Genomic DNA, 71,420 nt, shown 5'->3' on the forward strand with positions numbered 1-71,420 from the left:
TATGTATATAACTGCCATGACTTGAGCACTATAAATAAATAAAATTATGCTTTATTAAATAGAGACTTTTGTTAAATTGCACAGTACTTTCTTAAATATTGACGTTTTTAAAGATATAAGCTCATCCCGATGTTACACTCATCAAGAGCTTTCATTTGAGTACGCACATGCATTTTTGATATATTTTTCATATATAAATATATATAATATATAAAAATATATGAAATATATGAAAAATTGATGTGGGTACTTAAATGAAAGGTCTCGATGAGTGTAACATCGGGATGAGCTTATATCTTTAAAAATGGCAATAGTTGACAAGATACTATGTCATTTCTTAATTATTGATATTTTTAAAGATATAAGCTCATCCCGATGTCACACTCATCAAGAGCTTTCATTTGAGTACCCACATGCATTTTTGATATATTTTTCATATATAAATATATATAATATATAAAAATATATGAAATATATGAAAAATTGATGTGGGTACTTAAATGAAAGATCTCGATGAGTGTAACATCGGGATGAGCTTATATCTTTAAAAATGGCAATAGTTGACAAGATACAACGTCATTTCATAATTATTGACATTTTTTAAGATATGAATGCATTTCGATGTTACTCTCATCGGGACCTTTCATTTGAGTACCTACAGGGCATTTTTTATATATTTTGTATACATAATATTTGTGACATATATAAAATATATGAAAAATTGATGTGGGTACTCAAATGAAAGATCTCGATGAATTTAACATCGGAATGAGCTTATATCTTTAAAAATGGCAATAGTTGACAAGATACTATGTCATTTTTTAATTATTGATATTTCTAAAGATATAAGCTCATCCCGATGTCACACTCATCTAGAGCTTTTATTTGAGTACCAACATGCATTTTTTATATATATTTCTCATGTATACATTGTGACATGAGAAAATTTTCTAAAATTTGAAATTCCGAGTTTTAAAATTATTAGGTTGGCTAAGCTGAGGAAAAGCAGAGATTCGACGCGCCTGTGTCGCCCCAAGCAGCCTCCCGATCAGAATGACAAGCTCGAGGTAAAATTAGTAAAAGAAAACGCGCCGAATTTAAATTAAAAATTCAAATAAAAAGAATACCGGAATGAGTGTGAACTATTGTTGAATGCATGAGTGAGTGAGACTAGACTATAGCGATCAGACGACCCGCGAATTTCTACGAGCCATCGACGATCAACGTGACATCTGGCCGCGAGGATAGAACGACGAGAAAATTTGAACGGACCAATGACGACGGAGAGCGACCAACAACAAGTATGCGAGGCACCATCTGAACACGAGGCTGATCACTAATCGAAGTATCGACCAATCATCGATCGCAACGGAATACTGGACGCATCCCGGAATACAACGGCCGGCTAGAAGAAGCTGTGAGCTGATTGGATGCGAGTTTTTGGAACGAACCGAAAAGAAAAAAGAGCATGGGTTGCCGAGGAGGCAGCCATATTAGCAATGAATTCTGATCTGGACGCCGTACTGTACACTTCGTACAAATTGCGTACTTGAAAATTTCGCTTAGTTATTGTTAACGCTGATTGATTTTTTTTTATTGTTGCTAAGTTTTGATCCTTTGATTGTCGTTACATTTTGAGTAGCGCTAATTGTTGCCGAATTCAGCTTTACTACGTGGTGGAATTACTGTGTGAAGCCGAGTAACTCAACGTGGGGTTACGCCATCGCCGAGATCCCGCCGGAATTGCTGCCGCTGACCGCCAAAGTTTTCCAACCGTCACCGAGAGAGACCAGGATCGACCGAGACGATACTACAGCCACAGGGTGAGTCTGATCGCTTATTTTTGCGTATGAGTGTCATCACCACGGTATCAAGGAAAATTCGCTGATTAATTTATCTATTTTGTTGAGACATAGTGCCGTGACATTTGACTTTTTTTTTATTCGGATTAAGTTGTTCCGTGATTTTCTTCTGTGAGTAATTATTTTTTTTTGCCTATTAATTTTTGTTTATTTGACCGCCGTAATTGTTGGTTAATAAAAATTATACCCGTACATTACGTAGAGGAACTCGAGCTGAGAATTTGATTTTTGAACGTGGATTACGACGTGTTGACTCAAGGGATTAAGTGCATTCCTTGAGTACACGTGCGATACGTGTGTGTGACACTCATAAGCCGGTACCAACGTGTATAGTGTGGTTTATGTGTGTGTTAGTAACTATCGGTCCTCCTCTTACCTCGAGCTTCCGTATATTGATTTTTTTTTGTCGACAAGTAATTTATTTTTGTCAAATCTTGACGACTCAGACCGTTGAAAATTTCGATTGTTTTTTTTGTAATTTACTTTGCTGAATTTAAATAGTATTGTCGGATAAATTGACGGCATTTGCTGATTTATCGGAAATTCGAAATTTTTGAATTATTAAAAAAAAAACAGAGGCGAAAAATTCGACATCAGAATTAATTGCGCTGATTATTAATTTTGTTAATTTCGAAGTTGCTTTAATATTAAAATTGTCCAGCGGATAAATTCCGATTCTTTTACCTTATTTAATTTAATTGGCTACATTTAAATAATCCTTGTCGGATGACTTGGCGATTTTGTTTTTTTTATTATTGAAAATTCGAAGCTTTGAAACTATCAAAGCGTACGACATCTTAAAGAATTGAGTGATTAATTTTTTTTGGGTTGTTATTATTTTTATTTTTTTTATTTTTGTAATTTTTGTTTCTATTATCATTGAATTACTGCGGCAACCCGAACTGCCAGTCCGAATTTATGGACTAATTGTTTTGATAATTCATTTCTTGTGCGAAATTTAATTGCTACTTGTTAATAAAAATTATAAAACATTTACAATTTCGGTTTGTGGTTACTTGCGAGCTTTGACGAGCCAACCCGAGCGCTTTTGAATTACGTATCCTGTATTCGGTTGATTTTTTTTTATATTTGTTAAGAGCCTTACGGATTATTTACGATTGTTATTGAATAAATTGCCGACTGAATAATTAGTACGACTTCATTTTTTTTTGTTGTTGTTTTTGTCGTTACCGACCCGAATTATTTCGAAATCGCCGACTCTTGTTGTTTCTTTATTTGAATTGTCGTTATCCGAAATTCTACAACTCTCTTCGTCCTCGACCTGCCGCCTGACGACGATCACTTCTGATTCCGAACCGTGGAACGCGAGTTCCTGGCGCCCAACTGATACTACGAACCAGGTAAGCCAATTTTGGTGGACTTTTCCGGCTCTGTCGACGCCAGTGGCGGTGAAAAATCCATTATAAATTTTGGCGCCCAACGTGGGGCACACGAAGAGATCTCGACGCGTCGCGACTAAATTGCGTAGTCAAATTTTATTTTTTTTTTTTGTTCTGTCTCGTTTGTCACGGTTAAATTAATAAGTCGAAATGAGTTCAGACGACGAAGTCGGGGAAGAACCGACCCAAATACACGGACGGGACCGCGCAAACGACGATGTTGGTCCCACTGATCCACCACCCCGACAGAGTCCTATCCCGCCGGCTCGATCATTAACGCCACCTCCGGGTAGCTCGAGGCAATGCCCTCCCCGAACTGAAACCGACACTATTGTGACCGAGCGACGACGACTTACGGCTGAACGACTTCGACTTCAGGCCGAAGTCACCGAATTAGAGCGCCAGACGCGAGAATTAAGCGCTCTGGAGCAGACGATGCGCACAGTTGACCAAACTGGGTCAATTTCAACAAATCGAACCATAAATGAGTCGGACGAATGGGTTTACGCACTTAATGCGCTACAGGTTAGCGAAATGCTTGTGACCCTCAATGCGAACCCCCTCGGGTCATCTGACGTACTGCGCGACCGACTCTTACGTGCGTTAAAACGCAATATCGACCCAGACACGATCTGGACCCTCGAAGACCAGCCGATTACGCGATTTTCGAGTGAAATCGCCGACAAAGGGGCACATCACCGTATTGATTTGCCGCCTTACTGCTCGGGAGCAGCGACAACGACAATGACGACCACCACGACGATTACAACGATGGCAAGCCGTATATTATCGATCGACACGACACCTACGAGTACTGAGAAGTACTTATTGACTGAATCGCGACCCCGCATGTCGACGGGCCTGCCACATGGGCGCACGCGACCCATTCCGAGCCCACGAACCATGCGAAGTCCGACGCATGTACGATTCCCGCCCACTGCGAACTCCACGATGAGTCAGGTGAATCATCAGGCTCATCAACCTGGATGTTCCCCTATCCCGGGAGACAATCATGAAACAGACAGTCGTAATGGTCTTTCGCGTACTGGGAGTGCTCATTATCAGCCTGCCATGTACGAACGAGTGTCCAAATGGAACTTGAAGTTCTCGGGACAAGACTCGTCAAGACTTGAACCGTTTTTGCGACGCCTGGAGGAATGCCAGGTGACCTGTGGTCTTAATGACGCCGATGTATTGGCTGTTATGCCATTAGTCCTCACAGGAGCAGCCAAGACGTGGTGGACCCATATGAAAGGGGCCATTGACTCGTACGATGTCTTGTGTAACGCTCTTCGTGAACGTTTTGGCGAACCCGACCTCGAATGCCGTCTTCTAGGCGAGGTCGTGAATCGTACCCAGGGTCCTCTGGAGTCAGGTTTGGATTACCTGGACTCCATCCTGGCGATGTGGGCACTGGTAAATGAGCCTTTGCCGTTACGCCTCCAACTGAACTTCGCGTTCAACAATCTTCGTTCGGAGTATCACGCCGTGATACATCGTGAAGATTTTACGACGTTTGGCGAGCTTTATCGACTTGTTCGCGACTTTGATCGACCCCGACGTCGTATGCAGCCTCGTATCCCGGTTTCGCCAAACGAGAGCGTAATGCCGGAGCTGGCGTATCAACCAGATCGGTATACGTCACGCGTTCCAATTAAGACGACTAAACCGCAAGTGGCGGCCATTGATGACGCTTCGTCACCGTCGAAACCACCGAAATCGCCACGTTCGTCCCGTAAGGCGAGGAAACAGTCTCCAACGCCGGTTGTTCAGCAACAACCTGTAGCACAGGCCCCGCCATCGCAGCCTGTGGCTGCTTTGAATGCGTCGGCGACCACTTTCGTGCCACGTGACAGAACTGGGCAACCTCGACCATTCTCGATCAACCCTGCTCTACGAGGGTGCTGTTTCAATTGTGGCCAACCAGGTCACTTACGAACAGCCTGTCCGAGCCCGCCCCGAACCGGTTACTGCTGGACTTGTGGTTCAGCAGATTGTACGACAGTGGGGTGCCCTGGTTGCACCCGCTGGCAACAACGTCGGGCTGCGTCGCCGGGAAACGCTCCCCGGGGACAGCAGTAAACGATCCACCGCTGGTCTCCGTCGAAATTGGGATCGAAATTCCGGTTAAAGAGGTTGCCGCTGCGGCTGCTTTGCCTCTACCGGACATCTTCGACATCGATATCGAGCCTTTCGGCCCGACGAACCAGATTTCCGACTCGAAAAACCCCGAACCCTACGTACATCGACCCGTAATCGACCCGAACGATCATTTACGACCATTACATCAATGCAATGTATGCGCATCGACCGAACAGCTATGGCGCTGTCGGCAGTGTAAGAACGCATATTATTGCTCGAAAGAACACCAAGCCGAGGATTGGCCTGTTCACCATTTCATTTGTGCACCGCCCGACGAAACGAACCCGAACTGAATCGAACTCGAATCCGAACCGAATCGAACCGAACCGACCCGAATTTCGAACCTTTCGACCCAAAACGAACCCGAACTGAATCGAACTCGAATCCGAACCGAATCGAACCCGAACCGACCCGAATTTCGAACCTTTCGACCCGAACTGAATCCGAACCGAAGCGAACCGACCCGAAATCGAACCTTTCGACCCAACTTTACGACCTGGTAACCGATAATTTGGAACAAAGTTTCGAACGCCAAGCCCGCTATTATAATCGTCATCATCGAGATGAGCGCTTCGCCGTCGGAGATGTAGGCCGAGTAAAACAAAACGTGTGTCCCGAGGTGCCGATCGTTTCTCGTCAAAACTCGCGCGTAAATATTCCGAAGAGACGTGTACTGTGGCTAATGTAATCACCTGTCGTTTACGAATTAATTGACCAAAATGGTCGACCAACTGGTCGCCAACATGTTAAAGCGTTGCGACTCGTACGTGCACCTGTAAACGCCGCCGAATCAGACGATTGAAATTGAAGCTCGAGGACTCCCTGTATTTGTATTATCGGGCATGTTCTATGTGTGTGATTGTACCCATTGCAGGAGGTCCAACTACGAAGCCAGGCTGGACGCCCAGCTCGCCTCTGTGCTCACTGCAGCCAACGAGAGTTCTACTTCGAGGAATGCTCTCGATGTAAGCCCACCATAATTGGTTTGCCGCCTCGAGTCGGCGATTTCCGTCACGGACGCCACTAGCCACTACGCCACTAGCCATTGCCGAATAGGCGTTGGTAGCTGATACGTCGGCCGAAGATGTTTATTTTCGTTTGTTTTTGTGTCATTTTTTTTTAATTAGTTTTTTGATATACGCCGTTGCGTTTTACCGTCGCCGAGCGACGCCTGATCTCAGCCGCCCAAGAAGGGGGCAAGTACTGAGTTTTTTTTTATTATTATTACGCCGTTGCGTTCTTTTGTGCTCGATAGTCGCTGCCGCGACTTGCTATTAGTAATTTAAGTGAACGTGCCGCAGAGCGGAGTAACTATATTGTATTTTGATAATAAATTTGTTCGTTATTGTATAATTTCGATCCTTATTTGTTGCAACCTAACCTTTACCTCAGGTGGTGGGACCAATGGTACCGATTAAGCGACCCTTGTGGCTCCCAGTCGACGTCTGGGGGAGGGTGTTGTGACATGAGAAAATTTTCTAAAATTTGAAATTCCGAGTTTTAAAATTATTAGGTTGGCTAAGCTGAGGAAAAGCAGAGATTCGACGCGCCTGTGTCGCCCCAAGCAGCCTCCCGATCAGAATGACAAGCTCGAGGTAAAATTAGTAAAAGAAAACGCGCCGAATTTAAATTAAAAATTCAAATAAAAAGAATACCGGAATGAGTGTGAACTATTGTTGAATGCATGAGTGAGTGAGACTAGACTATAGCGATCAGACGACCCGCGAATTTCTACGAGCCATCGACGATCAACGTGACATCTGGCCGCGAGGATAGAACGACGAGAAAATTTGAACGGACCAATGACGACGGAGAGCGACCAACAACAAGTATGCGAGGCACCATCTGAACACGAGGCTGATCACTAATCGAAGTATCGACCAATCATCGATCGCAACGGAATACTGGACGCATTCCGGAATACAACGGCCGGCTAGAAGAAGCTGTGAGCTGATTGGATGCGAGTTTTTGGAACGAACCGAAAAAAAAAGAGCATGGGTTGCCGAGGAGGCAGCGATATTAGCAATGAATTCTGATCTGGACGCCGTACTGTACACTTCGTACAAATTGCGTACTTGAAAATTTCGCTTAGTTATTGTTAACGCTGATTGATTTTTTTTTATTGTTGCTAAGTTTTGATCCTTTGATTGTCGTTACATTTTGAGTAGCGCTAATTGTTGCCGAATTCAGCTTTACTACGTGGTGGAATTACTGTGTGAAGCCGAGTAACTCAACGTGGGGTTACGCCATCGCCGAGATCCCGCCGGAATTGCTGCCGCTGACCGCCAAAGTTTTCCAACCGTCACCGAGAGAGACCAGGATCGACCGAGACGATACTACAGCCACAGGGTGAGTCTGATCGCTTATTTTTGCGTATGAGTGTCATCACCACGGTATCAAGGAAAATTCGCTGATTAATTTATCTATTTTGTTGAGACATAGTGCCGTGACATTTGACTTTTTTTTTATTCGGATTAAGTTGTTCCGTGATTTTCTTCTGTGAGTAATTATTTTTTTTGCCTATTAATTTTTGTTTATTTGACCGCCGTAATTGTTGGTTAATAAAAATTATACCCGTACATTACGTAGAGGAACTCGAGCTGAGAATTTGATTTTTGAACGTGGATTACGACGTGTTGACTCAAGGGATTAAGTGCATTCCTTGAGTACACGTGCGATACGTGTGTGTGACACTCATAAGCCGGTACCAACGTGTATAGTGTGGTTTATGTGTGTGTTAGTAACTATCGGTCCTCCTCTTACCTCGAGCTTCCGTATATTGATTTTTTTTTGTCGACAAGTAATTTATTTTTGTCAAATCTTGACGACTCAGACCGTTGAAAATTTCGATTGTTTTTTTTTGTAATTTACTTTGCTGAATTTAAATAGTATTGTCGGATAAATTGACGGCATTTGCTGATTTATCGGAAATTCGAAATTTTTGAATTATTAAAAAAAAAAAAACAGAGGCGAAAAATTCGACATCAGAATTAATTGCGCTGATTATTAATTTTGTTAATTTCGAAGTTGCTTTAATATTAAAATTGTCCAGCGGATAAATTCCGATTCTTTTACCTTATTTAATTTAATTGGCTACATTTAAATAATCCTTGTCGGATGACTTGGCGATTTTGTTTTTTTTATTATTGAAAATTCGAAGCTTTGAAACTATCAAAGCGTACGACATCTTAAAGAATTGAGTGATTAATTTTTTTTGGGTTGTTATTATTTTTATTTTTTTTATTTTTGTAATTTTTGTTTCTATTATCATTGAATTACTGCGGCAACCCGAACTGCCAGTCCGAATTTATGGACTAATTGTTTTGATAATTCATTTCTTGTGCGAAATTTAATTGCTACTTGTTAATAAAAATTATAAAACATTTACAATTTCGGTTTGTGGTTACTTGCGAGCTTTGACGAGCCAACCCGAGCGCTTTTGAATTACGTATCCTGTATTCGGTTGATTTTTTTTTATATTTGTTAAGAGCCTTACGGATTATTTACGATTGTTATTGAATAAATTGCCGACTGAATAATTAGTACGACTTCATTTTTTTTTGTTGTTGTTTTTGTCGTTACCGACCCGAATTATTTCGAAATCGCCGACTCTTGTTGTTTCTTTATTTGAATTGTCGTTATCCGAAATTCTACAACTCTCTTCGTCCTCGACCTGCCGCCTGACGACGATCACTTCTGATTCCGAACCGTGGAACGCGAGTTCCTGGCGCCCAACTGATACTACGAACCAGGTAAGCCAATTTTGGTGGACTTTTCCGGCTCTGTCGACGCCAGTGGCGGTGAAAAATCCATTATAACATATATTATATATATATATAAATATATGAAATATATGAAAAATTGATGTGGGTACTCAAATGAAAGATCTCGATGAGTATAACATCGGAATGAGCTTATATCTTTAAAAATGGCAATAGTTGACAAGATACTATGTCATTTCTTAATTATTGATATTTTTAAAGATATAAGCTCATCCCGATGTCACACTCATCTAGAGCTTTCATTTGAAAACCAACATGCATTTCTTATATATATTTCTCATGTATACATATATTATATATATAAATATATGAAAAATTGATGTGGGTACTCAAATGAAAGATCTCGATGAGTATAACATCGGAATGATCTTATATCTTTAAAAATGTCAACAGTTGACGAGGTACAATATCATTTCTTAATTATTCATATTTTTAAGGATATAAGCTCATCCCGATGTCACACTCATCAAGAGCTTTCATCTGAGTACCCACATGCATTTTGATATATTTTTCACTCATACATATATATAATATATATACATATATAAATATATGAAGAATTGATGTGATTACTCAAATGAAAGATCTCGATGAGTGTAACATCGGGATGAGGTTATGTCTTTAAAAATGTCAATAGCTGACAAGATTCAATGTCATTTCTTAGTTATGTATTTGGAGATAGGACATTTTCGAATGCAGCCTTAAAACTTGTTAATTTTTGGTAAAGCTAGTTAAAATAAAACAACAGTAGTTTTCTGATCAATAAACACACAATTTATTTAATTAAATTCTAAATTACCAACTCCATGAATACAAAACATTGGAATTTTATAAATAAAAGTAATAATGTTACAATACGTTATCGGTAGTAACCCAATATTTACAATAATGTGGTTTATATTAATACCTAATACAGAATCTATCTTATAGGACAAAAAAATTTCATGTGCACAATGACGCACACCAAGTACGTTCCGATATTATTTCTTTTAATGTAATTTTTAAATTTACAATAAATTCATTTTTAATTTCCGAAAATTATATACAATCATATCGGTTACTTGGATTTTTTATTTTTATTTTATATCTTTTTGTAAATTAAAAAAAAAAAATTTTTTTTATAATCTTGAGGACGTAGACTTGGCGCGATTTTTTTTTACAGTGGAACTGTTTTTGTTCGAATATTATTATTCAGCTTGATTTTTGGAGATTTATCAAACTTTTAAAAACACACATACTCCCATTTAGCTTATTTTATTTTTCAGTGGAGTTAAGTTGAAATTTTTAAATTTGTCTATTATTGACATGTCAAAAACTTGTTTTATTTCAAATTTTATCAATGTCTCAAATAAAAAATTATAATTTAATGAGATCATTTTCTTTACAATACTTTATATTTTAACTTCAAATTATTCAATTTAATTATTTTGAGTAAAAAAGTAAGATAATACGCTAAATTTACCTATTAATGGTGCTTATTACCTTATTACCAGAATTAGTTAAAAAATGAATTTCTTTAATACCAATAAACAATTTATTGAGTAGCAATAAATAATTTTTTAAATACTACTAAATATTTATTGGATGAAAATGAATGGGCTTAATAAATTATTAAGTAACTTTTACTAAGTATTTGGTAATTAAAGGTTTATTACTCAATCATTTAGTAACTATTGCTTAATCTTATTGAATAAAACCAAATCCTTCCATCACTGCAAATTAAAATTTAAAAAAAATCCTCTACATAGTTCTTAATAGAAAAAAATTTTTAAGTAAAACGAACAAAAATTATCTTTTTAAGTAGATTATTAAAAAACAAAAAATAATAAAATTTGCAGATTGAATCCAAAGAAAAGTTCTTGAACCAAGGAAATGATTTTGAAGAAGTTCATTGTTTTGAATCAAGACGAAAAATTCATAAATCAAGTTAAATTTACTTGAGAAAATTTTTTGAGCTCAAGAATTTTTCTTTTTGAATCAAGAAAAAATCCGGTTGCTCTCGCAGGATTGCATCGTGTTGCAGCACCTATGAATTTTTTTCCGTGTAGATTTGCACATTGCAACTTCAGCCAGGCATTCTAATTTGCGATTGATCTCACTGCGTCAAATAAATGATGTAATTTTTAAAAAAATGAAATAAAATTTTTATGTGGTAAATTTAATCCAGTCAAACATACTTACGGTCAAGACATCGCGATTGATAAAACTTACACTGATAGAAGGATTTGTTTATAGTTAAAAATATTTGTTAATATTTAACAAATTATTTATTAGAGACCACTTTTTAGTCCTTAACAAATATTTCTTAGTATTTAAAAAGATTTATTAATATTTAATAGATGAATATCTGATTTATTAAATACAAACAAATCATTTTAAATACTAAGAAATATTTGTTTGATACTAAAAAATGGTCTCTAATAAATGATTTGTTAACTATTAACAAATATTTTTTTAATACAAATAAATCCTTCTATCAGTGTGTAAATTTTTAGTAACGCAGAAAGCTGAAAAAAATATAGTTATAATAAAATAACAATAATTTCAAATAAATTAATACACAATTTATTTAGTTCAATTTCCAATTACCAACTCCGTGAATACAAAACATTTTAATTTTATAAATGAAAATAATGATATTACAATTAACAGTAGTAACTTAATATTTACAATAATGTGGTTTATATTAATACACAATGCAAAATAATGGGAATAAATAAATGCTAAGGTAATCATTTCTTTGCTATTCGTTATTATTAACTACAAAAACAATTATTTGGTTTTGTTTACAAAAGTAAATATATTATAAATAAAAAGCCTGAAGAAAATTTTTAAAGTCTTGATAGTTAAAATATTCAACTATCATAAGAATCAATTCATATGGCAAAGGGATAGCTTTAGAGAGATTTTCTACTCTTTCTAATGCTTCTAACTGCTCAACTTTTTTTGAAGTTTTTTCTATTCTAATCGATATTTGTTTCCGGAAGAAAAAATAATCAGCATTAAAAGATCCCATAGAATAAGAAGGAAAATTAGGGTTATCCCTGAATTCCATGGTAAAGGAAGGAAGATTAGGGTTTGGGAAGGTATTTTCGAACGCGTCTATTAAGGATTTATTTTTCACCATCAAACGTAATTGTTTCTCATCAAAACACGACATTATGAAGTTATAATACGTAATACTTTTATCATCATACTTAAGCACTTTACTTTTTAACTCTCCTTGAATAATATTTTTTTCGTAGGCATGTGTTAGCTCCCTCAAATTTATGTCTTCAGCAATTAACATGTCCATCGATATTTTTTCTTCTTTAGGAACGAATAAACCAAACGTACGTCTAAAAATAAGGTCTTTTAGAATCAACTTGATACTGATCCTTTTTATATTAATACTGAATTCTGTCTGTGGAGTTTGAAGTGGACGTAATGCGTGATGCAAAGCCGTTGATTTTGAAGTATTGTCATGATAAGGCAACAATCGATCCAGTGTAAGTGGAAAATGAATGCGAGCCGCTATATTGATCAATAGAGTATTTGGATCATCATTTATAGTTGCGTTAACATCAGCACCGGCATCAAGTAAATCACGAATCAAAATAGCGCTAAACCAATCATCCATCACTTTGTTGCCTTTATTAAAGTATCGATCATTTTCTAAAATTTTTGGATGTAATTTATAGTGCGTAGCAGAATAACCATCACTGTCACGGGCGTTTATCCATTCATGATCTTGTATATTTTCTATAAGTGTAGATGCGATGTTGTTCTCCTCTTCAATGGCATACATCAACAGTGTTTTATTTTTTCGACACGTAACTTTATAATTTGCTTTGCTTTTGATCAATGATAATACAAGCGAATAATGATGACCATATAGGACTGAAAAAGTTAATAAAGTCATCTTATTCCCAAAATCATTGCGCCACCTTTTCTTTTTAATGTATTTTTCAAAAAGTTGTTGTTCTATTTCAGCATTAACGTTGGCACCAGCTTTTAACAAAATATTTATAAGCGCCTCACATTTGAATAAACACGCAAAGTGAATAGGTTGAGATCCATCGTCAGCAACAGCATTTACATTTGCATGGTAGTTTTCAACTAATATTTCTACCAATTTTTTATCGCTACCCATACAAGCCATATGCAATGCTGTGTATCCAGCAAAAGGTCCAGTCGTTTCTATAGGTTCATTATTAATTATTTTATCTTCAAGAAATGAGCTAATACGTCCGATTAGATGATTTGAAATAGCTTCAAACACTGCTGAGCTATATTTACAAATTGCAGCATGCATATTATCTTCATCCATTGTTTGCAATTACAATTTTTTTCAATTAGTGTAATAATTAAAGAGTGAGAGTCGTTATTCACTATAGTAACCACTAAAAATCACTTTTTTTAATAATGAATTATAAATTTTTGATTTTTTACTCTTTTACACTACACGGGAAAAAAAACCAAAACAGAATTATTTTGTTACTAATCCATATTATTAAAAATATATGAGGCCAATTAAGTTCCCAATTTATTTATTTAAGGAAATAGGTTTTTTTTTTTTTTTTTTTTTTTGTCAAATTGAATTTCGTTAGAACAGTTTTGTATTTATGGTTTTTCAAAATTCATTTGCAGTGACTGTTAATTTAATTCATTAGTTGAATATATTGTGATAAGCGATAAGTTATCGGAGTACATTAAAAAGACCCCATTTAACACAAAATAAAATTTGTTTTCATTTATTTATCTTTTCTTGTGCATATACGGTAGTGATTTTATGTCCAATATTTATTGATTTAATTAAGAAAATAAGATAATTTTGTGACGACCATATTTTTATTTTACAAATAATTTTTATTTGTAATGTAAGTTCTATTATTATTTTATTTCTATTATAATACTATTCTTATTTGTCATTTACAATTATTGTTGGCAATGTAAATTCCTTCTGCCGCATGTATTTATTAAATTTTCAATGCTAAATCGTAAAAAAAAATTTTTAAGCAGACTTCCAAAAATTTGTTATAGTCTCAGAAGGATCCTGTAGAGTTGTGAGAGGTAAATAACGTTTAGCTCTCAGAGCTCAACGATGTAGAGTTGCAGAAGCCAAACGGTATTGTTACTATAAAAATACGTTAACTTACTGGAATTTTTTATATACAACTAACTAACTACTATAGAGTTCCTATAGCAAAATTTTTTTCTCCGTGTATTTTTCGGTGTATTTAATCTTATGCCACGCCGGAGTCCAATATATCAATGAAATCACTAAAAAATAACCAAAATACAGTTAGATTTTACTATTAAGTTATTTATGTGTAGAAAGTTCTTAGTTCTGAGAGTTATTTAAATATGGTTGCAATGATTTCAACAATTTATTAATTTTAAGTCTTGTCGATAAAAATTTAAGGACTATCCAACAACACAATTTTTATACTTTCACTCGATAATTTCGGAATGGATAAATGTTGCACTAAACAATTTCTTGAAAATATCGTGAATTATAACACATGGGTAGGATGTAACTAACACTGTGCACAGAGCTACAATAACTTTTGAGATGAAAATTAAAATATACATAATTTGTTATAGAGACCGTGTTTTAACTGTAAAGGCGGCACTTTAGCCGAAACTCGGGCGCTCTTATGTAGAAAATATGTACAGAATGGAAAAAAATAAGGTATAGTTTTCAACCATTAAGGAGGTCCTTTCGCCGCCAATGTAAAATAAAAAATATTAGATTATGAGTAAATTTAATTTTTTTCTAATAGTTAAGGTCCTTATTTATCTTATAGTGAGGTTTAAATTATACTTTACCGGACAAATTTTTGAAAAAATAAAATTTTTAAATGTTAGTATTTGTTGAGAGTCTTACGAGAAAATCAGACGTTTGCAGTATTTCTCGAATTATACTATCAGTCATGGATTAGATGAAGTAAAAAAACACTAAAAATCAGATTTTCGAAATATTCAGGTTTCTTTTTTTGCAATAAAATATATCAGTTACCGAGATATTTATTGAGAAATTAATATTTAAAAATCACAAAAAATTCTCAAGTTACCTACAATAAAATGGAGTCAAAAGATTTGGCAACGTTGCGTAGCGCGCGAGCTTCAGACCATTCATTAAATTCAAACTAAACTTTAACGCGCTTATGTTTTTCATGCATACTTATTAGTTAATTTATTGTTAACAAATTTTCATAATTCATAATTGAAAAATAAAACAATAATTAAAAAATACTAGCATTCCTGCCATGAGACATTAGAATGTTATGGTTTTGTGACTAAACATTTTTAATTAATTTATTTATTTACACTGACTGCAAAAAGTTAAACACGGTTAAGGTTATATTGTGCAAATAAAAATGTAAACAACCGAAATAAAGCGTTGCCAAATCACGGACAGGTTACTAACAGCTGATTTACAACAGTCAAATTAATTTTTGTATTTAACTATTTTTTTTTTAATTTACAAAATTTCAACGATTAATGCCTCATATACTATTTATTTTTGAATTTTAGGAATTTTTATGGGTTTTGTATTTTAACCCTTCGTTGGTCGCGCTATGAGCGATTCCCCGCTTTTTTTTTTCAATTCGTTATAAAAAAAAAAATAATTTTTTCCAGCCTTAAAAAATTTAGCTATTCCTTCTTCAATTCATTTAGCATGCACCTAAACAGTTTTTAAAGTTGTAGGTATTTTTATTAATTAGATATTAAATAATAAATGTCGTAAGAACATGGAATCGCGGCGATTCCCCGTAAGCGCGACCAAACCCGACCATGAAATTTTATTCGCAGCATTGCCAATTATATGAAACTTGAATAAATAAAAACAATATGGCCGTCATCAGCTGTTATAGTTGTTATGCGCATGTCCCATAAAGTTATTTATTTAATTTATTTGTGCAATGTTATTGTAAGTAATTTTAATATAAAAATAAAAATATAAATAAATAAATATAAATATAAATATAAATAAATAAATATCATTACGTGGATTGGATCACAAGAATAATAATATTACTACTGTGACTACAAAAGTATTTAATACTTTACTCATCAAAGCATTAAACCGGTACGTATTTTTTTCTCTGATAAAATATTTGAATATAACGTTTATGATTAAAATTAAAGTCACGATACTACATTACAATTAAATATTCAATAATTTAATTAAAATTGATTTAGCAGATATTTGATAATTTTAAGAATTCTTTTAATAAATAAATTGAGTCAAAAAATTGACATGTAGAAATTTTTAATAAATAAAAAAAGCAATTTTTTGAAAATAATTTTTCGGAACAAATTAATTTTTATTTCATACCAACTCAAATTTTACCGCGCTTACTTAAAAGTATACTTGGCAACACTGTAAGAAAATTAACATTGCGGCGATTCCCTAACCACGCGACCAATGAAGGCGGGCAGTGAAGCGCGACCAACGAAGGGTTAATTTATTGAAAATTTACTACTACAGTTGTTATGACTCAACTGGAGCGAAAGGACTTCCTTAAATAATAACAAAAATATTTGCGGTCAGAATGATTCGAAAGGCAAAAAACTCTTCTTCCACGGAAAAATACTATTCTTTTGTAGAAAAGTTTAAAATTTCACCGGCAAATTTTTGTCTTGCTCGTTAGAGGATTTTTTTGTACAACCTTTTACACAAAACGACTTTATTGATAAAAACATTGTAAATTATTAAAAAAATTTATCTTGATAAAGAATATTAATAATATTCTGAATAAAAGATTAATAATACTCTCCATAGTTGCAGAATATTTTACTTTTATTGAAATTCATAAAATCTATCTTGTAGGACTTAAAAAAATTTGATGTACACAATGTGCACGCACACCGAGTACGTTCCAAAATTGTTTCTTTTAATTTTTAAATTTACAACAAATTTTTTTTTAATTTCCGAAAATTATATACAATCATATCGGTTACTTGGATTTTTTATTTTTATTTTATATCTTTTTGTAAATTAAAAAAAAATTTTTTTTTCATAGTCTTGAGGACGTAGACTTGGCGTGATTTTTCAACAGTGAAACTGTTTTTGTTCGAATTTTATTATTTAGCTTGATTTTTGGAGATTTATCAAACTTTTAAAAACACACATAAGGTAAAAGCCCCAATTATTGACGGGGGTCTAAATATTGACACCCTAAATTATCTTTAAATATATTAAATTATCTGTAATAAGAATAACGATCAAATAAATTTTTATTAAATTCTAATTAATTAAAAAATCGAAAAAAATCACTTTCAGTTCAAAATATTAAATATTAATTATTAAAAAAAAATAAAGTTAGCACCAGTTCATCAAATCAGCTTACGAGCGTCTATTTTCTTAACAACTTTGGTTAGAAAAGCATTTTTTTTAACTGCCGAGTTTAAATTAATTTTTTCATGTAATTATATGATCTATTTTTTTTTAATTAACAATATATGAAATATTTATAAAATTAAATAATCGAAATTAATTGTATGCTTTATGATATTTAAATAATGGGAGTCAATAACTAGTTCATAATTTTTATGGTGAATCCCATATTGACAGCCAGTCGACAGCGCTATGGCGCCTTTTTTTTTTAAGTATAAAATACGTTATATACGCGATTATATACAAGGCTTTTAACTGTCAAATAACTCGGCGTGTTTTAGTGCTAAATAAGTTTTTAAATAAATTGTTATATTTTTCATAATAATTATTCATTCATAGAAATTACTATTAACTAACTTTAATAATATTGATTACTTTATACCAAGTTTTTGATAAATAACAATATAACCAAATGATTCGACGAATGTGCAGTAGGTGCGTCAATAATTGGGGTTGCGGTACGTCAATATTTAGATCAATCAGTTTTTTAACCCGTCAATAATTGGTGTATCCAGATTATCTATTTAATTATTTAAAATTAATTAGTAAATATCACTGATTATCATTTTAAAAAAAAAAATTGATTAGTTAAAACATTACTTAAGACATTACCACAAACAAAATTCAAAGATATTTATGTTTGATTGCTTAAAAAAAATCAAATCATAACTTTGTCTCTTATAGCGTCAATAATTGGGGCTTTTACCTTACTCCCATTTAGCTTATGTTATTTTTCAGTGGAGTTAAGTGGAAATTTTCAAATTTGTCTATTATTGATATGTTAAAAACTTGTTTTATTTTAAATTTTATGAATGTCTCAAATGAAAAATTATAATTTGATGAGATTATTTTCTTTATAATACCTTATATTTTTACTTCAAATTATTTTTATTAATTATTTTGATTCATTTTGAGAAAAAAAGTTAGATTATACGCTAAAATGACCTATTAATGGTACTTATTAAAAAAATTCGTTAATAAATGAATTTCTTCAATACCCATAAACAATTTATTAAGTGGCTTTGATAAATTTTTGAGTAACTATTACTAAGTATTTGGTAATTAAAGGTTTATTACTCAATCATTTGGTAACTATTGCTTAATCTTATTGAATAGAACTAAATCCTTCCATCAGTGCAAATTAAAATTTGAAAAAAATTCTCTGCATAGTTCTTAATAGAAAAAAATTTTTACGTAAAACAAACAAAAATTATCTTTTTAAATAGATTATTAAAAAATACAAAATAATAAAATTTGCAGATACACTGAAAAAAAAATTAACTTTAATCGAGAGAAAAGTTTTCGAACCAAAAAAATAATTTTGAAGAAGTTCTTTGTTTTGAATTAAGACGAAAAATTCTTAAATCAAGTTAAATTTACTTAAGAAAATTTTCTGAGCTCAAGAATTTTTCGAATTGAATCAAGAAAAAATCCGGTTGCTTTTGCAGGACTGCATCGTGTCGCAACACCTATTTATTTTCTTTCCGTGTAGATTTGCACGAACCAACTTCAGCTAGGCATTCTAATCTGCCATTGATCTCACGGCTTCAAATAAATTATGTAATTTTTTTAAATATGAAATAAAATTTTGATGTGGTAAATTTAATCCAGTCACACATACTTACGGTCAAGACATTGCGATTGATAAAACTTACAAAATTTTAGTAATGCAGGAAGCTGAAAAAAATATAGTCAAAAAAACAACAATAATATCAAATAAATTAACACACAATTCAAGGATGACAAAAAAAAAGTTTATTTCTAATGTATTTTTAATATTAAGTAGCAAGTAACAAGTAGCAAGTAGAATTCATTTAATTCAATTTTCAATTACCAACTCCGTGAGTACAAAACATTTTAATTTTATAAATAAAAAGAATGATATTACAATAAGATATCGGTTGTAACTTAATATTTGCAATAATGTGGTTTACATTAATACACAATACAGAATAATGGGAATAAGTAAATACTATAAGAAAACCATTTCTGTACTATTCGTTATTATTTACTACAAATACAATTATTCAGTTTTGTTTACAAAAGTGAATATATTATAAATAAAAAGCCTGAATAAAATTTTTAAAGTCTTGATAATTAAAATATTCAACTATTGTTATTACCAATTCATATGGCAAAGGGATAGCTTTACGGAGATTTTCAATTTTTTTTAATGCTTCTAACTGCTCAACTTTTCTTGAAGTTTTTTCTATTCTAATCAAAATTTGTCGCCGGAGGAAGAAATAATCTGCATTAAAAGATTCCATAGAATAAGAAGGAAAATTACGTCTATCCCTGAATTCCATAACAAAAGAAGGAACATTAGGGTTTGGGAAGGTATTTTTGAACGCGTCTATTAAGGATTTATTTTTCACTATCAAACGTATTTGTATATCATCAAAACACGACATTATGAAGTCATAATACGTGATACTTTTATCATCATACTTAAGGACTTTTGTTTTTAACTCTCCTTGAATAATATTTTTTTCGTAGGCATGTGCTAGCTCCCTCAAATTTATGTCTTCAGCAATTAACTTGTCCATCGATATTTTTTCGTCCGCAGGAATGAATAAACCAAACGTACGTCTATAAATAAGGTTTTTTAGAATCAACTTGATACTTGTCCTTCTTTTATCAATATTGAATTGTGTCTCTAAAGTTTTAAGTGGACGTAATACGTAATGCAAAGCCGTTGATTTTGAAGTTTTGTCATGATAAGGCAACAAATGATCCAGTGTTAATGGAAAATGTAGGCGAGCCGCTATATTGAGTAATAGAGTATTTGGATCATCATTTATGGTTGCGTTAACGTCAGCACCGGCATTTAGTAAATCGCGAATGAAAAGAGCAGTAAACATATCATTCCACAAATCGTTATTATAGTGACAGTATTGACCATTTTCTAAATTTTTTAGATTTAATGCATAGTGGGTAGCAGGATAACCATCATTGTCACGAATGTTTAACCATTTATAATCATGTACTTGTGTTATAAGTAAAGATGCAATTTCGTTCTCATCTTCAATGGCATACATTATTAGTGTTTTATTTTTTTGACTCATAACTTTTAAATTTGCTCCGCCTCTGACCAATGATATCACAACCGGATTATTACAACCATATAGGATCGAATAAGTTAATAAAGTCATGTTATTCCCAAAATCGTTGCGCCACTTGTCACATTTAATATATTTTGTAAATAGATTTTTTCCTATTTCAGCATCAACGTTGGCACCAGCTTTTAACAAAATATCTATAAGTTTCCCAGTCATCTCACATTCGAATAAACACGCAAAGTGGATAGGTTGAGATCCATCGTCAGCAACAGCATTTACATTTGCATGGTATTCGTCAACTAATAATCTTACAAATTCTATATTTCCATCCATACAAGATAGATGCAATGCTGTGTATCCAGCAAAAGGTCCAGTCATTTCTATAGGTTCATTGTTAATTATTATATCTTCAAAAAATGAGCTATTACGTCCCTTTTGATGATTTGAAATAGCTGCACGCATTGCTAAAAGATATTTATCAATTGCAGCATGCATATTATGTTTATTTATGTCCAGCCTCTTCTTACGCTCCTTTATCTTTAATATCACTCTACAAATCATTCTTTACAATTACAATTTTTTTCAATTATCCTAATAATTAAAGAGTAAGAGTCGTTATTCACTATAGTAACCACTAAGAATCACTTTATTCAATAATAAATTGTAAATTTTTGATTTTTCACTTTTTTACACTATTTTTCGGTATATTTAATCTTATGTCACGGCGGAGTCCGATGTTTCAATGAAATCACTAAAAAATAACCAAAATATGAATAGATTTTACTATTAAGTTATTTCTGTGTAGAAAGTTCTCAGTCCTGCAAGTTATTTGAATATGGTTGCAATGATTTCAACAATTTATTAATTTTAGTCTTGTCGACAAAAATTTAAGAACTATCCAACAATACAATTTTTATATTTTCACTTGGTAATTTCGGAATGGAAAAATGTTGCACTAAACAATTTTTGGAAAATATCGTGAATTATAACACGTAGTTAGAATGTATAACTAACACAGAGCTGCAATAATATTTGAGATGAAAACTTGAATATATATAACTCGCTGTAGGGAAAGTGCTCCAACTGTAAAGGCGGTACTTAAGCCGAAGTTTCCGCGCTCTAGTGTAAAAAATATGTACAAAATGGAAAAAAATATGGAAAAGATAGTATAGTTTTCGGCCAATAAATAATAACAAAAATATTTGCCGTCACAATGATTCGAAAGGCGAAAAATTTTCCTTCTAAGGAAAAAGACTATTTTTTTGTGGAAAAGTGTAAAATTTCACCGGAAAATTTTTGCCTTCCTTTTTAGGGGATTTTTTTGTACATTTTTCCGTGTAGATTTGCACTTTGCAACGTCAGCTAGGCATTCTAATCTGCCATTGATTAGAAACCTCACGGCTTCAAATAAATTATATAACTTTTTTAAGTATAAAATAAAATTATTTTTAGGGTAAATTCAATCCATTCACACATATTTACGGACAATTGATAAAACTTATAAATTTTTAAAGGCGGCACTTTAGCCGAAGCTCGCGCGCTGTATAGTCGAGTCAACAAGTTCAAAAACGTGTTAAATAGAAATAAAACTCCTAAAAATATGTACGATAGCTCATTCGATTTGGAATGACGTCTAGAAAAGTGTTTTTCAAGGTCATATTAGCAAATAAAAAATTGCAATTGTTATCAACAAAATAAGATAAAAAAAAGGTATTTAGTTTTTCGTTAATAACTTCTAAAATAATGATATTTGAGGAATTTTTAAAAAAGACCCTGAAAAAGGAGGAAATTTCCAATGAAAAAGTCTTGACTCCCGGAACTCTATCTATATTATTTATAGTTTTTTTTTTTAACGCTGGAAATAGGGCTCCGAGAGGGCGTTACGGCATAGGCGCGCCGTCTAAAAAGCCGGTATATCGCCTAAAATAATTTTTCTTTAGTATATTAAATAACAATTTAAAAATTTGAATAAATTATGGTGTAATCTAGACACTTGAACGAAAAAAACTTCGTTGAAAAAAAATTTTTTTGTCGATTTTTCAAAAAGTTGCAACATTCTGTTTTTATAAATTACGGCATAAAAGTTTGAATAATTGGTCTATAAATTTTTCACTTCGTGGAGCTCTTTTTATTTAGGTACTTAATAGTTATAAAAAAAAATTTATTAAAGTTTATTATTTTGTTAATAATAATTTTTTTAAATTAACAAAAAATGAAATTTCTAAAAAATGTAATCAACAAAATTTTTTTTGGGTAATATCTTATTATTGCTGTTTTTGCATCTAATATAGGTATTAATTAACATGTTAATTACTATAATTAACATGGAAGCTTCCATCAGTGCAAATTAACATTTGAAAAAAAACCTCTGCATTTTTTTTAATAGAAAAAAATTTTTGAGTAAAACAAACAAAAAGTTTGGAAAATCCAAAAGTGCACGACTCATAATGCTCATTTAATTATGAAATATAAAAAAAAAAAAAAAAAACTTAAGTCGTTCAAAATTAATTGCCGAAAAAACAGCTGTAGTAGGAAGGTACTGCACAAGCGCCCCTGGTGGAATAAAATGTACATAATATCTATTGATATAGATATATCACCATCCATGTTAATTTTACATGGATATATATAGATATACAGTCGTGTAGTTTTCGTTTTTTATTAATTGTAATTAAACGACACTGAATTAATTAACCATTCGCATTCAGTGACCTACAATCGTCGATTAGAATTAAAAAAAAAAAATTTAACTCAAATAATTGATTTTTTCACAAGTTACAGTGTTTCCGGGGTTTCATACATGACGGACAGGAAAATTTTTTGATCTATTTTGATGTTTTTTTCCGTTTCTATTGCAGTAAATCAATTTTTAGAAAGTATGGGATTAATCTCCATTAAATTATCTCGACAATAGCATGCAAAATATCTTTATTGCGTGAACTAACAAGGCTATAATACTAAAAATAGTTGCTAAAATGAGGCGAAAAAAATTTTTCGATCGTAAAGTACTCTCTGATGCTTCGCATCATGAGTCGTGCAAAATTATTTTCTTAAATAGATTATTAAAAAATAAAAAATAATAAAATTTGCAGATACACTGAAAAAAAAATTAACTTGAAACCTGCGAAAAGTTCTTGAATCAAGAAAATAATTTAAAAGAAGTTCATTGTTTTGAATCACGAAAAATTATTAAATCAAGTTAAATGTATCAGAGAAAATTTTATGAGTTGAAGAATTTTTCTACTTGAGTCAAGAAAAAATCCGATTGCTTTCGCAGGATTGCATCATGTCGCAGCACCTTTTTATTTTTTTTCCGTGTAGATTAGTACGTTGCAACTTCAGCTAGGCATTCTAATCTGCCATTGATCTCACGGTTTCAAATAAATTATTTAATTTTTTTAAATATGAAATAAAATTTTTATATGGGGAATTTAATCCAGTCACACATATTTACGGTCAAGACATCGCGATTGATAAAACATAAATTTTTAGTAAAGCAGGAAGCTGAAAAAAATATAGTTAAAAAAATTAGGAAAACGGTTGACCCTGAAGGCCATCCCTGCAACTTCCCGCTAATTCCATACTTAAGCGCTTAAAATTGCACCAATGACGTTTTTGAGCTCTTCGAGCTCAAAAATACAATTTATGGGTTATTTTGAGCTCTTCGAGCTCAAAAAAATTGCTTTCCTTTGCTTTAAAGCTCTTCGAGCTCAAAAGTCTGATAGAGATTTGATAAGTCACTATTTTTTGAATTTTTAAACCGCAATAACTTTTGAATGAATAAACCGATTTTTACGCGGTTAGAAGCATTCGACGCAGTTTTTCAAGCCTCACAAAGAATCTTAAATTTTGAATTGATCGCGCTAGGAATTTTGGAGTTATTCCGAAAAAACACTTTTTTTCAGTTTTCTTTCGTTCACGATATCTCTCGAACGAATCAACCGATTTTGACCGGACTGGTGGCGATCGACGTGGTTTTTTGAGGTTAAGAGCTGATTATTTTTTGGAATTGAACCTTTAAGCCGTTTAAAAGTTATTCCAAAAAAACCACATTTGAAAAAAATTTTTTTTCCAGTTTTTTGAAGATTTCTCAAAATCTATTGATCTGAATCGGTCCGAATAGTTTTCAAAATCTAAGTTTGGTCAAGCCCTTTCGAATGGCACCAACCGCGATGAAATCGGTCAAGCCGTTCAAAAGTTATAAGCGGTTCACATACTTTCACACACACACACACACACACACACACACACACACACAGACACCGTGAAAATCTCGCGAGGATAGTCAGGGAAGCTTCCTGTGACCTTCAAACGTCGAGATCTGATGAAAACTCGATTTTTGCAAAACGGGGTGAAAACAATAACTTCCCGATTTTTGAAAATCTTTGATTTTCTTAGCGGGAAGTTAAAAATCTTCGATTTTCTTAGCGGGAAGTTAATAAAACAAAAATAATTTCAAATAAATTAACACACAATTTATTTAATTTAATTTTCAATTACAAACTCCGTGAATACAAATAATTTTAATTTTATCAATTAAAATAATGATATTACTATAAGTTATCGGAAGTAACTTAATATTTACAATAATGTGGTTTATATTAATACACAATGCAAAATAATGGGAATAAATAAATGCTAAGGTAATCATTTCTTTACTATTCGTTATTATTAACTACAAAAATAATTATTTGGTATTGCTTGCAAAAGTGAATATATTATAAATAAAAAGCCTGAAGAAAATTCTTAAAGTCTTGATAGTTAAAATATTCAAATATGATTATTACTAATTCATATGGCAAAGGGATAGCTTTACGAAGGTTTTTTACTCTTTTTAATGCTTCTAACTGCTCAAGTCTTCTTGAAGTTTTTTCTATTCTAATCGAAATTTGTTTCCGGAAGAAGAAATAATCTGCATTAAAAGAGTCCATAGAATAATCAGAAAAATTAGGGTGAATCATAAATTCTCTAGTAAAAGTAGGAAGTGCAGGGTTTGGGAAGGTATTCTCGAAGGCGTCTATTAAGGATTTATTTTTCACTATCAAACGTAATTGTTTATCATCACAACATGACATTATGAAGTCATAATACGTAATACTTTTATCATCATACTTAAGCACTTTTGTTTTTAACTCTCCGTGAATAATATTTTTTTCGTAGGCATGTGCTAGCTCCCTCAAATTTATGTCTTCAGCAATTAACTTGTCCATCGATATTTTTTCGTCTTCAGGAACGAATAAACCAAACGTACGTCTATAAATAAGGTCTTTTAGAATCAACTTGATACTTGTCCTTTTTCCATCAATAATGGATCCTGTTTGTGAAGTTTTAAGCGGACGCAATGCGTAATGCAAAGCCGCTGATTTCAAAGTATTATCATGATAAGGCAACAAATAATCCAGTGTAAATGGAAAATGAATGCGAGCCGCTATATTGATCGATTGAGCATTTGGATTATTATTCATGGTTGCATTAACGTCAGCACCGGCTTTAAGTATTTCATGAATCAAAAGAGCGCTAGTAAAATCATCCAATAACGCGATGTCATTAAAAAAGTATCGATCATTTTCCAAATTTTTTGGATTCAATTTATAGTGGATAGCAGAATAACCATCACTGTCACGGGCGTTTATCCATTCATGATCTTGTATATTTTCTATAATTGTAAATGCGATGTCATTCTCGTTTTCAATGGCATACATTAACAGTGTTTTATTTTTCCGACACGTAACTTTATAATTTGCTTTGCTTTTTATCAATGATAACACAAACGAATAATGATGACCATAGAGGATTGAAAAAGTTAATAAAGTCATCTTATCCCCAAAATCGTTGCGCCACCTGTCACTTTTGATGTATTTTGTAAAAAGTTTTTGTTCTATTTCAGCATCCACTTTGGCACCAGCTCTTAACAAAATATCTATAAGTTCCCGAGGAATCGAATTTTCGAATAAACACGCCAGGTGAATAGGTTGAGCTCCATCGCCAGCAACAGCATTTACATTTGCATGGTAGTTTTTAATTAATATTTCTACCAATTCTATATTTCCATCCATACAAGTTATATGCAATGCTGTGTATCCTGCAAAAGGTCCAGTCGTTTCCATAGGTTCATTTTTAATTATTTTATCTTCAAGAAATGAGCTAATACGTCCGATTCGATGATTTGAAATAGCTTTACGCACTGCTAAACAATAGTTAGTAATTGCAGAATGCATATTCTGTTTATCATTGTCCAACATTTCTGTCCTGCTTCGCTTCATATTCGAGGCCATTCTGAAATTCATTCTTTACAATGACAATTTTCGTTAATTATTGTAATAATAAAAAAGAGTAAGAGTCGTTATTTACTACAGTAACTACTAAAAATCACTTTTTTCAAAAATGAATTATAAATTTTTGATTTTTCACTTTCTTACACTATTTTTTGGTACATTTAATTTTATGTCACGTTGTAGTCCGATGTATCAATGAAATCACTAAAAAATAACCAAAGTATGAATAGATTTTATTATTAAGTTATTTCTGTGTACAAAGTTTTTAGTTTCTGAGAGTTATTTGAATATGGTTGCAATGATTTTAACAATTTATCAATTTTAAGTCTTGTCGATAATAATTTAAGAACTATCCATCAATACAATTTTTATATATTCACTTGATAATTTCGGAATGGAAAAATTTTGCACTGAACAGTTTTTAGAAAATATCGTATAACACGTGGGTAGAATGTAACTAATACTATGCATAGAACTGCAATAACTTTCGAGATGAAAATTAGAATATACATAATTTGCTATAGAGACCGTGCTCTAACTGTAAAGGCGGCACTTTAGCTGAAGCTCGTGGGCTGGAGTCTTCTCAACAAGTTCAAAAACGTGTTAAATAGAAATAAAACTCCTAAAAATATGTGCAATAGCTCATTCGATTCGGAATGATGTCTAGAAAAATGTTTTTTAACGGTATATTAACACATAAAAAATTGCGATTGTTATTAAAAAAAAAAGGTATTTAGTTTTTCGTAAATAACTTCTAAATTAATGATATTTAAGGAATTTCGAAAAAAGATCCTGAGAAAGGAAGAAATTTCCAATAAAAAAGTCTTTACTCCCGGAACTCTATCTATATTATTTATAATTCTTTTTACGTTTTCGAATAAATTAATTTGTTAATAGTTAATAAATCTTTCTATCAGCGTATATTGATAATTAATAATTTGCAAATTTGATAAAAAACTTTGTTCATTACGCGTCGACCATGGACACGATTCACATTACTTGAAGTTATAAACATTTCACTTTTAGTAATATCAACCAAAGTGGTTCGATTGGCACTTAGAAAAAGTGAATATTCACTTATTCCAGTGAATTTTCACTAATTCATGTTTAGAGAGTATAATCCCGTACAAAAAAAATTTTGGTTCATGGTGAATTTCCGGATGAACTTCAGATTGTGAAACAAATATGAATTTCATAATGAATTTCATGGCGAATTCCAGCTGAATTTCATGATGAATTTGAAACAAATTGTATAAGAAACTTAATTTTTTTAATCTATAAAAAAATATTCGCAGTCAATTATATTGGAATTTTTAGTTTAATTTATACTGACTTATAATTTATGATTCTTAAACTTCTATTTGGATTTTTTTTTTTGGAGTAACAGAACACAATATTCAAAATAATATTTTAAATTCATCATGAAATTCAGTTGGAATTCGCCGTGAAGTTCATGATGAATTTCGAAGTATTATTTTGCATTTTGTGTTCTTTTACTCCAAAAAATTTATCCAGATAGAAGGTTAAGAATCGTAAATGATGAGTCAGTGTTAACCCGTGCAAAAAAAAATTTGTTTCGTTATGAATTTGATAATGAAATTCAGATTTTGAAACAAATATGAGTTTGATAATGAATTAGCTATAAAAATCCTCTAATTTTCTATTGCAGCTGAATCTAACAGCTAACCAACAGCTGAAATCTAATAATTTAATGGGTTATTTTTAAAAACTTACTTGTCACTTTAAACAAGTGATAAGTACATTATAAAAATCGTATATTTCCAGCTTTGAAGAAGATTCAAAATTGTTGAATCTAAAGAAATTAAGACAACGAAGAGGAGTAATTCATGATGAATTTGATGATAATGATTATCAATTTAGTACGAGAGTCATATTGAATTAATTATAAGATAAATATGTTTTATTTTATAATTGTATTTTTTGTTTTTACCCCCGAAATTTCAAAAAAAAAAAAAAAAAAAACTATTTTATTTAACTTAGAGGAAATGTATTACTAATTTAACAGTAATCAACAAAAATCATGGAACCATATAAAATTAATACTTGATTCATAATAAATTTATCATAAAAAGGTTATAAATTTTATATTAATTTGATCTTACCTTAATACTTGATTCATAATAAGTTTATTATAAATCATAAATAATTATCATAAATAAATAAATAAATAAATAAACTTAATTTAATAATGCAGAATGAAATATATTTTTTAGTTTATTTCTTTTTTAAATTATTCAATAAATAAATTTTTTTTTGTAATAGCACAAACAACGAACTGTAAACAATAGATATATATTTTTAAAAATAAATTTTAAATCTTGTTAACGCTTACATAAGAGTCACAAATAATTTTTTTTTAAATAGATTTATTATCATCAAATTCATCATGAATTACTCCTCTTCGTTGTCTTAATTTCTTTAGATTCAACAATTTTGAATCTTCTTCAAAGCTGGAAATATACGATTTTTATAATGTACTTATCACTTGTTTAAACTGACAAGTAAGTTTTTAAAAATAACCCATTAAATTATTAGATTTCAGCTGTTGGTTAGCTGTTAGATTCAGCTGCAATAGAAAATTAGAGGATTTTTATAGCTAATTCATTATCAAACTCATATTTGTTTCAAAATCTGAATTTCATTATCAAATTCACAATGAAATTCATAATGAAACAAATTTTTTTTTGCACGGGTAATAAAACTGAAAATTGCAATATAATTGACTCCGAATATTTTCTTACGGATTAAAAAAATTAAGTTTCACTATATAATGTGTTTCAAATTCACCATGAAATTCATTTAGAATTCGCCCTGTAATTCATGATGAATTTCGAATTATTTTTTTGCATATTGTGTTCTTTTCCTCCAAACAATTCATCTGAATAAAAGTTTAAAATCGTAAATGTTGAGTCAGTATAAATTAAACTAAAAATTCTAATATAATTGACTGCGAATATTTTTTCATAGATTAAAAAAATTAAGTTTCATATACAATTTGTTTCAAATTCATCACGAAATTCAGCAGGAATTCGCCGTGAAATTCATTATGAAATTCATATTTGTTTCACAATCTGAAGTTCATCTGGAAATTCATCATGAACCAAAATTTTTTTTGTACGGGTACGTATAAATTATAGCAATATCTATTTTTGTTTAAGTAATATATTAATTCAAATTTATACTTACCTAATTTATATTCTGCAACAGATCATTTTTCGTTTATTTATCACTTGAATTATTAATATTCTGCTAAAGTTTAATTATTTATTTATTAGAATAAGCCTTAAAAACTTTCTACTGGAGCTCTATATTATTTATTTACAAAAAAATGACATTTTTTATTTCATAATTGAATTTATTTTCTAATTTTTTTTCTCTTATTAGTTAATTTAATGATAATTTAATATAAATGAACTTATAATACGTTTTTGAATTAGTAAAGCAAAAGCTGAAAAAACTATAGTTATAATAAAACAACAATAATTTCAAATAAATGAACACACAATTTGATTAATTCAATTTTTAATTACCAACTCCGTGAATACAAAACATTTTAATTTTATAAATAAAAATAATGATATTAAAATAAATTATCGGTAGTAACTTAATACTTACAATAATGTGGAGTACATTAATACACAATACAAAATAATGGGAATAAATAAATACTAAGGTAATTATTTCTTTACCCTTCGTTATTATTTACTACAAATACAATTATTCGATTTTGTTTACAAAAGTAAATATATTATAAATAAAAAGCCTGAATAAAAATTTTAAAGTCTTGATAATTAAAATATTCAACTATTGTTATTACCAATTCATATGGCAAAGGGATAGCTTTATAGAGATTTTCTATTTTTTTTAATGCTTTTAACTGCTCAAGTCTTCTTGAAGTTTTTTTTATTCTTATCGAAATTTGGTTCCGGATTAAAAAATAATCAACATCATTAAAACATTCCATAGAATAAGAAGTTATATCAGGTTTATTAAGAAATGACATATGAATAAAATAAGAATGAGGGTTTGGGAAGGTATTCTCAAAAGCGTCCATTAAGGATTTATTTTGCACAATCAATCGTAATTTTTTATCATTAAAACAAGACATTATGAAGTCATAATACGTGATAGTTTTATCATCATACTTAAGTACTTTTGTTTTTAACTCTCCTTGAACGTCATTTTGTTTGTAGGTGTGTGTTAGCTTCTTGTAATATGTGTCTTCAGCAATTAACTTGTCCATCAATATTTTTTCATCTTCAGGAACAAAAAAACCAAACGTACGTCTATAAATAATGTTTTTTAGAATCAACGCGATACATGCCCTTTTTGTAGAAATAGTGGATTCTGTCTGTGGAGTTTTAGGTGGACGTAATAAGTAATGCAAAGCCGTTGATTTTGAAGTATTGTCATAATAAGGCAACAATTCACACAGTGTTTGTGGAAAATGTTTGAGAGCCGCTATATTGATCAATAGACTATTTGGATCATTATTGATAGTTGCGTTAACATCAGCACCGGCATCAAGTAATTCGCGAATCACAATAGCGCTACTCAAATCATCTTTGAATTCCGTGTCATTATTATTAAAGCATCGACTATTTCTGGAATCATCTAGAAGTAATCTATAGTGGGTAGCAGGATAACCATCACTATCACGAGCGTTTATCCATTCATGGTCTTTTACGGCTTCTATGAGTGACAGTGCGAGTGAGCTATGCCCATTTTCAATGGCATACATCAACAGTGTTTTATTGTTTCGACTCTTAACTTTTAAATTTGCGTTGCCATTTATAAACGCTACCAGACACGTACTATTAATACCATATAGGATTGAATAAGTTAACAAAGTCATCTTATTCCCAAAATCGTTGAGCCACCTTTTCTTTCTAATGTATTTTTCAAAAAGTTGTTGTTCTATTTCAGCATCCACGTTGGCACCAGCTTTTAACAAAATATCTATAAGTTCCCGAGGAATCGAATTTTCGAATAAACACGCCAGGTGAATAGGTTGAGCTCCATCGCCAGCAACAGCATTTACATTTGCATGGTAGTCTTCAACTAATAATCTTACCAATTCTATATTTCCATCCATACAAGCTATATGCAATGCTGTGTATCCAGCATAAGGTCCAGTCGTTGCTATAGGTTCATTTTTAACTATTTTATTTTCAAAAAATAAGCTATAACGTCCCATTTGATGATTTGAAATAGATTTAAACACTGCTGTGCGATATTCATAAATTTCAGTACCCATATTATCTTTATCAATTGTTTACAACTACAATTTTTGTTAATTATTGTAATAATTAAAGAGTAAGAGTCGTTATTCACTATAGTTACCACTAAAAATCACTTTTTTAAATAGTGAATTATAAATTTTTGATTTTTCACTTTTTTAAACTATTATTCGGTAGATTTAATCTTATACCACGCCGGAGTCTGATGTTTCGATGAAATCACTAAAAAATAACGAAAATATGAATAGATTTTACTATTAGGTTATTTCTGTGTAGAAAGTTCTCAGTACAGAGAGTTATTTAAATCCGAACAAAAACAGTTTCACTGTAAAAAAAAATCGCGCCAAGTCCACGTTCATAACACTATTAAGAAAAAAAAATTTTTTTTTCGTTACAGAAAGATATAAAATAAAAAAATAAAAAAATTCAAGTAACCGATATGATTGTATATGATTTTCGGAAATTAAAAGAATTTTGTTGTAAATTTAAAAATTAAAAAAAAAAATTTGGAACGTATTTAGTGTGCGCGGTTGCAAAATATTTTACTTTTAATGAAATTCGTAAAATCTATTTACTAGGACTTAAAAAAAATTGAAATACACAATGACGCACACCAAGTATGTTCCAAATTTTTTTTTTTAATTTTTAAATTTACAATAAAATTTTTTTAATATCCGAAAATCATATACAATCATATCGGTTACTTGGATTTTTTAATTTTTTTATTTTATATCTTTTTGTAACGAAAAAAAATTTTTTTTTTCTTAATAGTCTTATGAACGTGGACTTGGCGCGATTTTTTTTACAGTAAAACTGTTTTTGTTCGGATTTTAGTATTTTTTGTAATTATAATAAAAATTTACAATTGGTACCAACTTAAATCTCGCGTTGGCTGCACTTTTTACAGCAAACTGTAGGGATTGAGAAAGAACTGTAGAGGTAGCACTACTGCTGAAAGTGGAGCGCCCTGGTGTTAAAAATGTAAAGCATAGTGATGTAAACAGTGTAATCCCATAATAAAATTGAGATGAAATGTATGTGAAACCAATCTATTCGTGATGTGATTGGTCGAATATATCATATGCATGAAAATATATGCAAACTGTATAGTCAAGGCGCGCGCTTGCGCGCGCAAATTTGAATTCTAGTCCCATAATAAAATTGAGATGAAATGTATGTGAAACCAATTTATTCGTGATGTGATTGGTTGAAAATATTTATTCTCATTCTGATTGGTTGAAAGTGAATATAATATACATAAATGACACATAAATATATCATGACAATAAATATGAGGCGCGCGCTTGCGCGCGCAAATTAAATTCTAGTAAATAGTATTAGTTGAAATAAATAATGAAAAAAATAATTAAATTCGGGTTCTTGTCAGTCAAAAATACCCATATTAGGGGTCAAAATGACATAAAAGGAAAAAAATTATTCAAGTCAGGACATATTCAATTATTCAACCATAACCTGCTCAGTTGTCACTCAAACCACAGTTTCCGATATTTACAGTATAAAAATTGATGTTAGTTGATGAAGTTTTTTTAAAATTATTTTTAATATTCGTTAATTGACGAAAGTTATAATTAAATATAAACTTGGTAAAAAGATATCATACTAAAATTAGCCGCCGTTCAACAATTTTTTCATTTTTTTCAACAATTAAATTGCAAGTAAAAAAATACTTTTAAAAAATTGCACGTATAATTTTTTAAATCTTCGACATGTGAAATTTTTTATTTTGATTTTTTTGTAATGATTTTTTTAATAAAGAAAATTATAAAAATTTTCAGATGTAGGCTAATTTAATTTTTATTAAAAAAATGACACTGAGATCAGCTGACATTTGATAATTTTTTAAATTTTTATAACAAATCAATTATCATAAAAAAAATACTTTTGAAAATTTGTACAAATAAGTTTTTTAAATTTCCACATGTGGAATTCTTTTACAAAATTTTTTAATAATAATTTAATTGTTATAAAAATCTGAAAAGTTGTAAGATGTCTTTTGATTCAGTATCGTAAAAAGTTTCAAAGTCTAGAATTGAATTTTTTTTTTAATTTTCAGTGGAATAGATAAACTTGATAATACTTTTGAAGAAGACATTATGAAAAATTATTTTAATTAAATTAAAAAAATAATTAATTTAACAAATATGTTATTGTTTTGTATACTAGTTGCCACCATTTTGTTTTACATTTTTCTTGGCAGGTGGCTTCAAGGTCATCTTTCTCAATCCCTATAGTTTGTGCTGATAAAATTTAATAATTTCAAGTATATTAACTGTTATAATTGAATATAATTAATTAATATCAGCAAAATAAAGTATGAATTACTGTTATAATATAAAATTTAGAAACAAGAAGTACCGTAGAATTAAATAAAATTTTGCAACTTCGAAATACCGTTCTGCTTACAGTAAACACACTCGGTAGTCTGGCGCTCCATTTACAACGGATTTGAACGGAAGTTGGCACCAGCTTCTACCGAATCTGTGGATAAGGTTGCAATGACTTCAACAATTTATTAATTTTAAGTCTTGACAAAAATTTAAGAACTATCCAACAATACAATTTTTATATTTTCACTCGATAATTTTGGAATAGAAAAATGTTGCACTCAAAAATTTCTAGAAAATATTGTGAATTATAACGCGTGGATAGAATGTAACTAACACTATACACACATCGACACAGCTGCAATAACGTTTGAGATGAAATTTAGAATTTACTGTTGTGAATCCGAAAGGATTGTTCACAACGCTCTCTGTAATCTAATATATAATCACATTTAAGTAGATGGCTACAAATATTAAGAGCGGGAAAAATCCAGTAAGACTTAAAACAAATGTATTTTTATTTGCAATAGCATGAGCAAGAAAAAATAAGAATCTTTAAAATGCTGTAAACTTCTCTATGTTAATATTTATTGTTAAAAATGAGAAATTTTCTATAATAAATTTTAAGGTATTAGACGAATTTATAATCACCAGAAATTCCCAAAGAGAAACCTATAAAAACTTTTAGTGCCGTGCAGTAGTCTAGATATAGTATAGATATTCTGAGAAAAATTTCTTTGTTAAAATAAACTTACGCTTGTAATTGTAGTGGTCACTTAGAATAAGATACCGAATGTTTTGGAATATTCTTTACGAAACTGGAGAAAACCCAGAGATCTTTATTTATTAATTTTTATTGTCACAATCCTTTAAGAAATTTATTTTCCAAAACGTTCGCTTAAAAAAGGGATTGCTCGAGTACTCAAGACTAGGTCATAAAAACCAAGCATCCATGCGGGTTGCATATAGTCTGGGAATGTCGAGTCACCGTGACGTCATTGCAGCATAGTCCCATTTTTGCCAACTCGAGAAGGGATGCTTGCTGAAGACAGGAGTCGCAGAGGCGCACGCAACTACCCTCACTACCCTCTGGGACTCTCCCACTCCAAAGGTACCAACATCTCAACCAGGGGAGTCGAAAACCAAGGAACAAGAATATACTTATCAAAAAGCAAGACTGTAGTACACTACGCAAATTTTCCTTTTTCGAAATTATTGTCGGTACTTTTTATTTTGTAACCTATTGAATAATAAATAATAGATTTGCGCGCAAGGCAAATCTAAATTAAACTAAAATAATCTGAGCGTTTTAAATTCATTAAATATTTATATTATTTATTTTAAATTATTCAAATTTAAATCTACTCTCCCGCCTTAATCTATTTACTGCGAGTTGAACGCCCTACCGCGTTCCAACGGGCGAATTAAAAGAACTCAATAAATTTACTATAGCCAATTTGGGGCTATACAACAATATATAGTTTGCTGTTGTTATGTCCTCCTCCTGGTGGACAACGAGAGAAATCTTTTTTTAGATTTAAAATTACTGACGTGGTCTTTGATTCGCCCGGGAACATTCAAATACTCAACTTTTATCAACGGAAATTTGTAGGATGGGGGAAAATGATACTAAGTGAATATAAATTAAATAAGTAATTAAGGAGGTCCTTTCGCCGCCAATGTAAAATAAAAAATATTAGATTATGAGTAAATTTAATTTTTTTCTAATAGTTAAGGTCCTTATTTATCTTATAGTGAGGTTTAAATTATACTTTACCGGACAAATTTTTGAAAAAATAAAATTTTTTAATGTTAGTATTTGTTGAGAGTCTTACGAGAAAATCCGACGTTTGCAGTATTTCTCGAATTATACTATCAGTCATGGATTAGATGAAGTAAAAAAAAACTAAAAATCAGATTTTCGAAATATTCAGATTTCTTTTTTTGCAATAAAATATATCAGTTACCGAGATATTTATTGAGAAATTAATATTTAAAAATCACAAAAAATTCTCAAGTTACCTACAATAAAATGGAGTCAAAAGATTTGGCAACGTTGCGTAGCGCGCGAGCTTCAGACCATTCAATAAATTCAAACTAAACTTTAACGCGCTTATGTTTTTCATGCATACTTATTAGTTAATTTATTGTTAACAAATTTTCATAATTCATAATTGAAAAATAAACCAATAATTAAAAAATACTAGCATTCCTGCCATGAGACATTAGAATGTTATGGTTTTGTGACTAAACATTTTTAATTAATTTATTTATTTACACTGACTGCAAAAAGTTAAACACGGTTAAGGTTATATTGTGCAAATAAAAATGTAAACAACCGAAATAAAGCGTTGCCAAATCACGGACAGGTTACTAACAGCTGATTTACTACAGTCAAATTAATTTTTGTATTTAACTATTTTTTTTTTAATTTTCAAAATTTCAACGATTAATGCCTCATATACTATTTATTTTTTAATTTTAGGAATTTTTATGGGTTTTGTATTTTAATTTACTGAAAATTTACTACTACAGTTGTTATGACTCAACTGGAGCGAAAGGACTTCCTTAAACGGAATTCGGTTAACTGCATTGAGTTATATATTCAAATAGACTTTACACAAAAAGGGGAATGAGGTGATAAGTCTGAGCTCGAATACTATTCTGGTTCTTCACTAGAATTTTCCTAAGTCCGACTCGCAGCAGTAGAAGTGGCGGGGGCGGATCTCCCTACCATCCGAGTATTCCGCTGTACTGGCCTTTTGGCAACGTTGATTGGTCCTTCTCCTTTCTTCTGGGTCCTAGCTGTACTCCTACTCAAGTACTCGTCCTTTCCGGCCGTTGTTGGACTACCTAGGCTCGCCAGCAGAGTTTGTCCGAAGTTTGTTTCATCATCTCTGAGAATTTACCGGACTGAGTGGTTGAACTGGACTCGTCATAAATGAGGGTCTCTAATCGGCTCAGACTATCTTCTCTTATTTTTTAGACAATATTTATACTCCTAGTCTATTGTGATAAATTTTCAGAGAGTAAAATACATTTTAACAATAACCTTTTTTTACTAATAGCTAAAAATCTAGACCTAAGTTGTGGGGTTTTCCCAAAAAATTTTATTTAGAATTATAAATAAAATTTAATGTTAAATTTCGCGCTATCAAAAGGGTATCATCAGTGCTCGCGTGGCGGCGCCAGTCGTGATTCAACTAAACCGTGATATGACATCACACTATATAGACCGTGGTCTAACTGTAAAGGCGGCACTTTAGCCGAAGCTCGCGCGCTCTAGTGTAGAAAATACGCACAAAATGAGAAAACATAGAGTATATTTACGGTCAGAATGATTCGAAAGGCGGAAAATTCTTCTTCCACGGAAAAAACACTATTATTTTGTGGAAAAGTATAGAATTTTACCGGCAAATTTATGCCTTGCTCTTTAGGAAATTTTTTCTGTACAACCTTTTATACAATACGACTTTATTGATGAAGGCATTGTAAATCATTAAAAAATTTATCTCGATAAAAAAATAAATCAACCGAAAATCACGTGTTTCTGGGAAATAGTATTATTATGATTATTGCTCAAAAGCTTTACATTTTAGTCACTAGCTGGCGTGGCACTCTAGAAGCTAGGTCCCTATGGCACATTTTCCTTATTTTTGTAACTTTTCAACTTTCCGCTCCAAAAATTGAAAATTTCCGAAAATCGGAAAGTTATCCACAGACTTAGCAAAGTTAAATACCGTTCAAATCCATTGCAAACAGAGCGCCAGACTACCGAGTATGTTTACTATAAGCAGAACGGTATTTTGAAGTGGCAAAAATTTTTTTTTTTATTGTATGCTACTTCTTGTTCTAAATTTATTTGTTATAACAATAATTTATACTTCATTTTTCCGTTATTAATTATCACTTATAATCGATTTTAACAATTAATCTACTGGACATTATTGAATTTAATCAGCACAAATTATAGCAACGCAATTTTTTCGATCCTGAACTTTTTTCGATGAGCAAAGTGATCTGCCACAGACTAAATAATTTGAGAATGCATGGTAATCCTCTTACACTGTAAAAAATCGGGAGTGAATTTCAAAAATTTTTTTTCATAGTCTTGTGAACGTGGACTTGGCGCGATTTTTGCAGTAAAACAGTTTTTGTTCAGATTTTTTTTTTCAGCTCGATTTTGGGAGATTTATCAAACCTTTTAAAATATACATACTGTTAAATTGCTTATGTCATTTTTCAGTAAAGTAGAGTTGAAATTTTTAAATTTGTCTATAATTGATATGTTAAAAACTTGTATAATTTAAAATTTTATAAATGTCTCAAATAAAAAATTATAATTTAATGAGATTATTTTCTTTATAATACCTCATATTGTTGCTTAAAATTATTTATTTTAATTATTTTGTTTTATTTTGAGTAAAAAAGTTAGGTTGTACCCTAAAATTAGTTAGAAAATGAATTTCTTTAATACCAATAAACGATTTATTGAGTAGAAATAAATAATTTCTTAAATACTATCAAATCTTTACACTGTAAAAAATCCGGAGTGAATTTCACTCCCATCACTCGGAGTTCCGGAGTGAAGTAATTAATCACTCCGCGTAGGGAGTGAATCCGGAGTTTTTATTTGCGGAGTGATTTCGAATTCCACTCCAAAAAACATCCGCGTTCGGAGTTTTTAAAATAAATAAAATAAGGATGAATTTTCGTTCTCCAAAAAAAATCTCAAAATTATTAATCTTTATATAATATACTCATACATAATTATATACGAAAAATGGCCCTATATAATTATATAGAATTATTTCCGTAAAAAAAAAAAAAAAAAAAAACGGTGCGTGCGGGAGTCGAACCAGGGACCGGACGCTTGAAAGACTAATTCATTACCTGTTTACCTACGAGGCTTCCTTGAATAGTAGAGTTTGTAATAACTACAAGTAATCTGAATCGTGTCCATGATCGATGCGTAATGAACAAAGTTTTTTATCAAATTTGCAAATTATTAATTATCAATATACGCTGATAGAAAGATTTATTAACTATTAACACATTAATTTATTCAAAGACAATTATTTAATTTATTAAATTCTATTAAATATTTTTTAACATTTAATAAATATTTGTTTGGGAGGAAAGTATATTTATTAAAATAGTTTATAAGTATTTATTAATAATTCACAAATATAGTTATATCTGGCCAGATATAATAAAATCTTTTTATGTCTGATGTATTTTTCAACCCAGATATAGTTATATCTGTTTAGATCTGATCAGATATGACTAGATCCGATCATGTCTGATGTATTTTTTCACTTAGATATAGTTATATCTGTTTAGATCTGATCAGAAATGACTAGATCTGATCATGTCTGATGAATTTTCCAATTCAGATATAGTAATATCTGTTTAGATCTGATCAGATATGACTAGATCTGATCATGTCTGATGTATTTTTCCACTTAGATATAGTTATATCTGTTTAGGTCTGATCAGAAATGACTAGATCTGATCATGTCTAGTGTATTCATCAACTCAGATATAGTTATATCTGTTTAGATCTGATCATGTCTGATGAATTTTTTAACTCAGATATAGTTATATCTGTTTAGATCTGATCAGATATGACTAGATCTGATCATGTCTGATGTATTTTTCAACTCAGATATAGTTATATCTCTTTAGATCTGATCAGATATGACTAGATCTGATTATGCCTCCAATCCCATATCTGATCAGATATAAATAGATCTGACCAGATAAAATTATATCTGGTGAGATCTAAACCTTTTTCCCCGGGATGTATCAATGAAATCACTAAAAAATAACCAAAATATGGTCAGATTTTACTATTAAGTTATTCTGTGTAGAAAGTTTTTAGTTTTGAGGGTTATTTGAATACGGTTGCAATGATTTTAATAATTTATTAATTTTAAGTTTTGTCGACAAAAATTTTAGAACTATCCACTAATACAATTTTTATATTTTTACTCGATAATTTCGGAATGGAAAAATGTTGCACTAAAAAATTTCTAGAAAATATCGTGAATAATAAACGAACCAAAAATCACGTGTTACTGGGAAATAGCATTATTATGATTATTGCTCAAACGGTTTACGTTTTAGTCACTAGTTAGCGTGGCACTCTAGAAGCTAGGTCCCTACGGCACCTATGCCTTATTTTTGTAACTTTCCAACTTTCCGCTCTGAAAATTGAAAATTTTCGAAAATCGGGAAGTTATCCACAGACTAGACAGAGTCTGTCATTAAGTTCCGTTCAAATCCGTCGTAAACAGAGCGCCAGATTACCGAGTATGTTTACAATAAGCATCAGAACGGTATTTTGAGGTGGCCAAATTTCATTTAATTGTATGCTACTTCTTGTTCTGAAATTATATGTTATAACAGTAATTTATACTTTATTTTTCCGACATTAATTATCACTTATAATCAATTTCAACAATTGAAGAAGTTCGAGTGTAAATAATGAGTCAACATAATGTTTAATTTTTTTTTTTAATTTTATTCTTCCCAATATTTGTCAAAATTCTTTATTTTTAATTTAAAATAATTTAAACAATTTAATAATTGATGATTTTTATTTATTTAATAAACTAAAGTAATAAAATGACTTTTGTATTTATTACTTGCCGGAATAAATAAACAGATTTGGCAATAGCGCGTTTGATTATATACCCATTACAGAGACGTGGATGAGTGCACTGAGAAAACAGTTTGTTTGGCTCAAATGCGCAGATTTATTTGAAATAAATTAAAAATTTATATTTAATGTTAACAAATTTCTTTTATTCAAATATATATTACTTTGAATCAAATACTACTTCGTTTTGGTTTATTTAACTGAATCGACTCATTTATTTCATTTAAATAAAGATTTGTTAAATATTAACAAATTTCACTTTAAGTAAATTACGCTTGGTGTCGCTACGGTCGCCACTGTTATTTCTCGTCGTGATTTGTAAAAATTAAATAATGAAAATTAACTCAGTTTACAAATGTATTTTGTTTCATTTTTGTAGAAATAAATAAAATAAAAAAAAATATATATATATGCTTAGACAAATATTTATTGAAATAGTTAACTATAATATACATTAATAATTATGATGCTGAAGTTAGCAGACAGCTGTCAATTTTTTTAATTTTTATTACAGATCAACGATAAAACACATATTTTAATGCACTTGTAATTTTTTTTCAATTTTTAGACGTGGAACTTTTTAATTAAAATTTTTTCGTGATAATTTTATTGTTATAAAAGTCCTAAAAATTGACAGATGTTAGTTAATTTATGAAAATTAAGTTAGCCGTCATCTAAAAATTTTTAGAATTTTTTTTATTGAAAAAATTGTTGCAAAAGAAATTTTTTTGAAAAGCTTCATTCGTAAAAAACTTGAAAATTATAAGTGCAATTTTAAAAAAATATTTTCTAGATCTAATTTAATAAATAAAAAAAAAAAATTAAAAATTAAAAACGTCGACTAACTTTATAGTATTATTGTTAATTTCAGTATAATTAATAATTTCAAAAGAATTGCCCATTTAACCCCAAACGTTCGATATGTCTACTTTTACTACTTTCCTAACTTAAAACTAAAAATATTGCTTTGAGTATATTCAAACATACCATTTATTTATAGTTAACAAATCTGATTTGGTTGAAATATATCATTGTTAGCACCAAAGAAATATTTGTTAACTATAAACAAATCTGGATTTCATTCAAATATACTGTAACTTTGTCTCAAATAAATCAATTTATTTGTATTCAAATTTTATAACATCCTCGTAGATAGATTTTACGAATTTCAGGAAAAGTAAAAATTTGAAGTACAAATTTTAAAGTAAAAATAAATAAACATACATTTGAAGTAAAAATAAAATTATAATAGTTAAATTTAATTTGTTTTATTGTATATATTTAATTTTACTGCAATATTAATTATCAACAATAATAAAATACACTTACAACTGTCAAAAATAATAAAATTTTATAGATAATAAAGGTGCAATTTCATGGTGACGCTCGACGCTGGCTTAGAGCGTCAAATGAGGTCACGTGGTATAATTTCGGCTGGAACTCCATCTTAAATTAATGTAGCGTCAAAGCTAAACATTGTTTAGCTTTTTAAAATTTAAAAATTTTATTGTTTTTTTTTTCAGCGTTTCGAAGCTTGACGCTCCAATATTTGACGTTGCGTTAATTTAAAATGGCGCCATGGTCAAAATTGTACCACGTGACCACATTTGACGCTCTTAACCAGCGTCGAGCGTCAGCATGAAATTGCACCTTAAGATAAACATTGATTATACCAACTCAATAAAAAAAAATACTTTAAATTTTATGTAGACTCGTTGGTAACACCTACGCATCACATCCGCGAGCAAAGATTTTTTGAGTGTCCAACTGTACGAAGCGTTGCTGTTGTTGGAACACTTGATCCTGCGCACAATGCCGCAATGTGCGCTCTAGTGCTGTAATTGGAAAACTACCTATGACGCACACCAAGTACGTTCAAAAATTGTTTCTATTAATTTTTAAATTTACAACAAAATTTTTTTTAATTTCAGAATATCATATACAATCATATTGGTTACTTGGATTTTTAGTAGATTTTATAAAAATCTAACTATTGCAGCCGTCTTCATGGCGCAACTTTTAAAAAATTTAGCCATTTTCTGACTTAGTTTGTCGAGCTGAGTCAGAAAATATATATAGTTCAAAAGTTTATGTATGTATGTATTTATATATATATATATATATATATATATATATATATATATATATTTATACGATATAACGCGGCTTGTCAGCACGATAGCATTTTCAATTTATGACCGATTCTTCTCAAAGGTAGTTTTCCAATTAAGAGAGCACAGTGCGACTCATTGCCGCATTAGCACATGTTTAATTGAAACAGATTAGTTAAGAAATGCAGCAGTAGATTGCGTTGGTATTGCTTCAAGTTTTGAACAAAAATTCGAAAGTTTGGCAATCGCTCGATTTGCCAACTCTTTCCGTCAAGTTTGCTTCAAATTGCGGACGTAGATTGACAGTAAGTTATAGGTAAGGTGGCTATCAGGGTGTATATTTAAATCTTTAAAATCTTTGGAAACATCCATGTTAAGCGGCTAATTCAAAACCCTCAATCACATCATGACAATGCTTACAAATATAAAAATCTAAAAAACGATTTCATTTTATAAAGATAAAATAATAAAAAGAATAAAAATTCGTTTAAGATAGTCATCCATAATTAAATATTAGAAATGAAAATATAATAGTTAAATATAATTTGTTTTATTGTATATATTTGATTTTATTGCAATAATAATTATTTATCAATAATAATAAAATACACTTACAACTGTCAAAAATAATAAAATTTGATAGATAATAAGATAAACGTTTATTATACCAACTCAATACAAAAAAATACTTTTAATTTTATGTAGACTCGTTGGTAACTCTTACGCATCACATCCGCGAGCAAAGGTTTTTTGAGTGTCCAACTGTGTAAAGCGTTGCTGTTATTGGAACACTCAAAGCTGCGCACAATGCCGCATTGTGCACTCTAGTGCTGTAATTGGAAAACTACCAAACTAAGCATGCTTTATCTATCGATCAAGACCAAGGTTAAGTTCGAAGATGAGCTTAATCGGGCGAGTAATTTGGAAATGACAGTATTTTGAAATTTTGAAAATCGTAAAAATTTATGTTTTTACTACTTCAACTTGGTATAATTACTGAACTAGACAAGATATTGAAATTCGGTAAAATGCATCGTAAAGATCTTTTAATAAGCTTCAATTTTCACTACTTAGAAGTGGTAGTAGCCTCAATATTACTCCTTTTAGAGTTCGTTTAATGAAACAGTTTTACTGTTGCAGCCGTTTTAGAATTATTGTCTACATCATAGCTTAATCATGATGTAAATTCAATAATTACGATATTGATCAGTCTTTCGTGTAATGTTTTCGGGTAGGTTGTCAGTAAATATGTCACAAATTAGTTCTAACCATTGTTTTCTTCAACTAAAATTTTATCCGGTTGCAAAATTCTGATTAACTTGAAAACTGTTGTTTCTAAGCAGTTACTTAAAATTTGGACATTTATAATTCAAATCTTATAATCTGTGCAATTCTTTGGTCCATATTTGAGAAACTTTTTCTTCACAAGATAATTTTTTTTCCAAAATTTGTTGTAAATAGTTTTAAATTTATTATTGAATTTTGTTTTTAATTCATGAATTAAGTTATACATTATCAGTGTTATTATATTATTTTATTAAAAATCAATTTTTCTTATTTGAAAAATCTACTTCCATTTCGGCTGCCGAATGGCCTTTTTTATTTTTTATTTTATATCTTTTTGTAAATGAAAAAAAAATTTTTTTTTCACATTCTTCAGAACGTGGACGGCGCGCTTTTTTTTTTTTACAGTGGAATTGTTTTTGATCGAATTTTATTATTCAGCTTGATTTTGGGAGATGTATCAAACTTTTAAAATCACTCATACTCCCAAATGGCTTACGTCATTTTTCAGTGGAGTGAAGTTGAAATTTTAAAATTTGTCTATTATTGATATGTTATAAAACTTGTTTCCGAAAAAAAACAATTTCACTGTAAAAATTCACGCCAAGTCCACGTTCACAAGACGATGAGGAGAAATTTTTTTTTCCTTTACAAAAAGACATATAATAAAAAATAAAAAATCCATGTAACCGATATAATTGTATATGATTTTCGGAAACTAAAAAAAATTTTTTTTAAATTTAAAAATTAAAAGAAACAATTTTGGAACTTACTTGATGTGCGTCATTGTGTACTTCAAATTTTTTTGTCCTAGTAGATAAATTTTACAAAATTGATTAAAAAAAAAAAATATTCTGCAACTACGCACACTAACTACGCTCACGGCTTCAAATAAATTCTATAATTTTTTTAAAAATTAAATAAAAATTTTTATGGTTAATTTAATCCATTCACACATACTTACAGACAAGACATCGCAATTGATAAAATTAGTAAATTTTTATTAAAGCAGGAAGCTGAAAAAAATATAGATGAAATAAAACAACAATAGTTTTTGATAAATTAACACAAAATTTATTGAATTTAATTTTCAATTACCAGTCCCATGAATACAAAATATTTTAATTTTATAAACAACAGTAATAATATTACAATACGTTATCGGTAGTAACCCAATATTTACAATAATAAGGTTTATATAAATATAAAGAATATAATAAGAAAGTTTATATAATAAGAATGATGAGATTAAATAAATACTAAGGTAATCATTCCTTTACTATTTGTAATTCTAATTATTTATTACAAAAACAATTATTTGATTTTGTTTACAAAAGTAAATATATTATAAATAAAAAGCCTGAATAAAATTTCCAAAGTCTTGATAATTAAAATATTCAACTATCATTATTACCAATTCATATGGCAAAGGGATAGCTTTACGGAGATTTTCTACTCTTCTTAATGCTTCTAACTGCTCAAGTCTCCTTAAAGTTTTTTTTATTCTTATCGAAATTTGTTTCCGGAAGAAAAAATAATCAGCATCATTAAAAGATTCCATAGAATAAGCAGTAAAATCAGGGTTATCAAAAAGTTTCATAAAAAAAAAAGGACATTCAGGATTTGGGAAGGTATTCTCGAAGGCGTCTATTAAGGATTTATTTTTGACTACCAATCGTAATTGTTTAGCATCAAAACATGACATTATGAAGTCATAATACGTGATAGTTTTATCATCATAATTGAGTACTTTTGTTTTTAACTCCTCTTGAACCTCATTTTGTTTGTAGGTGTGTGTTAGATCCCTGAAATATTTGTCCTCAGCAATTAACTTATCCATCAATATTTTTTCATCTTCAGGAACGAATAAACCAAACGTACGTCTATAAATAAGGTCTTTTAGAATCAACTCGATACTTAACCTTTTTCTATCAATACTGGATTCTGTCTGTGGAGTTATAAGGGGACGTAATATGTAATGCAAAGCCGTTGATTTTGAAATATTGTCGTGATAAGGTAACAAGTGTTCCAGTGTAAGTGGAAAACAATTGCGAGCCGCTATATTGAGTAATAGAGTATTTGGATCATCATTTATAGTTGCGTTAACATCAGCACCGGCATCAAGTAAATTGCTAATCAAAAGAGCGGCACCCAAATCATCCACCAATTCGTTTTCATTATCAAGGTATCGATTATTTTCTAAATTTTTTGGATTTAATATATAGTGGGTAGCAGGATAACCACCACTGTCACGGGCGTTTATCCATTCATGATCTTTTACCTCTTCTATGAGTGACAGTGCGATTGAGATGTCCTCATTTTCAATGGCATACATCAACAGTGTTTTATTCTCCAGACTCTTAACTTTCAAATTGGCTTTGCCTCTGATTAATGATAACACAAACACAGCATTAATATCATGTAGGATTGCAAAAGTTAACAAGGTCATTTTATTCCCAAAATCGCTGCACCACCTTTTCCTACTAAAATATTTTTCGAAAAGTTTTTGTTCTATTTCAGCATTAACGTTGGCACCAGCTCTTAACAAAATATCTATAAGTATCCCAGACATCTCACGTTCGAATAAACACGCTAAGTGAATAGGTTGAGATCCATCGTCAGCAACAGCATTTACATTTGCATGGTAGTTTTCAACTAATACTTCTACAAGTTCTATATCTCCATCCATACAAGCTATATGCAATGCTGTGTATCCAGCAAAAGGTCCAGTCGTTTTTATAGGTTCATTTTTAATTATTTTATCTTCAAAAAATGAGCTATTACATCCGTTTTGATGATTTAAAATAGCTTGACGCACTGCTGAACGATATTTACTAATTGCAGCACGATTATTCTGTTTATCACTGTCCATCATCTCCTTCTTACGCCGCTTTATCTTTGAGGCCATTCTATGATCCATTCTTTACAATTACAATTTTTTTTTAATTATTGTAATAATGAAAGAGCGAGAGTCGTTATTCACTATAGTAACTACTAAGAATCACTTTATACAATAATGAATTATAAATTTTTTATTTTTCACTTTTTCACACTATTTTTCGGTATATTTAATCTTATGCCACGCCGGAGTCCGATGTATTAATGAAATCACTAAATAATAACAAAATTATGGTTTGATTTTACTATTAAGTTATTTCTGTGCAGAAAGTTCCTAGTTCTGAGCGTTCTTGAATATTGTTGCAATGATTTCAACAATTTATTAATTTTAAGTCGTGTCGACATAAATTTGAGAACTATCCAACAATAAAATTTTTATATTTTCACTCGATAATTTTGGAATGGAAAAATGTTGCACTAAACAATTTCGAGACAATATCGTGAATTATAACACGTGGGTGGGATGTAACTAACACTATTCACAGAGCTTCAATAACTTTTGTGATGAAAACTAGAATATATATAACTTGCTGTATAGTAGGGACCATGTTTCAACTGTAAAAGCGGCACTTAAGCCGAAGCTTGCGCGCTCTAGTGTAGAAAATATGTACAAAATGGGAAAAAATAAAGTATGGTTTTTGGCCAATAAATAATAACAAAAATATTTGCGATCAGAATGATTCGATAGGCGAAAAATTCTCCTTCCACGGACAAACACTATTATTTTGTGGAAAAATATAAAATTTTACCAACAAAATTACGCCTTGCTCTATTGAGAATTTTTCTGTACAACCTTTTACATATCATGAGTTTATTGATAATGTCATTGTAAATTATTAAAAAATTTATCTTGATAAATAATATTCTGCTCAGAAAATTAATAAAATTCTCCGTAGTTGTAAAATATTTTACTTTTAATTAAATTTATAAAATCTATCTACTAGGACTTATAAAAATTAGAAGTACACAATGACGCAAACCAAGTACGTTCAAAAATTGTTTCTTTCAATTATTAAATCTACCAATAAAATTTTTTTTATTTTCAAAAATCATAATCAATCATATCGGTTACTTGGATTGTTTATTTTTTATTTTATATCTTTTTGTAAAGGAAAAAAAAATTTTTTTTCATAGTCTTGTGAACTTGGACTTGGCGCGATTTTTGCAGTAAAACAGTTTTTGTTCAGATTTTTTTTTTCAGCTCGATTTTGGGAGATTTATCAAACCTTTTAAAATATACATACTGTTTAATTGCTTATGTCATTTTTCAGTAAAGTAGAGTTGAAATTTTTAAATTTGTCTATAATCGATATGTTAAAAACTTGTATAATTTAAAATTTTATAAATGTCTCAAATAAAAAATTATAATTTAATGAGATTATTTTCTTTATAATACCTCATATTGTTGCTTAAAATTATTTATTTTAATTATTTTGATTTATTTTGAGTAAAAAAGTTAGGTTGTACCCTAAAATTAGTTAAAAAATGAATTTCTTTAATACCAATAAACGATTTATTGAGTAGCAATAAATAATTTCTTAAATACTATCAAATCTTTACACTGTAAAAAATCCGGAGTGAATTTCACTCCCATCACTCGGAGTTCCGGAGTGAAGTAATTAATCACTCCGCGTAGGGAGTGAATCCGGAGTTTTTATTTGCGGAGTGATTTCGAATTTCACTCCGAAAAACATCCGCGTTCGGAGTTTTTAAATAAATAAAATAAGGATGAATTTTCGTTCTCCAAAAAAAATCTCAAAATTATTTATCTTTATATATATATTTCTTCTGTGTGTGTGTTTGTCACTGAACTCCTCCTAAACGGCTGGACCGATTTTAATGAAAATTTTTGTGTGTCTTGCGGTGGATTTCAGAATGGTTTAGATTCACAATTTAGTCCACGAAAAAATGTTTATTTAATAGATTTTTTATTTATAAATTGTTGTTGACCTTGACTACCCACATGCACTTTTCATATATTTTATAAATATCATATATAAGATATATGAAAAAATTCATGTGGGTACTCAAATGAAAGGTCTCGATGAGTATAAAATCATAATGGACTTATATTTATGAAAATGTTAATAATTAACGAATGATAATGTATTTTGTTAACTAATGATATTTTTAACGATATAAGCTCATTCCGATGTTACACTCATCAAGAGCTTTCATTTGAGTACCTACATGCATTTTTGATATATTTTTCATATATATATATATAAATAATAACAAAATAAGACGTTATTTTTGAATTTGCGCATGTCAAAATGGCGAAACCTTCGAAAAGCTCGTTTCTAATACTGTCGCGTCGCCTCCACAAGTGCACAAATGCACTAGTGGACTCGTGCACTAGTTAATTTGTGGGCGAAAGGAGCGCCACTTTTTCGTAAGTTGACGGTGAGCCTTCCAGGCTTCCGTATAAACTTTCTGGCAACACTGGCGCGCACTACTGTAGAAAATATGTACAAAATGGGAAAGAATAGAGTATAGTTTTCAACCAATAAATAATAACAAAAATATTTGAGATCAGAATGATTCGATAGGCAAAAAATTCTCCTTCCACGGAAAAACACTATAATTTTGTGGAAAAGTATAAAATTTTATCGGCAAATTTGTGCCATGCTCTTTAGGGAATTTTTCTGTACAACCTTTTATACAACATGACTTTATTGATAAAAACATTGTAAATTATTAAACAATTTATCTAGATAAAAAAATAAATCAACCGAAAATCACGTGTTACTGGGAAAAAGTATTATTATCATTATTGCCCAAAAGGTTTACGTTTTAGTCACTAGTTGGCGTGGCACTCTAGAATTTTGGTCCCTATCGCACTTATGCCTTATTTCTGTAACTTTTCAACTTTCTGCTCCGAAAATTGAAAATTTTTGAAAACATTATTTTGTGAAATTAAGTTAATGGGTTAGATCAAACTCTTACCTCGTATGCATTCTCTGAAATTATCGATCAATTTTTTTATGGCAAAGTTAATCCATTCACACATACTTACGGATAAGACGTCGCAATTTATAAAACTTATTAATTTTTAGTATAACAGGAAGCTGAAAAAAATATAGTTAAAATAAAACAACAGTTTCTGATAAATGAATATACAATTTATTCAATTAAATTCTCAATGACCAATTCAATGAATACAAAACATTTTAATTTTATAAATAACAGTAATGATGTTACAATACGTTGTCAGTAGTAGCTTAATATTTACAATAATGTGGTTTATATTAATACACAATGCAGAATAATATAAATATATAAATACTAAGGTAATCATTTCTTTACTATTCGTTATTATTTATTAATATATTATAAATAAAAAGCCTGAATAAAATTTTTTAAGTCTTGATAATTAAAATATTCAACTATTGTTAGTACCAATTCATATGGCAAAGGGATAGCTTTACGGAGATTTTCTACTCTTTTTAATGTTTCTAACTGCTCAAGTCTTCTTAAAGTTTTTTTTATTCTTATCGAAATTTGTTTCCGGAAGAAAAAATAATCAGTATCTTTAAAAAACTTTATAGAATAAGAAGCTTCATCAGGGTTATTAACAAGTTTCATCTTAAAAAAAGGAAAATTAGGATTTGGGAAGGTTTTCTTGAACGTGTCTATTAAGGATTTATTTTGCACAATCAATCGTAATTTTTTATCATCAAAACATGACATTATGAAGTCATAATACGTGATAGTTTTATCATCATACTTGAGTACTTTTGTTTTTAACTCCTCTTGAATCTCATTTTGTTTGTAGGTGTGTATTAGCTCCCCGAAATATGTGTCTTCAGCAATTAACTTGTCCATCAATATTTTTTCATCTTCAGGAACAAATAAACCAAACGTACGTCTATAAATAAGGTCTTTTAGAATCAACTCGATACTTAACTTTTTTCTATCAATACTGGATTCTGTCTGTGGAGTTATAAGGGGACGTAATGTGCAATGCAAAGCCGAAGATTGTGAAATGTTGTCATGATAAGGCAATAAGTAATCCAGTGTAAAAGGAAAATGCTTGCGAGCTGCTATATTGAGTAATGTAGTATTTGGATCATCATTTATGGTTGCGTTAACATCAGCACCGGCATCAAGTAAATTGCTAATCAAAAGAGCGACATCCAAATCATCCACCAATTCGTTGTCATTATTGAAGTATTGATCACTTTCTAAATTTTTTGGATTTAATGTATAGTGGGTAGCAAGATAACCATCACTGTCACGGGCGTTTATCCATTCATGATCTTGTACTTCTTTTATAAGTGAAGATACGATAGCGTTTTCCTGACGTTCAACCGCATACATTAACAGTGTTTTATTTTTTAGGCTTTTAACTTTCAAATTTGCTTTGCCTTCGATTAATGATAACACAAACAAAGCATTAATACCATATAGGATTGAAAAAGTTATCAAAGTCATCTTATTCCCAAAATCGTTGCGCCACTTTTTCCTTTTAATGTATTTTTCAAAAAGTTGTTGTTCTATTTCAGCATCAACGTTGGCACCAGCTCTTAACAAAATATCTACAAGTCCCAAAGGCCTCTCACATTCGAATAAACACACAAAGTGAATAGGTTGAGATCCATCGTCAGCAACAGCATTTACATTTGCATGGTAGTCTTCAACTAATAATCTTACAAATTTTCTATCTCCATTCATACAAGCTATATGCAATGCAGTGTATCCAGCAAAAGGTCCAGTCGTTTCTACAGGTTCATTGTTAATTATTTTACCTTCAAAAAAAGAGCTTTTATGTCCAGCTTGATGATCTAAAATTGCTCCACGTACTGCTGAACGATGTTCACGAATTGCAGCATGCATACTATCTTTATCTACGTCCATCCTCTTCTTACGCCGCTTTAAGATCTTCTTCAAGACCATTTTTAAGGCTTTTCTATCATCCATTCTTTACAATTACAATTTTTTTAAATTATTGTAATAATTAAAGAGTGAGAGTCGTTATTCACTATAGTAACCGCTAAAAATCACTTTATTCAATAATAAATTATAAATTTTTGATTTTTCACTTTTTTACACTATTTTTCGGTATATTTAATCTTATGCCACGCCGGAGTCCGATGTATCAATGAAATCACTAAAAAATAACCAAAATATAGTTAGATTTTACTATTAAGTTCTTTCTGTGTAGAAAGTTCTCAGTCCTGAGAGTTATTTAAATATGGTTGCAATGATTTCAACAATTTATTAATATTAAGTCTTGTCGACAAAAATTTAAGAACTACCCAACAATACAATTTTTATATTTCCTCTCGATAATTTCGGAATGGAAAAATGTTGCCCTAAACAATTTCTAAAAAATATCGTGAATTATAACACGTGGGTAGGATGTAACTAACACTATACACAGAGTTGCAATAACGTTTGAAATGAAAATTAGAGTATACATAATTTGCTATAGAGACCGTGTTCTAACTGTATAGGCGGCACTTTGGCCGAAGCTCGCGCGTTTTATTGTAGAAACTATGTACAAAATGGGAAAAAATAAGGTATAGGTTTCGGCCAATAAATAATAACAAAAATACTTGCGGTCCGAATGATTCCAAAGGCGAAAAGTTCTCCTTCCACAGACAAACACTATTATTTTGTGGAAAAATATAAAATTTTACACCCTTTTATACAACACGACTTTATTGATAAAGGCATTGTAGATTATTAAAAAATTTTTCTCGATAAAAAAATAAATCAGCCGAAAATCACATGTTACGGGGGAATAGTATTATTATGATTATTGCCTAAAAGGTTTACGTTTTAGTGACTAGTTGGCGTGGCACTCTAGAAGCTCAGTCCCTATAGCACCTATATCTTATTTTTGTAACTTTTTAACTTCCTACTAAGAAAATTGAAAATTTTCAAAAATCGGGGTTGTTGGTTTTACACAGTAAAAAATTTTTCGTCATTGTGTAGAGTGTTAAAATTTGTGTGTTGAGTATTACACTCTAGTGTGTAGAATTTAACATTCTCATGTGTTGATTTAATGATTTAACACTCTTGAATGTTAAATTCTACACACTAGAGTGTAATATTCAACACACAAATTTTAACACTCTACAAAATGACGAAAAATTTTTTACTGTGTACCCCGTTTTTCGAAAATCGAGTTTTCATTAGATCTCGACGTTTTGAGATTCTATAATGCTGTCGTGACTGTTCCCGTGATAATGTCCGTATGTCCGTATGTGTGTGCACTGATAGAAGGATTTCTTAGCATTTAAGAAGATTTCTTTGTATTTAAGAAATCATTTCTTAAACATCATTTCTTAGCATTTAAAAAATATTTCTTAGTATTTAAGAAATATTTCTTTGTATTTAAGAAATATTTCTTAGTAGTTATATTTCTTAATATTTAAGAAATATTTCTTTGTATTTAAGAAATATTTCTTTGTATTTAAGAAATCATTTCTTAAACATCATTTCTTAGCATTTAAAAAATATTTCTTAGTATTTAAGAAATATTTCTTTGTATTTAAGAAATATTTCTTTGTATTTAAGAAATCATTTCTTAAACATCATTTCTTAGCAATTAAAAAATATTTCTTAGTATTTAAGAAATATTTCTTAGTATTTAAGAAATATTTCTTTGTATTTAAGAAATATTTCTTAGTAGTTATATTTCTTAATATTTAAGAAATCATTTCTTAAACATCATTTCTTAGCATTTAAAAAATATTTCTTAGTATTTAAGAAATATTTCTTAGTATTTAAGAAATATTTCTTAGTATTTAAGAAATATTTCTTAGTATTTAAGAAATATTTCTTTGTATTTAAGAAATATTTCTTTGTATTTAAGAAATATTTTTTAAATACTAAGAAATTATGTTTAAGAAATGATTTCTTAAATACAAAGAAATCTTTTTAAATACTAAGAAATCCTTCTATCAGTGTGTGTGTGTGTATGATTGTTACCCTCTTATAACTTTTGAACGGCTTGACCGATTGAAATGAACTAAGCGAGGTTTCAAAGAGTTTCAATAAACTTATATTTTCTGAAAATTTAAACCGATGCGGTCCAGTAGATTTTGAGAAATTCCAATAATAAAAAATTTTAACAGCTGTTTTTTTGGAATACCTTTTAAACGGCTTTGCCGATCTATTTCAAAAACTAATCTGGTTTTAACCTAGGAAAAACGCGTCGATTGCTACCGGTCCGGTCAAAATCGGATGATTCGTTCGTGAGAAATCGTTGTCGAAAAAAATTGAAAAACATGTTTTTTTTTTTTTTCAGAATTTTTATGAAATTTATAGTCTGACCAATTTGCACTCTAAGATTCTTCAAAGAATTCAAAAAACTGAGTTAAATGCCGTAAACCGTGAAAAAATTGGTTGATTCATTCAAAAGTTATTGCGGTTGAAAAATTCAAAAAATAGTGTTCTACGAAATTTTTATCAGACTTTTTGAGCTCGAAACAGCTATCTCCTTCAGCTCAGAAAGCTCAAAATAACATGAAAATTATATAAACCGAATAAGTGAAATCTTGAGCGCTGAGGTATAGAGTTAGCGGAAAATTGCAGGGATGGCCTTTAGGGTCAACCGTTTTTCTAATTTTTTTTGGAGCTATAATTTATCAATTAGTCTTTAAATTATTTTTAAAAATTTATTGAAAAATCTTATGCTTGATAAAATTGAATTAATTTGATTTGGTGGTAAGCCAGAATTTAAAGAACTAATTTAAAAAGTTGGCCACATCGAACAGAAATATTTATCCATACACGTCAAAGATATGAGGAAGATAAGTTTTAAAAATTTTTTGGCGCTGTTTCAACCGTTTTTTATCATTTTCTTTTTATTATCACGTAAATACAAATTATACATGAGAAAAATGGGATATATTGTAATAAGAAATTAATTTGTTAAAAATTTGAAATAATTTTATTTCTTACGTAAAAACAATAAAAATTCTTCATACAGTATTTCTCTTCATTTGAAAAATTTTTCATAAATTAATTTCTTGTTACAACAATGCCAATTTTTCTGAAAATAAATTTTTTCTCATTATATTATATGCTCTTTACATTTTTGGGTAATAGCTTGGCTTTTTTGAAGCGTTTTTAATAACTTCATTTATTTGAAGACAATTATTTAATTTATTAAATTTTGATAAATATTTTTTAACATTCAACAAATATTTATTTGGGAGAAAAGTAAATTTATTAATAGTTAATAAGTATTTATTAACAGTTAGCTAGTATTTATTAACAGTTAATAAATATTTTGTTGAGTGAATTCGTTTGGCTTGCAATGTCATATGATATAAAGATTGCTTATAAGCAAAAATCATCTTTATAAATTATTTGCATTAATTATATTACATTATAATAAAGTTTATAGTAAAATACCAAATTCTATCACAGCTAATAATTATCTTTTATATTTTTAAATATTAAAAACGTTAAGTGTATACTGAGAGAAAAGTAATTGGAGAATGACCCGGTAGCTTAACTGGTAAAAGCATCCTGACATGTAATCGGGGAGATCCAGGTTCGATTCCTGGCTTGGTTAATTTTTCATGGATTTTTCAAAAAGTTGCCCTTTATTCTCAGTAGCTTTCCATCGTTAATACTTAACATATAGTCGAACAGATACTAGCATTCACCAGCTAACTAGTGTTCAAGTTCGATGGTTACCCATCGACCTAACTATCCGAAGACGAATTGTCTCAAATCGTTAGTGAAGATGGAAATTTCCATCCACTTGAAATTAGATTTATACTAGCATAAAAAATGACCGAATAGGTGATAACGGGTTAGAAGAATTATAATAAATCACGGTTGATAAAATTAATAAAAAAGATTAAAAACGATAATTTATTTAGTGAATTTAATTATTACCATGTATTCCAGCTATATAGTTATAAAAAGTGTCAAAAGAAAATTGCTATTTTTGCTTTTTATTTTAAATAAATATTTGTTAACAGTTAACAAATATTCATTAACCATTAATAAATATTTATTAACAGTTAATAAATTGTACTTAATAAATTACTTATTAACTGTTAATAAATATTTGTTAACTGTTAAGAAATATTTATTAACATTTAATAAATCGTATTTAATAAATAATTTATTAACTGTTAATAAATATTTATTAAATCCTATGATGTTAAAAAATCATTTATTAACAGTTAATAAAGCTTATTAAATATAAACAAATCCTTCTATCAGTGTAGAAGACTAGTAAACTTCCCTGTCTGGTTAAAAGAGAATATGTATATTATACTTTTGAATGTCAATGTCTTTGTCCATACTAGTATATTAACTATTTTTTTTTTTTTTTTTTTTTTCCTTTTTAACCAAGCTTTTGTGCATCCACATAAAATATTTTTCCCCACTTTTTATCTCTAAGCGAAAATATGCAATTGAGGCGACTTGAGAAAGCAAACTTTGGGTGGTAAAAGAGAGTAAAGGGTGGAAATGAGCAAGATGAGAAGGAATGGATATAGCGGGCTCGTTGGCGGTTGTTGAGACTTGGAAACTCATCCTCCCTGTCTGGGATTCTGGCACAGGGTAAAGTCGCGTCGCAGTCGGGTCTACGGGTAAGAGTAAGAGTAGGTTGACGGGCTAGTACTGGTATATAGTGTACCTAGAAGAGAAAGAGGGCTGGAGGACTGGAGGACTGGAGAACTGGATACGGGAGGTTGAGGTCGTCGGGCTTATAGGAACAAGGCATTGACCTCCAGTGAGTTAGGATGTCTGCTGGTATTGATTCGCGAGCTTACTGCTGCCGGTGATAGTAGCAGTGGAGGTGGTGCAGTCTCGACTGTACTTGTCGGGGTAAAATGGAAATACACGAATTATACCGGGTACGGAACTAGGAAGGGCGACGACTATGCCTTTAGCTTTAGTGAGGGATGAAAAGAACCATAGAGAGGGTGCATTGCCAACTCCGAGTTCTTTATACTCCCCTACGTCTCTTTTCTTTCCTCTTTGTGGGTTGAAAAACCAGACAGACTGGTTCGCTGAAAATGCTATTGATGTTATTTTAAAAAGATATTTTTTACTAATATTAATATTGAGAGTTTTTTAATATTAATTAATGGAGTTTGATGCATTGACATTGCAAGGCTTATTATATACATTAAAAGACATTTTTATTAAATAGTAATTAATTTTTTGGTAATTTACGTTAAAAACACTGAAGGAGGTTATCAGACTGACTGTAAATACTCTAAACACTGGTTAAAAAAATTATCTTATTGTTTAGTTACATAACACATGAGTCCTGTGTAGAACAAGGAATTTTATGGCTTAAAACAATATATATAAAGTATATGAACTTGGTCTAATAATTAAACTGCACTGGCCCTGCAAAAAGCTTATTTTTATCGTACTTTGTCAAGATAATTAAGAAATTTTCTCGTAATTTAAAGAGATAATCTGGATCGAAGAAAATTATTTTAAAGACAGCTAGTTGTTTTGTTTCAACAATTTTTTGCCTTGAATTTTATCATCTTGACTCAAGAACATGTAGTACAGTCTGATGTCGGTAATTCAGTCTGGACCAGTGACAACAAATGCCAATTTAATATATCGGTTTGTTTATTTGAAACACATGTAAAATACACTGAAGGAGGTTATCAGACTGACTGTAAATACTCTAAACACTGTTTTAAAAAATTATCTTATTGTTTAGTTACATAACACATGAGTCCTGTGTAGAACAAGGATTTTTATGGCTTAAAACAATATATATAAAGTACACTGATAAAAGAATTTATTTGTATTAAAAAATATTTGTTAATAGTTAACAAATCATTTATTAAAGATCACTTTTTAGTATTAAACAAATATTTTTTAGTATTTAAAATGGTTTGTTTGTATTTAATAAATCTAATATTCATTTATTGAATATTAATAAATCTTTTTAAATACTAAGAAATATTTTTTAAGGACTAAAAAGTGGTTTCTAATAAATGATTTGTTAAATATTAACAAATATTTTTAACTATAAACAAATCCTTCTATCAGTGTATATGAACTAGGTCTAATAATTAAATTGCACAAGCCCTGCAAAAAGCTTATTTTTATTGTACTTTGTCAAGATAATTAAGAAATTTTCTTGTATTTTAAAGAGATCATCTGGATCCAAGAAAATTATTTTAAAGACAGCTAGTTGTTTTGCTTCAACAATTTTTTGCCTTGAATTTTATCATCTTGACTCAAGAACATGTAGTACAATCTGATGTCAGTAATTCAGTCTGGACCAGTGACAACAAATGCCAATTTAATATATCGGTTTGTTTGTTTGAAACACATGTAAAATGCACTGAAGGAGGATATCAGACTGACTGTAAATACTCTAAACACTGTTTGTAAAAATTATCTTATTGTTAAGTTACATAACACATGAGTCCTGTGTAAAACAAGGATTTTTATGGCTTAAAACAATATAATTAAAGTATATGAACTTGGTCTAATAATTAAATTGCACTGGCCCTGCAAAAAGCTTATTTTTATTGTACTTTGTCAAGATAATTAAGAAATTTTCTTGTAATTTAAAGAGATAATCTGGATCGAAGAAAATTATTTTAAAGACAGCTAGTTGTTTTGTTTCAACAATTTTTTGCCTTGAATTTTATCATCTTGACTCAAGAACATGAAGTACAGTCTGATGTCGGTAATTCAGTCTGGACCAGTGACAACAAATGCCAATTTAATATATCGGTTTGTTTGTTTGAAACACATGTAAAATACACTGAAGGAGGTTATCAGACTGACTGTAAATACTCTAAACACTGTTTGTAAAAATTATCTTATTGTTTAGTTACATATCACATGAGTCCTGTGTAGAACAAGGATTTTTATGGCTTAAAACAATATATATAAAGTAAATGAACTTGGTCTAATAATTAAATTGCACTGGCCCTGCAAAAAGCTTATTTTTATTGTACTTTGTCAAGATAATTAAGAAATTTTCTTGTAATTTAAAGAGATAATCTGGATCGAAGAAAATTATTTTAAAGACAGCTAGTTGTTTTGTTTCAACAATTTTTTGCCTTGAATTTTATCATCTTGACTCAAGAACATGTAGTACAGTCTGATGTCGGTAATTCAGTCTGGACCAGTGACAACAAATGCCAATTTAATATATCGGTTTGTTTGTTTGAAACACATGTAAAATGCACTGAAGGAGGTTATCAGACTGACTGTAAATACTCTAAACACTGGTTAAAAAAATTAAACTAGATAATTTACTGTTGGCACTCTCTTGCGGTCTACATCAAAGTATAGCAAATGAAATTTTTTGTTGATAATTAGTTTTCTACCCTAACCTAGCTGCATTCTAATAATTCTGTCTTATAAGTTATCTAAACTAAAATAAAGAATAACCAAAATATTAAATCAATCTCTCCGATTATATTGGTTGTACGTTTATTAGTAATTTCTTTATAGTAAAGTTTATTTAGTTGAATATGTGATGGGTCCTGAGATAAGGCAGTTTTATGCGCGAACACTACCTATTTATTTATCATTTAGTTATTCTTTTTTCAATGATTAAATTTAAAAATAGAATCAATTTACGAGAGATTATTTACTTCTGCCAAGTTTAATGATTTTTTATTTAATAATTGGTCAAAAAGCGTCTCAGTATTTTATTCAAAATTTAAATATTCCCTGTCTTACATATTCTTACAAGAATTTCCATAAAAAAGTTTTATAGATTTAACAAAAAATTTTTGATTAAATTAAATTTCAATTTTTTAATCATTTTTATTTATTCACATATTCAAAATTTTAATAAACGTAAAAATAATTTATATAAAAAACTAAATAATAATAATAAAATCTTGACAAATGGGTAAAAAATGGCTTGCATCGCGTGATGGGGAAATATTGCATGCGCCAATGTGTCTAGCTACAGACAATACAACCGGTATCGATCATTCTACGGTGTACTAAATCCATACCACATAAAATAAAACTGTATCATGCATATAATACAGTTGTGTATAACTAATGCGCTAATATTATAGCTATGGGTAATAACAGTATCAAATAATAAGCTTAAAACTGACTATAGTATATAAAAAAATCTATATCCAGATCCCCATTGAACAATTTATTTCAAACTAAATTATTTAACATGTACATCTAGTTAAAAATAAAATTTTATGTAAATAAATGTAAATTAAAAGTTTTTATAAAAATTTGAATGATCCCACTGGCTTATTTTCGCAGTTAAATTCAATGAGTGAAATAGTATCGGCAAATTGAGAGAGCGAAAGTTCGTCCCAGTGCCTCTATCCTAGCCAGTCTGCAACACTATATAGTTAACTCTCTTCTTTTTCCCCTTGTCTGTCTGGCTGTACTACCCTTATCCTTACCCTTACTCTTACTCCATTGCACCACTACTCTTCTCTATGTTTACCCCTTCTTTTATGAAGCATAGTAGAGATAAAAAAGCATGACTACACAAAGAAGTTTTTTGTAAAAAAAAAAAAAAAAACTCCAGACGGTTCGGGTCTTCTTCAGTTATTTTTCTATAAATAGCTGAATTTTAAAATAAAAATTTTTTATGTCTTATGTAATCATATTAATTGATAGAAGGATTTATTTATATTTAATAAGCTTTATTAACTGTTAATAAATGATTTTTTAACATAGGATTTAATAAATATTTATTAACAGTTAATAAGTAATTTATTAAGTACAATTTATTAAATGTTAATAAATATTTATTAATGGTCAATGAATATTTGTTAATTGTTAACAAATATTTATTTAAAATAAAAAGCAAAAATAGCAATTTTTTTTGACACTTTTTATAACTCTACAGCTGGAATTTATGATAATAATTAAATTCACTAAATAAATTAACGTTTTTAATATTTAAAAATATAAAAGATAATTATGAGCTGTGATAGAATTTGCTATTTTACAATAAACGTTATTATAGTGTAATATAATTAATGCAAATAATTTAAAAAGATGATTTTTGTTTATAAGCAATCGTGATATCATGTGACATTGCAAGTCAAACAAATTCACTCAAAAAAATATTTATTAACTGTTAATAAATATTTGTTAACTATTAATAAATACTTATTAACTACTAGCCGTTACCCGCCCGCTTCGCGTGGCGTACAATATACGTGTATTTGTATATCTATATTCACAAATATAGGTATACAAATGCATAGAGTGATCATATAATGGTACATGATCATCTATTAGGGCTTTTACCTTATATAAAAATTTTTAATTTTTTTTATGTTTAATGCCTTCTTATTATCCTTTAGGAATTGAATTTTATAATTTTTTAATTAACGCCCACGCAAGGATTTGTGAGGGTGGCATTTCATAAAATTCATTCTTTACAGCTCAAAAACTCCAAAAAAATCAATCTGGCCAAGTTTCAATCCTTTAGCTGCTATAGATTAAAAGGTACAATTTCTTTTAATTTTACGCCCACGCACGGACATGTGGGGGTAGAATTTAATGAAATTTATTCTTAACAGCTCAAAAACGCCAAAAAAGCATTCTGGCCATGTTTCAAAGTTTTAATAGCTATGGATTGAAATTGACGAATTGTTTCTTAATTTGACGCCCACGCACGGGCACGCCAGGGGGGGTGGAATGTCACAGAATTCGTTTTTAAAAAGTTTCTAAATGTAATTTGAAACATTCTGACCAAGTTTTGAACTATTAAAAGCCATAATTGAAAAATATGAATTTTTTTTCGTGAACACCCCCGCAACCCCCCTTGTGGGTGGAATTTCGTGAAATCCGTTCTTAGCTGACCTCTACTTGGCAAAAGGAATATTCCTGCCAAATTTCAAGTCTCTAGGTCTTATAGTTCCAGAGATATCGTGATGAGTGACTATCTATATCTATAGAAAGTCTCCTATATATATATATAGATTAATGGATTTTCGAAACTTTTTGAATACGTACTTATCATGAAATTTATTTAATTATAATGGTCCTTAGAAAGCACTTGCTCTATAGAGCCAAAATTCAATAAATAAATAAAATAATAAAATCAAACACTGTACTAGCTAATATATTTTAAAATTAAAGATAGTCAGGGATAAAGAAAAAAAATTAACTTGAAAATAAATTTTCTTAGCTCAAGAAATTATTAATGAAGAATAAAAATTTCTTTCTTGCTCCAAAATAAATTTAACTGGTGCAAAAAATTATTTTTTTTTCTTCTTGGAAAAAAATTTACTAAATAAAAAAATATTCACCATGGTTTTTTATTGAGTTTTAGTGACTAATATTTAATATTATGATTGCCATAAGGCCCGCTTACTCGATCGATTTGGCGTCACGCAATTGACGAAAATAACAGACTGCCTGAACATGACCACGGAGAACATAGTTAAAATTAGTATGAGCTTTATTGAAACATTGAACCAACAGCAACTGTTAAACTTCAATTTTTTTACTAAAACTTGTAACGGTTACTTAATGAAAATTATAATAATTGTTATTCTATGTTAGCTTTGCTGTTTGCAATATTACTACAAAAATTTTATTTTCACTGACAGAAGGATTAACTATTGATAATTAAATTTATTTGAAGACAATTATTTAATTTATTAAATTTTAATGAATATTTTTTAACATTCAATAAATATTTATTTGGGAGGAAAGTACATTTATTAATAGTTAAAAAGTATTTATTAATAGTTAACAAATATTTATTAACAGTTAATAAATATTTTTTTGAGTGAATTTGTTTGGCTTGCAATGTCACATGATATCACGATTGCTTACAAACAAAAATCATCTTTATAAATTATTTGCATTAATTATATTACATTATAATAACGTTTATTGTAAAATAGCAAATTCTATCACAGCTCATAATTATCTTTTATATTTTTAAATATTAAAAACGTTAATTTATTTAGTGAATTTAATTATTATCATGTATTCCAGCTGTAGAGTTATAAAAAGTGTCAAAAGAAAATTGCTATTTTTGCTTTTTATTTTAAATAAATATTTGTTAACAGTTAAAAAATATTCATTGACCATTAATAAATATTTATTAACAGTTAATAAATTGTACTTAATAAATTACTTATTAACAGTTAATAAATATTTTTAACTTCCCGCTACGAAAATCGAAGATTTTCAAAAATCGGGAAGTTATTGTTTTCACCCCGTTTTGCAAAAATCAAGTTTTCATCAGATCTCGACGTTTGAAGGTCACAGGAAGCTTCCCTGACTATCCCCGTGAGGTTGTCACGGTGTCTGTATGTATGTATGTGTGTGTGTGTGTGTGTGTGTGTGTGTGTGTGTGTGTGTGTGTGTGTGTGTGTGTGTGTGTGTGTGTGTGTGTGTGTGTGTGTGTGTGTGTGTGTGTGAAAGTATGTGAACCGCTTATAACTTTTGAACGGCTTGACCGATTTCATCGCGGTTGGTGCCATTCGAAAGGGCTTGACCAAACTTAGATTTTGAAAACTATTTGGACCGATTCAGATCAATAGATTTTGAGAAATCTTCAAAAAACTGAAAAAAAAAATTTTTTTAAATGTGGTTTTTTTGGAATAACTTTTAAACGGCTTGATGGTTCAATTTCAAAAACTAATCAGCTCTTAACCTTAAAAAACCACGTCGATCGCCACCAGTCCGGTCAAAATCGGTTGATTCATTCGAGAGATATCGTGAACGAAAGAAAACCGAAAAAAGTGTTTTTTCGGAATAACTCCAAAATTCCTAGCGCGATCAATTCAAAATTTAAGATTCTTTGTGAGGCTTGAAAAACTGCGTCGAATGCTTCTAACCGCGTAAAAATCGGTTTATTCATTCAAAAGTTATTGTGGTTTAAAAATTCAAAAAATAGTGTCGTATCAAATCTCTATCAGACTTTTGAGCTCGAAGAGCTTTAAAGGAGAGGAAAGCAATCTCTTTGAGCTCGGAGAGCTCAAAATAACCCATAAATCGTATTTTTGAGCTCGAAGAGCTCAAAAACGTCATTGGTACAATTTTAAGCGCCTAAGTATGGAATTAGCGGGAAGTTGCAGGGATGGCCTTCAGGGTCAACCGTTTTCCTAATTTTTTTGAGTGAATTTGTTTGGCTTGCAATGTCACATGATATCACGATTGCTTACAAACAAAAATCATCTTTATAAATTATTTGCATTAATTATATTACATTATAATAACGTTTATTGTAAAATAGCAAATTCTATCACAGCTCATAATTATCTTTTATATTTTTAAATATTAAAAACGTTAATTTATTTAGTGAATTTAATTATTATCATGTATTCCAGCTGTAGAGTTATAAAAAGTGTCAAAAGAAAATTACTATTTTTGCTTTTTAGTTTAAATAAATATCTGTTAACAGTTAACAAATATTCATTAACCATTAATTTATTTATTATTTATTTATTTTAACAGTACATTGAACCCTACAGCAATGCCAATAATTGGGTTCCATAGAAAAGAAATGAATATAACAATTGTTTTATTATAATAAAGCTTACATATAAAATTAATAGTAGTAAGTCTATGCTTTATCTGATAAATTGATCATATATTATTTGATAGTAATTAACAATTAGATAGGATGCACTAAGTCAGTGTCCAATTGAGGAACAAAGTTTAGCAAGAGAGCCAATTAATAAATATTTATTAACAGTTAATAAATTGTACTTAATAAATTAATTATTAATTGTTAATAAATATTAGTTAACTGTTAACAAATATTTATTAACATTTAATAAATCATATTTAATAAATAATATATTAACTGTTAATAAATATTTATTAAATCCTATAATGTTAAAAAATCATTTATTAACAGTTAATAAAAAGCTTATTAAATATAAACAATTCCTTCTATCAGTGCAGATTATTTGACTAATAATACTCTGCGATATAAGTAAAAAAAATCAATTTCAGTTTCAAGAAAACTCCTTTTTTTTTTGTCGAGAGTAGAGCACTACCTCAACACTTCGCTTATGAGGCGTGCAATTAATTTAATATTGAAATAGATTTTAATTTTATGGGTGGAAAGATACATACCATAGTTAAAACCCTTTTTTTCCCTCATCTCCTTAATTTTCTTTTATAAAGTCGATCCGAGCTGTAGCGGTTGCAGTAGTTAGTAGTTAGTACATGTACAAATACATATAAACATACATGTGCATACCCAGTACAGTATAAAAGACAGGGTGAGCAGATCGGTGTAAGTGGGGACACGTCTGCGTTTACTTGTCGATGTGAGAATCGGATTTGTATAAGTGCAGACAGAAAGGGGGCTGTAAACGCACTCGCTGTCTCGTCGCATTGGCGTAGCTTCTAAAGTCTAGTAATATTTACAATGCACGTACATAATTGGGTCATCTAAGTATTGTGTATAAAATTCTTCTTAAAAGAATTTTTAATATTTTTTTTATATTTAAATTTAGCTAAAATTTTGTTTAAATAAATTTTTTTAAAATTTAATTTTATTATTTTTTAAAAGAAATAAATTAATTTTAGCTTCTAGGTAATTTAATTAGTAATTAAAAAATTGAATTTTTTTGGATGTATATATTGCATAATTATTAATATATGTGGAAGCAAAGACGTTGCATAATAAATAAGTGTAAAACATGGATGATCGATTAGAGAAAAAGCCATAAAGTTTGCATCCCCTCTGGCTCTGATGATGTGGGGTGTTTGGCCGTCGCGAAATATAAAGCATAGTTAGTAGAAGATGCGTGCGCACTGGTAGTGCAGTGGAGGTCATCCACCTGAAAGGTCGGGGTCATGTTTTACCTTGCAGAGAGAAAGCGAGAAAGAAAGCTTGAGGGAAAGAGAGGGTGATAGGGGAGAGCAAAATATAATATTACGGCGAGAGATGCGCGAGGACAGAGGGATCGAAGGCGACGTAGAGAGCGATGGACGAGTAGAGTTGCCAGGGTCGGGGGCGGACTAGATCTCCATAGCAACCCTCACACTGTCAAGGCTGGACTATCGGTTCTCGATGCGGTTTTTTTATGGAGCTTTTACATTTACTGATAAATTGTTAGTTATTTTTCTTAATGGGTAATATTAAGGTTCTTTATGTCGATTTGTAATTGGTTGTTGATATGGTAAACTTGGATTATTACCGTACACAAAAAAAAGGTTCACTTGAGCCAAGAATAGTATATTACACATCTAGGGCAGTAAAATAAGAATTGTCTCAGATCACATGTAATTGTTGTCCGAGGCGAAGCCGATTACCGCGATTATATTCAAGGCTTTTAACTGTCAAATAACTCGGCGTGTTTTAGTGTTAAATAAGTTTTTAAATAAATTGTTATATTTTTCATAATAATTATTCATTCATAGAAATTATTATTAATTAACTTTAATAATATTGATTACTTTATATCAAGTTTTTGATATTTAAATAACAATATAACCAAATGATTCGACGCATGTGCAGTAGGGGCGTCAATAATTGGGGTTACGGTACGTCAATAATTAGATCAATCAGTTTTTTAACCCGTCAATAATTGGTGTATCCAGATCCGAACAAAAACAGTTTCACTGTAAAAAAATCGCGCCAAGTCCACGTTCATAAGACTATTAAGAAAAAAAAATTTGTTTTTTTCTTTACAAAAATATATAAAATAAAAAAATTAAAAAATCCAAGTAACCGATATGATTGTTTATGATTTTCGGAATTTAAAAAAAATTTTGTTACAAATTTAAAAATTAAAAAAAAAGTTTGGAACGTATTTAGTGTGCGCGGTTGCAAAATTTGAAAAAATTGAAATACACAATGACGCACACTAAATACGTTCCAAACTTTTTTTTTAATTTTTAAATTTGTAAAAAAATTTTTTTTAATTTCCGAAAATCATAAACAATTATATCGGTTACTTGGATTTTTTAATTTTTTTATTTTATATATTTTTGTAAAGAAAAAAACAAATTTTTTTTTCTTAATAGTCTTATGAACGTGGACTTGGCGCGATTATTTTACAGTGAAACTGTTTTTGTTCGGATTTTAATATTTTTTGTAATTATAATAAAAATTTACAATTGGTACCAACTTAATTAAATCTCGCGTTGGTTGCATTTTTTATAGCAAACTATCCCCTTGAAACTACAGTTTGTGTAAAAATAATTCCAGCGCACCCTGGCGGGTGTAGATGCAAGCTGTGAAATATCTATTTTTAACTGTAGTTTCCCATCTAATGAAGGATTACTATGCATTCTCGAATTATTTAGTCTGTGGCAGATCACTTTGCCCATCGAAAAAAAGTCAGGATCGAAATTTTTGCGTTGCTATAGTTTGTGCTGATTAAATTTAATAATTTCAAGTAGATTAATTGTTATAAGTGAATATAATTCATTAATAACAGTCAAATAAAGTATGAATTACTGTTATAATATACAATTTAGGAAAAAAAAGTACCGTATAATTAAATAAAATTTTGCAACCTCAAAATACCGTTCTGCTTACAGTAAACACAGTTGGTAGTCTGGCGCTCCGTTTACAGCAGATTTGAACGGAACTTGGCGCCAGATTCTACCGAATCTGTGGATTAAAAAATTATAGTGACAGCTAAATTTAATGTCATTTAATTTTATGTGTTGATTGTTTCAGTGTGTAAATTTATTTTTTGTTAATTAATATTAATTACTTTGCATTTATTATCTGATTTATATTTGTTTCTTTTTTTTTAACTTTTTATTTGTTTTTAGGGACTCGCTTCGCTCGTGCGTTCAACTTCGCTTTCGTGGGCAATCGACAACTTGTCGCACTTGTTACACAATATACTATAAACAATAGTAATAATTGTATTGGTGAACTAAAAAATTATTTCGTTTAATTTAAGACTAAAAAAATTAATTTTGATATATTTCCGATTCGCATCTACAGTTATAATATTTAGTCATACTGAAATACATTTTTAACATGTATGTATATGAAATAATAATTGTTTTACGTGTTGAATACTATGATTCTTATAATTTTCATGTCTGTATCTATTTTCTACCCATCTAATTATTTACTAAGCAAATATTCGACTATATTAATAACGAAAAATAAGCACTTAAGTAAATGTTGAATATAAATTACTACGAATGACCAAAATATTAGTTTAGTTGCGACAATAATAATTTTAAATGAATATTAATTTAAATAAGCCGTTTCTTATAATAATTAAATATGTGAACATTATTTTCTATAATTTAAACCAATATTGAATATAATGCAGTAAGGTATGGATCATATTTGAGATGTCTGGTAGTCGAAAAAAGTTTTATCGCGCTGTCTCAAAGCAATCGGTCGATTACAGGTTCAATGTCAAGTGCAAATTCTGATATATTAATTCTTAATATCTCTCATGACACTCAGTTGTATATAATTTTTGTCATTGTTGATTGATATATTTTGTTGCAACTGTAATTAATTTATTTTTTGAATTATTCATAATGATAATAAATTTATAAACAGATTTAAAAACACTGTTTTAATTAATTAATTTTAATATTTTATTATTAATCTAACTGTTTTATCAGTTTAATAAAATATCGAATTTTTTTAAAATATAGCAGTCTTGTGACAATAATAAAAAAAGTATTACCGCAATTTAATTGTCTTGTAGCAGATAAAGAAGTTTTTATTATTATTTTAAAAGAGGAGGGACAAAATAAGATAGTACGAAAATATGGTATGAAAATTTTTTTTTCTATGATTTGTTTAAAATTTTATTTTTCAGCTCAAGAAAAAAAAATTTTCTGGATTTGGAAAAAATTTTAGATAAAAATTAGAGTTTTTAAGAAGAAAAATTTTAAGATCAATTTTTTCCATGAACTTACTGATAAAAAAAAAAAAAAAAACAAAATTTCGATCAATAAGTAGACTGTAATTTTTTAATAATAAATAATCAAATAATTAATTATTTGACATGTCAAAATTATTTTCGGGGAAACATAAAGGAAAAATTAAATAAAAATAAAAAAATCTTTATTAAATTCTTCTGAGCTTGTTTAAAACTTCATATAAATTATTCTAAGCTCAATTATGTAATTTTAACAAAATTATTATTCTATATTTAGCCCATTAATGATTTTATGAAATTTTAATCAATCAAATTAATAATAAATAATGAAATAATTAATAATTTGACTTGTCAAAATTATTATGATGACGGGAAAAAAAAGAAAAAATTACATTATATAATGTTACGAAGCTTCATATAATAAAATTGGAAAAATTAAAGTTTAACATTGTAATTTTGACAGATTTTGTAAGACTTACATTGTAAAATGTAAATATTACATTCAAAGTTGTGAAAATTAATATTTAAAGTTTGAATTTTAAAAATGTTATTATTTTAAACGAAAATTTTTCTAGTTTTAAATTAAAAGCGATATTTAAGTAATAGTAATAATTACTATTTATATAATGTGATTTTTGTCTCTATCATTGATATTCTTTGAACTTTGAAAGACTAGGTCTTTTTTTTTGATTATATAAAAAATATTATTTATTTTTGAAATTATACTAAACATTCCTCAGTAAAAACTACGCAGTTTTTTTTAATAATTTTTTATTTTTATTTCTAATGAAAACTCAATACTTTTATGTTTAGCTGTAAAATTTAACAGATAGTATGTATCATGAAAATTTAACGATCAAAAGTATTTTCCATTATTGCCTCTAATCAATTTTAGTGTCATGAGCAGTTTTCAATCCGTATTATATAAGTCTAAAGTAAAAATATAATCGGTTAAAAATATAATAGATAGATCATTGCGTTTTTAAAGTTTAAAAAAATAAAATTATTGTCAAGTTAATAACAATGAAATTTTACCTTATAATTTACTTATTTGCATTCATAATTGTTATTAGAGGAAGATTTAAACAAAATTTATGTTTTCGCAACAGTAGTTTTGTAAGTATTATAATAATTATTAAAATATTAATTTTTGTAAAAATAAAAATAATTTTAAATTCTCTTTTAGTGTTCATCAAATAAAGACTGCTGTTTTGAATTGAGTTGTGTTAACGATAAGGCTGATTTTTATGTTAATCAATTTTGTACACCTTTAAGAGAATATAATATTAATGACAATTCTAAGACTGTGTTAAATATTAAAAAAACACATCGCCAATGTGTTGCTAATAAAAATAAAGTAAGTAAATCATGCAACGTATTCACTGAGAAAAAAAATTTATTCGTTGAAATTTTTAATAATTTTATTTTTTAGCTGAAGAAATAAAAATTTTTTTCACAATAATTTTCATGAAAAAAAAATGATTAAGATTGGGAAAGAACAATTTTGGATAAAAATTCGCAAATTGTTTATCTAAAATTGTTTTTTTGCAAATCAAAAAAATTTTTTTTTAACTGAAAAATTTCGGTGAAAAAAATTGAATTTTTTTTAGCTAAAAAGTGAAATTGTTGAAAACTTTTAAACAAATTAATTTCTTGTCACAATAATGTCTGTTTTTTTTCGAAATACATTTTTTCTCTCAGTGTACTTATAATAGATATTTATACATAGTTTAATCAAATAAATTAAATTTTCAGTGTAAACAAAATCGTGAGTGTTGCTCTCGCATTTGTTATCGAGATATTGGCTCTGGTTTGTCAGAATGTATCGAGCATTCTTAAGCAATCAAATTTTTCAGTAGATTTCGTAAAAATTTTGCTATATGTTGACATTACTCGACGAGCTGAGTCAGAAAATACATATGGTTCAAAAGTTTATAGATGGGTGATTCTCTGTAAGGATGTTTTTCGCTGTCCCAGGCATTTTTTTATTAAAAAAATTGTTATTTTGCTGCTAAAAAAAATTTGTTACAAAAGTAAAAAAACATTTCTATTTGGAGCATTGAAAACTAAAATGAAATAAATTTTGGTTTTTTTGTTATGAATTCGTAAACCACCAAAATAACAGTCCCCTGGGCTGTCCCATTCACAAAATTAAAACTTTAAGATTAAATTTTAATTTATTCGTCAATAATA

At 29.6% G+C, this 71,420-nt stretch overlaps 2 protein-coding genes across 3 annotated transcripts; both read right to left on the minus strand.

Annotated features, from left to right (window-relative positions):
- Positions 1–19,626: 19,626 nt before the first annotated feature.
- LOC123270842 lies at positions 19,627–48,009 on the minus strand. Its single transcript, XM_044736987.1, has 4 exons — positions 46,494–48,009; positions 25,419–25,923; positions 19,696–21,168; positions 19,627–19,641 (listed from the first exon to the last, which is right to left on the minus strand). Exons 1-4 carry the CDS (start codon positions 47,489–47,491, stop codon positions 19,627–19,629), a joined length of 2,991 nt encoding a protein of 996 aa, XP_044592922.1. The 5' UTR covers positions 47,492–48,009.
- Positions 30,616–34,630, minus strand: LOC123270627. 2 transcript variants are annotated; one of them, XM_044736763.1, is made up of 2 exons: positions 34,592–34,630; positions 30,616–32,389 (listed from the first exon to the last, which is right to left on the minus strand). In XM_044736763.1, exon 2 carries the CDS (start codon positions 32,182–32,184, stop codon positions 30,676–30,678), a length of 1,509 nt encoding a protein of 502 aa, XP_044592698.1. In that variant the 5' UTR covers positions 32,185–32,389; positions 34,592–34,630; the 3' UTR covers positions 30,616–30,675. The 2 variants fall into 2 exon arrangements, with proteins under 2 accessions (XP_044592698.1, XP_044592697.1); XM_044736762.1 differs by lacking the exon at positions 34,592–34,630 and adding an exon at positions 34,544–34,583.
- Positions 48,010–71,420: the final 23,411 nt, after the last annotated feature.

The sequence above is a fragment of the Cotesia glomerata genome, linkage group LG8 (genome assembly GCF_020080835.1).
Source record: "Cotesia glomerata isolate CgM1 linkage group LG8, MPM_Cglom_v2.3, whole genome shotgun sequence".
Lineage (NCBI taxonomy): Eukaryota > Metazoa > Arthropoda > Insecta > Hymenoptera > Braconidae > Cotesia > Cotesia glomerata.

What these genes read in the sequence shown, in the direction of transcription:
- LOC123270627 (XM_044736763.1), bottom strand. Translation starts at nt 32,184, where the DNA reads ATGGGTACTGAAATTTATGAATATCGCACAGCAGTGTTTAAATCTATT.
- LOC123270842 (XM_044736987.1), bottom strand. Translation starts at nt 47,491, where the DNA reads ATGGATCATAGAATGGCCTCAAAGATAAAGCGGCGTAAGAAGGAGATG. An exon ending in TCCAGTATTGATAGAAAAAG is followed by an intron (nt 25,924 to 46,493) that starts GTTAAGTATCGA and finishes TGATGGAAAAAG; the next exon opens with GACAAGTATCAAGTTGATTC. An exon ending in TCCCTTTGCCATATGAATTA is followed by an intron (nt 21,169 to 25,418) that starts GTAATAATCATA and finishes GTGATATTAAAG; the next exon opens with ATAAAGGAGCGTAAGAAGAG.